This window comes from Spea bombifrons, chromosome 4 (assembly GCF_027358695.1).
Source record: "Spea bombifrons isolate aSpeBom1 chromosome 4, aSpeBom1.2.pri, whole genome shotgun sequence".
In the NCBI taxonomy this organism is placed as follows: Eukaryota; Metazoa; Chordata; class Amphibia; order Anura; family Pelobatidae; genus Spea; species Spea bombifrons.
This window is the reverse complement of record NC_071090.1, coordinates 68218365-68280476: the sequence shown is the minus strand read 5'-3', so window position 1 is coordinate 68280476 and position 62112 is coordinate 68218365. Positions and strand designations below refer to the sequence as shown.

At 38.3% G+C, this 62112-nt stretch overlaps 2 protein-coding genes across 3 annotated transcripts; one reads left to right on the top strand and one right to left on the bottom strand.

Moving 5' to 3' along the window:
* Positions 1 to 3707: 3707 nt before the first annotated feature.
* MKLN1 (muskelin 1) lies at positions 3708 to 33808 on the bottom strand. 2 transcript variants are annotated; one of them, XM_053462442.1, is made up of 18 exons: positions 33718 to 33808; positions 23777 to 23846; positions 22988 to 23130; positions 21986 to 22074; positions 21339 to 21448; positions 20343 to 20535; positions 19198 to 19275; positions 18625 to 18690; positions 15831 to 15943; positions 14108 to 14320; positions 12823 to 13044; positions 12532 to 12661; positions 10958 to 11105; positions 7897 to 8011; positions 7047 to 7186; positions 6320 to 6422; positions 5680 to 5734; positions 3708 to 5195 (listed from the first exon to the last, which is right to left on the bottom strand). In XM_053462442.1, exons 1-18 carry the CDS (start codon positions 33789 to 33791, stop codon positions 5074 to 5076), a joined length of 2184 nt encoding a protein of 727 aa, XP_053318417.1. In that variant the 5' UTR covers positions 33792 to 33808; the 3' UTR covers positions 3708 to 5073. The 2 variants fall into 2 exon arrangements, with proteins under 2 accessions (XP_053318417.1, XP_053318418.1); XM_053462443.1 differs by lacking the exons at positions 21986 to 22074; positions 22988 to 23130; positions 23777 to 23846; positions 33718 to 33808 and having other exon boundaries at positions 20343 to 20538; positions 21339 to 21430.
* Positions 33809 to 34092: 284 nt separating this feature from the next.
* Positions 34093 to 59321, top strand: LOC128491388 (acrosin-like). The gene is made up of 7 exons (XM_053463711.1): positions 34093 to 34176; positions 50839 to 50922; positions 57368 to 57458; positions 57718 to 57916; positions 58288 to 58553; positions 58792 to 58937; positions 59097 to 59321. The coding sequence occupies exons 1-7, from the start codon at positions 34093 to 34095 to the stop codon at positions 59319 to 59321; spliced, it is 1095 nt and encodes a 364-aa protein (XP_053319686.1).
* The last annotated feature ends 2791 nt before the right edge of the window (positions 59322 to 62112 follow it).

Below are 62112 nucleotides of genomic sequence, written 5' to 3'. Positions count from 1 at the left end.
GTTGACTGTTTTTGGCAGCGGACAAGGGTCAGAAGCCCCATACGCAACAAAACTGCGATGCACTGCGTTTCTATCTATTAATTTTTCCAGCAAATTGAGCTACAGTAGCTTGTCTGTTGGATTTGACCAGACAAGCCAGCCTTCGCTACTCACGTCCATCAATGAGCATTGGCTGCCCCAGTCACCAATTTACTGCATATCCTTCCTTGGACCACTTTTGATTTTTTTTTTTTTTTGGTACTGACCACTGCAGACCAGGACCCCACAAGAGCTGCAGCTTTGCAGATGTTCTAACCCAGTCTTCTAACCATAACAATTTGGCCCATTTTTCCCACTTCTGTGAGGACAAAATGTTTACTTTCTGCCTAATATATCCCACCCACTGACAGGTGAAAGGAGAAATGCTGATAAACTTGTTATCATGGCACCTGTCAGTGGTTATGGCTAATCGTGTTGAGCTTAAACTTATATCATGTTGTATATTTTGACAAAGTATTAGTCCATTTTAGTTCATTATACACTTGACCTTCATGACAGTTCTCAATGTTCAGTGTCGACTCTTCACATTAGCTTTTATATTTTACCTATCATTACTAGGTATACTTTAATGTACTCAATCAGTTCAGACAACGTGTCTATAGTAAGACACATGAGCATTAGGGCTTTAGTCAGGAACAGACCGCATAAGCATGTAAATATAAAATACAATTCGTTTATCGGGAGCAGTTTTATAATAGATGACACATTTTGTAGCCATTGCAACATAGACCATTTTTTATGTGGGAGAGAGTACTACTCTCATAGAGCTCAATTGAATTAATACGTTATAGGCGATTGCAGCACCTAAGACAGTGATTATGTTTTGCACATGGCAGAAACTGCCTCTTTTGAGAATAATTCTTTAACGGAAGATATTACTGAAAACAGGAAACATTGGTCCAAATAAATTTGTTTGCATTGTTCAAATTCAGACGCAGCCTTTCAAAAATGGGTTATATCTGGGATCGCCGCTAAATCATCCAAAATAACCTCCAGAAATAAATAAAAATACTTGTGAAGAAGACAACCAAATATGTAATGTTACATCTTGCAGAAAAATCCCTAGTTATAGCTGGGTGATTCCACTCATGTAGACTGGAGTAGGGCGAGTGGAGTAGAGCAGCGATGACTCAGATGACTCCTCTGGACTAAGGCTTACTGGCCTCGCAAGCATCCAAGCCGGGTCAGTTGTCTTACTAAATCAAGACTTGGCTCCATCTCTGATGAAATAACCCTTACAAAGTGAAAATTAAGAAAACTGAAGTCTGCAGGGCTGCAGTAAAATTTATGTAAAGTACAAATTAATTTTATAAGCTTTACCCTGTTTTTAACACCATCTACAGAAAAATGGCAAATTTTATGGGACCTTTAAGGATACCTTTATATGTATTGCGTATGATGGCTAGAGTGTCCCTCTAATAGAACAAAAATACAGTAAATGCAACGAAGCCAACTGTGTTCTAATGTATTATACTATAGTGTATCATATTGTTAGCACCACTATGCACTAATCTGATGTATTGCTTCCAATGCCCTCCTAAAAAAAAACCTGGAAGGCTTTGTTTTGTTAAAGGGAATATTTTTATTGTTAAAATGACATGTGCTTCTAGATTCTGAGATTGTATAAGAAACTGTGTGTTGGATGTTTTATGCCTTATAGGGCTGCTTGATAATTACAATTTTATTGTTATAGGAACAGGGGTCTATTACACACTGGAATTTTCTGAACTGGACTTTCACAGCACATAGTTTCATACAATTTATATTTTCAAAAATATATAAACTGATAATAAACCTTTTTGAGTACAATGTATGCTTTTCTTTGACATAGAGATGTCAGGTGCAGTTTTATGGTGTTTATACTTTAAGATTTTTTTTTTTTTTTTTTTTTTTTATTAACAAATCCTATTTCCAGGGTGGTTCATTTGATATATGGAAAAAATGCCTTTTTTCAAAAACCTAAACAAAACTGGTTCACACTTATCACAGTTGCTCTGAGCTTAAATTTGTCTTGATATCAAAAGATGGCAGGAGCTGTAAATAACGGTAAAATGTGGAAACATGTATTGTTATATTGAAAATAGAAGGCATTTATCCTCACAACAAAACACTATGTACTGTACTATGAAATCCCTTCTGCACGGCCCCCCAAAAAATCTTTAGCTACTTAAGTCAGAAATTACTTTTTGTTTCTGTGTCTACCTCCTCCTGTATTCTCTATTGGGCTTCGTTTGTATTCAAAAGGAGTAGTGCCGGCTGGTCGCATATATTCTTACTGTTCAGCTATGATTATCTGCTGCTACCCTCTTTCAATTCAAACTGAAACTCAGCTTTAACGGGAGTCCTACAGAGCGTGTGCATGAAGAATACTTAGGTATCCATCCTGCTTTCAGCAGAGGCACCTGGGGTGGGGAGAAGATGACTTCTTTCTCTAACACAAATAACTAAATACATGCCCCAATGTGCATGCACAAAAATGCATTAGAACCAATGCACAATTTAACAAAGACATAGGTCTGGGGTGGTCCAGTGGTTACTGTAGAAGCATGTGGAAAGAAGCCTGCTTTTTAGGATAACTTGCAAGGAAACTAAATTTCCCAGCTCTAGTTATAAAATTCATACACAGTACATTGAGTTTATTTACTAAGTAGTAAATTGTGATGAAGTGTTTTAGCTCACTGCATTAAGGATAATCACATTTTCTTCCATGAAATGCAGAGTTGGCTCTTTACACAGGACAGTCAGTATGATGGGTATCACACGTTGACTCAAAACGTATGTATAAATACAACTATTACCTACGCACACCAAGTTCCACCAACTGTGCATTGTGAAATGCAAAAGCACATGATTTTTGTTTGACCAATGACCGATACCCAGTGATGCATAAATACTTACATCATTTCACAGCAAAAGGTGTGTTTTATGAGAGGCTGACCTGAGTTCAGGCACAGTTAAGAAGATTTCTTGTACCCAGAGAAGGATTAAAAAAGCCTTTATTCTGTAACCTCAGGAGGTAACCTCTAAAACATTAGCTCTTACCAACTTCAGTTGCAATTTCCAGTTCCAATTTCTTTGGCTACCACGCTCAAAAGCTCCTCTTTATTGTTTGACATGTATCCAATGTATTTTTCATAATCTTTTCACATTCATGTATTTAGCATGCATCTTAATCTGACAACTGAGTAAATGAGCATAAGTGTTGTGTAGGGTCTTCAGCTGACTATAAAGAAATGGATGAGCCAATGTAAGCATAGATATCGTATTCTACAAACATTAATTCTCAATTTACTGCAAGAGAACCAGTTAAAGTCTACTGGATCAATGCCACCCTCCAAGTGAATTGTGGATAACACGTTTGCCTTATTCCTACAGTTTTGGGCAACTTCTGAAGGGAAAGACCAAATTGATAGTGGTTTTCTTGCTTGTAAAAAGATTACTGTTTCACTTGTTTAAGATTATATGGGTTAAATATTTAGATTTTTTTTTTTAACACGACAATAAATATAGAATGTGTACATATGTACTGAAAGACCAAAAACAACCATCTAATTAAAGCACCTGCCGCCGACACTGCATAGATTACACGTCTAAGTATTATGGTTATGCATATTAACAGTAGACAAAAGAATTAAAGAACGTAGGAAAAAAAGTGCTAATGGCACAACTAGGCAATGACAAGATTTACTTTGCCATATATTTCAAAACATGACAGAACAAAACGTTGGTGACAACATAGAGGCCACTACAATGATAAATGCGAATAATGGGAATAATTGAATGTCCAACAGAGTAAATCATGTAATGTACACTGAAGGCAATTTGAACCCCGATATAAGTACTTCTTATATCAAGGAGCACAGTGTTGCAATAAAAACCATGTATCATTATACAAACTTACCATTCTTTTTAATAAATGTTGATGCTAAGGGTCTACGAAAAGCTGGTTGGCAACTTATCTGCTTAATTGTGAATTTGCTTTTGTTGATGACATCATTGATGAACTCCATGGCTTTCTCATTATAGAGCAGTAAGATTGCTCAACTTTAATGACAAGGAGGCAAAATACAGTTTGAAACACGCTAGCAAACAATCAGTTAAAAGACTTGTCAGTGTCTTAGAGTACTGCAGTGCATCCAAGCTATGATGTCATCAAAGAGGCTGTCATTCACAATAATTCACTTGGAAAATGCAAAGCACAATAGTCTGGTTTTAAAAGAACCATTGAATAAGAAAGAAAAAAATATCTATAAAAAAATCAAACTAATTTGCTTATAAACGTGTGCTCTTTTATATAAGAGATACTTCAGTTTGAGAACCCTGCTGGATTATAAAGAAGCCGGTGCGGTGCACAAATACATTTGGTGCCTAACCCCCCTCATTTCTGTGATGTACAGCAATAGAATGGTATGTATTTAATGGATCTGACCGCAAATAAATACATATATAGTTTTCTAATGCAATATCCCACAACATCAATTAAGGTGGCCTCACATTTTACCTTTGCAACCTTGGGTTTAAATGATGAAGGTTGCAAAGCAATTAAAGAAAAAAGCTATATTCATATTTCACATTTTTATACAGAGAATACAGTAAGCTGTACAAGAGGTTAGCCAGTGTGACCCTGATAATTACTTTCAGCGAGTGACTGACTTCTGGTCACCCATAATTAAACTTTGTTTTTATATGTTACCATAACATATGCATATTACCCCTACACTTCAAATAGGATTAAAAGAAAAAAAATACTTCTAGAAATGAAGGCCACACATTAATCCCTTTTGCCAATTTATAAAAATGGGAGAAAAAAAAATATGTTTGCACCAAGGCAGCATGGAAAAAACAAAAAGAAACTTTCTGCCAAGTGCTCCTGGCAATCAGCACGATCTCTTTAGAGAGGGGTACCTACCAACATTTCACAAAGCTGTCTCTTTTGTGCACCAACTGCATTTCATCTATACAGCCACAGTGCCAATTAAAAAAAACGAAAAAGTCACTCAAATTTTATTGTCTTTGTAGTCCAGAGTATCGTCTTCACAATGTAATAAGATCAACCAGGTTGCCTTTCGGAGGGGTCATACTGTCAGGGAAGAAGTTAACCAAAGAATCAAAAAGCTGCGTCCTCTGGGCATAGGTGTGATCAACATCAGAGAAGCCTGACAACAGATAAGATAAAAAAAACCGCATCATTAGCAAAACTACATTTTAGTTATGAAAATCAAAATGTGCTTGGATCAATAGGACTGTTAGCAAGTGCTCAAGCATTAAGATGTTTGGAAGTCATGCATTGCCACAAAAATGCATCAGAATAGTTATATTATTTTACAGTTTAATAAAAAATATTTATGAGATCCAGGAACAGCCACTTAAAGTAGAAAGATCCACATGGGATTGTTTTCCTGTACGGTAATTGGCGGCATTTAGCTGGAATCTCAGCGAGGAGGAGTTTTCGTGTGCAGCTAAGCAGCAGCATCGTTCTGAACAAGGTAAGTCATATTCTTTGATGCAGAATGTAAAACTTAAATACTTTAACATGCATTCGTGTCTTGTGAGGCTGTTTGGGGCAGTAATATGTCCCATTTAAATAATTTGTGTTACTATTCAGACTTGGGATGGGCAAATACTGCTTAGAACACTTACCCAACGGAGTAAAATCCTTGCTGGTTTTGAACAGTGCAGAAGGGAGAAGCTGAAACTAAACAAACAAAAAAAAAAAAAAACAACATATCCCATCATTTTCTTGTCAGTGTTTTAAAGCAAAACAAGTAGGACGTTTGAGATACAACAACAAAAACATGAAAATTGTGGGACATGTAGACACCTGAAGATTCCTTATCAATATGCAACACTTAGGAGTAAAACAGTAAAATAACTAGTGATGTTCCACAATGTCTACAAATCGGAGAGGATTGGCACGGTAGTTACTAGTACAGAAGAAAATACTGTCCACAGGCCTGACACACAAACAGTGGTTGTGTAGATTAAGGCTCACAGTCTGTGTCTGTGCGGTGTAATATATAACATATGGATTACTTCTCACTGGACATCATTAATTACCCAAACTGATAACAGCAGGGAAAAGTTCATATACTTGAAAAAAGTGCCAAGCGGTATCTTGGTAACTAGTTAAGAAACAGTGGTCTAGGTGGTTTATTTAAACTATAGTGCAGTGAGTAATGATATTACTGTCCTTGTATATTGAATTAATTCATCTATTGGCATGTGCTTTATACAAAGAAGACATCTTCATCTAGACTCATGTTCCCACCAAACTCCTCACCTCTTTAGTTTCCTCAGGGTCAGAGTGATCTACCGTGACAAATAAATCATTCTGCAAGTATTTGAGTGCACTGAGGGGTTCCGTTTGAGCACGTTCTTCATACCTGCAATATATAAAAGCAAACCGAATGGACGATTACAGATAGTAAAAGGCGGTAACTTTTCCAACAAAGTTTCATAAACCATTAAAACTTTCAAATCAATCTATTCATCATACATACTACTACAAGTCATACCCACATACACATTCAAGAAATTGCATTTAATTACACTTGATAGCAAGAAACAAATAGCCTACTTTGGTATGTGAATACATTTAAATTCAAACATTAAATTAATGAAAGGGATTCATGTTATTATCTATTAGGATAAGGAGAAATTGGGAGATTTTTTTTTGTAAGGGTAAGAAACTGCTGCTATAGCTCAGAACACTTAACTGGCCAATAACAGTCCTGTTTACTACAATCACTATACAAAAAAAAAAAAATACTGCCAGGGATGAGAGGTGGTGTGCGGAGAACATAGCAGAAAGCTGGGAATTTAGATGGGAGTGCAGGAAAGGGGCAAATGCATCTACAAAACGGACTACACACCTATCGCATGCATTAAAGTGCATATGATGGACTGGAATGTCCCTTTAAGTGTCAGAGGAATAAAAAAGTAAATGTAAAATCCATTTACTACCATTTATTACTAGCTCAGTGAAAGTTGTTTTTTGAGAGAATTACCTGTGTTTCCGAATTAGGTATTTACAGTGTCTCAGCAAGTATTCTTTGGAAGGCCGGCAAAGCTTTAATGACCAGAAGTCATCCAACCTCATCTTTGGAGAGCAGGACTTCCCTGGGTTTCCTCCAAACAGATAATGAACCTAGAAATATAAAGGTCTATGTTGAATATGTGTTTCCTTATATACATTTAAACTTGTTTTTATAAACAAAATAGCCAATTAACTAAACGTATCGGGGAAATTCTTAGAAAACCCAGAGTCCATTCCTTTCTACAATGACTGCTCTACATTAAGACTTTGCACTGGAATGTACCCAGCGTTAAACACCGTCAACGTCCTTCATACACGTCATATCCTTTACAAAAGTTACATTTGCAGGACAAAGTTTTTACACAGTTATGAAGGGTTGTTTGTGAGCTTTCCCCCCCCCGCGCGAAGGGTTAACTTGACTCTGTATAATGCATGGCCAAATAAACAATTTACAATTCTGAGATTTACAAAGAAAATACCAAGATTTCTTTATCGACAGTACTGGCTCACTGTATATTTTTGAAGGCGTAAACATAAAACGCATGCTTCATTACTAATACAACCTTATATGACTTAGAAGGCTATTCAGAAAACAGAGTCTCTGAGAAATCACATAAAAAAAACTGAAGGCTATTGTGGCTTTCCATACAGTGTTTCCACCAGCCTTCTGAAATTGATTAGCAAAGAACCATTACGAGTTAATGCTAAACTCTTGTTTTAGACATGTTTTAGTTCCTGACAGTAACTTGCATTTCCACGGTGCAAGAATTTTTTTTATTTATTTTTTGTTTTCCCACAGAATGCGCAAATATGAGATATACCTTGTGCAATTCATCATACACTAACTGGTGTGCAAATCTTGGGCAAGGTTCCTCTTCTTGAAGGTTTTTGTTTGGATTTTCTTTTGATGCTTGATCATTCTTGTAGACACAAGACCTAAAAAGGAAAATAAGATGTTCTTTATCTGAATGTTACATTGTTCCAATGAGGGTCTGCTGTCCTGATAGCTTCTTAGGCTGTTCAGTTTCTAATTACAAAGCTATAATTTAGCAACCTGTTACATCAGGACCTTTTTTAGACTAAATTTTTAGATAAATTGCTGTTAAAATCATAAAAACCTAAACCATATTCAGGTGATCAGTAGCAGACAAATGCATCAAATTATACTATGTCAAAGGGGTTTCTAGAGAGAGCACTGTATAAATGTAAACAATTGGGATTGAGATTTTCACTTTGTGGCTATTTAAAAGTGTACATGGCCTGCAGCAATGCTTAGGTGGGTAGTTCATTTCAAAGTAACATCTACATGAATAGCAGGTTTCCCTGCAGAACATTGCCCAAAGCATCACACCACCTCTGCCTGCTTGCCTCCTTCCCATATAGTACATCCTGGTACTATTTTGTTCTTCAAGTAAGCGACATACACGCCATCCACACGAGGTAAAACAAAACATGACTCACAAGACCAAGCTCCGTGGTCTTATGCTTACAACGTAGAAGCTGCTCTCTTATGTTATAATTCTGGCCACTAATTTACTGAAGCAGTGGCAGGAAAGCATTTCCATTGAAACCAATGGCAATGTTCTCTGGGCATAAGCATGATGCTCTGGAATACACACAAATGCATGGAGATGCGTTTGGCTGGACACAGGTCTTGCATGGGTTATATAGATGGGGGGTATAAAAAATGGAAACTGCATATAAGTGGATTCTGTATACATTTACAAGGGGCACATATAGCTATCATATGGATTAAAGTGCATACATGGTGATCATGGAAGAATATCCAAACTTACAATCATTAACGCAAGTGAATTTAATATGTACATTTCAGATATTTTACAATGAACTACAGAGGCTCTTATATCCCCTTAAGGACTGGGCTCGTTTTTTTCTTTTTGTACCCTGTGGGACCGAGGCTGTTTTAATACTTTTGTGGTGCTTGTGTTCAGCTGTAATTTTCGCCTCACCCATTTAGTGTACCCACATAAGTTATATATTGTTTTTTTCCAGGACAAGATGGGTTTTCTTCCGATACCATTATTTTGATCATATCTTATTTACTATAAAAAAAAAATTACAAAAACATGGTGAAAAATTGAAAAAAAACACACTTTATGACTTTTATTTGAAAAACCTTTTACTCACCTAAAAAAGCAAGTAAAAAAACTAGCTAAATAGATTCTACTACTTGTCCTGAGTTTAGAAATACCCAATGTTTTTATGTTTCTTTGCTGTTTTTTGTAAGTTATAGGGCAATAAGTACAAGCAGCGTTTTATGATTTCCAAACCTTTTTTAACAAATCTGGTCAGTCTGCCTCCATCTCCTCTTTGGAACATCTTTGAAGCCAGTTAACTCAATTTAACCCATTCAAAGCATATATTTTTGAAAACTAGACACCCCAGGGTATTCCAAATGCTGTTATTTTAACCCTTTCCATGCAACAGTTATACAACCACACTTTGTCAAACTTTGTAATAGTAATTTTTTTCATTTTTTTTTTTTACACAAATTGTTCTTTAGTTATAGATAAACAACACCCCACTGTCAAACAACACCCCAATGTGTGTTCAGGAACATCTCCTGAGTACAGCGATATCCCACATGCATGGGTTTGTCAGATTGTTTGGCTGGTAAAAGGCTACTTTTGGTGCATGTGTAATTCAGGTGGTCATTTGGTCATTCTGCCTCCATCTCCTCTTTGGAATATCTTTGAATCTGGTTAACTCAATTTAACCCCGTCAAACCATATATTTTTGAAAACTAGACAGCCCAGGGTATTCCAAATGCTGTTATTTTAACCCTTTCCATGCACCAATTATACAACTACACTTTGTCAAACTTTGTAATAGTAATTTGTTTTATTTATTTTTTTCACACAAATTGTACTTTAGTTATAGATATACAGGTTCTGGTATATGTCACTGTCAAACAACACCCCAATGTGGGTTCAGGAACATCTCCTGAGTGCAGTGATACCCGACATGCATGGGTTTGTCGTGTTGTTTGAGATTTAAAATGCCACATTTGGGAAGTGCGCTTTTTTTCTCCATTTTGGTCAGTCTGTACCTATGCCCTATCTTTGAGCTCGGCCACTCCAATTTACCCCATCAGCCATTTTTTTTTTATTATTTTTTTTTTTTTTTATATTGGACACCCCTTGGGTATGGGTATTTGAAGTGCTTTTATTTTAACTCTTTGTTAAGATTTTTGAGAAATTTTAGCACTTGCTCAAAATAATAAACTTTATTTTTTTTATTTTATTTTTTTAATACTTTTTTTTATATTTAAGGGGATATTTGATGTATTGTATATAAATTTAGAAACTATATAAATACCGAATAGTCTGCAACCCTGTAATAGCTGATAAAGTTCCAGCTAAATTCATTGTGCAGATTTATCATTTTTCTGGGACAAATACTAAATAAAAAACACTTTGCTAGAAAGACAAAAGTGGTTTGTGTTTTTTGAAACACTAGTGTGTCATGCTACAACACAAGCCAGAACCTGCAGAGAAATTGGCTACCCTTTAAAAAAAAAAAAAAACGTGGAAAATGATGAATAGTGAGATGACGTTAGCTCCTTAATGGCTTGTGATCAACATATTTTTCCAAATGTATTTAGTAAAAAATTGACATGTGGAAGAATCAGTAGCCAGAACCCTAATTCTGTAACACAAACAAATTTGAATAATTAGTCATTGCTCATCCATCTCTGGATGCTAAGCTTGCATTAACTCCATATTGGGTTTAACAAAGATAAGGGTATGCATCAATGGTCAATCAAGGAGGTGCAAACTCGCACTATTTGACATTACAATGCATCTACACAGTCTTATCTGTTACATCGCAAATTTCATGTGTAGCACACGATATGCTTACCAGCTATTCCGAACAATGTCATAGATCCAAAATGAGTTCCTCACATTCTCCTCGCGTTTCTCTTTATCCTTACTGAGACCCGACAAAACGTGAATTTCATTCAGCTCAGGGTCTATAGTAGCCCTTTGGGTGAAGCCAGTCATAGGGACTAAAAAAGTAAAATAGCAGCATTAAAAAAAAAGGTATTTGCTTTGATCTGCAACAACATTTTTCCCCATAGAGGGTGCTCCTATCTCTCCTGGATTATTTCACCAGTAATACGTTAAGGCAGCAAGACTTACAAGGCTGGGCCAATATGGACCTCTGTCTGACCTGCATCCATATTTACAGGCATTAAATGGATAGTTGCAGTTTTAAAAGCCTTTCACCGCTTAGAAAATTGGGGCAGGTTTAATTGCCAAAATTCATCAATTTGTACGAATCTGAATGTACAAGTCTGTTAGTAACTATGTCAAGGCTTTTAAATTTTCTTTAACAAAACCTCTAACGAGAGATCATTCTGACCAAACAGTTAACACACATTTTTCAAAATGTAAGCCAATACAATCTGTCCCAAATTGGAAATATAGCGCCTGTGCAGCTTAAGCTTGTCCACTCGATGGCAGTCTAATGTTGAAAGCAGGGGATGATTTTTTACAGACACTTTTTTTTGTTCTGTGAAAAAACAATTGTGTCAGCCTAAACGACTGCATTATGATGGAACAGGCCAGTGTCTCAAGGTAATATGGTCAAAAGGTCAAAAATTCTGAAATCCACTATAAAAAAGGGAGTCATTTTCCCCCCAAATGTCCATTAAGCCAATTCAGAGTGTACCCTTATCTCCTTTCTTGACTTTGAAAGCATATATAATGTAAAGGTTTTACAATTTTGGATACGCAAAGGAGAGGCTTTTTTGTAGTCATCATATAAATATATATATAAAAAAAAAGTGCGTGTGTACTTTATAGAAGCTGTGTGGGTGGACAGGGAAATGGGTTTTCATTTTCCAGGTAGGAAGCTCACAGATCATTACCTCAAGTGCTTTGTAAGTATGGTTGCTTTAAAAAAAAACAAAAAAAAACAAAACTGTAGGATAACTCTTGCGCTCACATGATCAACTCAATTCCTTTATTATTATTATAGCGCCAACAATTTACATAGCATTTACTTTAGAAAGTAAAACCATTTATCTAATTACCACTAAACATTACACATTTGGTACAGTCAATTCCTACAAAAAAGGACAAAAAAAACCCCAACCCCACCCCATAAATGAAGCAAATTATTGAAGTTCCAAGCCAGCAAGGTAGCTGGTAGTTAATGTCTTACCATCTGAAACTGCCCCACATTTAAGACCAATTTATGAACAAGACTAACCATGTTTCCTGATGTATACAGATGGTACTGTAGTACATTATTGAACCGTGTCTATGTATGTACAGTCTCATCATGAATACCTCCCAATTATCAGAACCAGCCCGTGGATGTATGCACAGCAGTGCATTGAGATTGACATGCGCATACAGGTACATAAAAAATAAGTTGTGTGTTAATAGAGTCTTGAGTGTAACATTGACATTTTAGATTTTCCTTACCCATGCCAGAGTCTTTCTTGGTACCATCTGATATGATCTCCACATGATCATTGTCCACATCATAGCTAAAAAAGTCATTTAAGTATGTCTTTGATCTCTGTCCTCCAAATACATACAAACATCGATTTTTCTAAGAACAAAGAACACAGTAAGTAATTAGACGCACAAAGCAAACTAAGTAGGCCAGCCTTTGTAAAAGTGGTACAACTTTGTTACATTACAAAAGCAAGAAGAATCTACAAACATTTATACAACACACACACGCACAATAACCCTAATTCAATGTCTTACTGAGTGGAAAAGCATGCAGTGTCCTATCCGGGATTGAATGTCCTCTGGTCCAGCATTACAAGAGTCTTCTCTAAGTAGTTTCCATGTCTGTGTTTGGCAATCAAAAGCAAAAAGTCCACTAAACTGGGGCTCAGTGGCCCTACTGTCATCTACATTGCCATTACATGTCAAAATGCGGCCTCCGAAAGTGTAGATCATGTGCTTTTCTGAATCCATACACATCTGCCAGAAGACAAGATATATGACAAAGGTTATTACTATTAATAAAATTAATACATGCAAACATTCAAATTGTTAGAATGAATGTTTTTTCAAAAAGTATCAGCATATCCACTGACAGCCTAGCTCCAGCTAATGAAAAAAATAGCATGTGATGTCATTCCGCCTGCAACCCAATTAAATCAATTTGTCCAAGAAAATGACTGAAATATGCACTCACTAATGATACCATTAAATTGGCTTCCCCTTATCGTACCATCTTGCGGTTTACTTAACGATAAGCTCCAGAATAAAGCGGTTTTATCGCTGACAGCATACTTACCATTGATAGCAAACTCACTTTAAGGAGCCAGTATACCTGAAAAAATATGCTGGTGTATTTGGCAGATGGATCAGCTGGTATTTTGAGAGAATACCATGTATTTTCTGAGATCCATGGAGTTTTCTCACTAAGCAACTTAAAGACACTGGTTAACACTTAAGTTTGCATTCTTAAATACTACAGAGATTAATAAGGCAAAGGATGAATTTATGTTTCTGAAATTTCTGATGCTACCAGACTGGGGGCTCCAATAAATATTATAGTATTGCTAACGATGTAAAACAGTAAGCTTGTAGGTAAGACTGTTAGCTGAAATATTAACACTAACTGCAAAGTTTAAAGCGCCAACTCCAGCTAACTTCCCTTGCAAGAGGGCATGTTTCCCACCTTATAATTCATAGTTAATGTGGAGACAACTGAATCAATCATTGAACAGAACCCTCTTAGCTCTTCTTGAAGGAGAAGCTCAGGGGGTGGGCTTCAGAATGCTGAACTCATCTGCAAATCCAGGATTTAGTGAACAAACCAGTTAGTCTAAAAACAAGGAAATCATAGCATAACACAGCAAACTCAGCATGTTCAGGGTTTGCAAGAGAAGAGAGCGTCCCATGAAGAAACCTATATAAAATCATATAGTCTAGTGCGTTGAAGCAATGCACAACACTATCCATCATAAACAAACCATCATAAACAAACATTGAAAATCACCGCTTTAAAGATAAAGTATGTCAAGTTACCACTGACCTGATGATCAAACACAAGCTTAGGTCCTCCATCGGCAGAGGTATCCTCACTTAGCAGCGACCATGTGTTTGTGTCAATGTCATATTGGTAGAAATCACTTTTTAATGACTTGCTGTTTCTTACAGAGGAATCCAGATATCTACCCAGTGTATAAATCTGCCTGCGTTGAGTGTCAATGCACATCTTGTGACATGACCTGGCACTTGGACCGTTCTGGGGGTAAAAACATAAAACACAATAGCGTTTGTGAAAGGGTTGATTAGCTCATGAATGGTTTATTTATACATTATTAAAATCAAAGTTTATACCCTTTAAGGTAGAAGTGTTGGAAATGCTTTTGGATAGCTTTAATGAGGCTTTACAAATCAACCATATGTTCATAGTGTAGGGAAATTCTGGAGCCACCGAGATTAGCTCATTGCAAGTTTGGATGGTAGCAAGCGTGAGCTCCCCCGTCAGTGTCACTGATGTTCAGTTTATGTATATGACTTACATTAATTGGAATGTATTTCAATGTAAATCAATTAAAAATCAGGGACAATTTAGATGCAAAGCAATGAGTTACACTGGTAACAATCCCTAAAATATGTTAGATAATTTAACATTGGGATTATTTTACCTAATTAAGTGCTCATTAAGTAAAATATTTTGAAGGGAGAAAAGCAGATTTTTAGATCCGAGTTTCAATATCAGCAAAGATAAAAGTTTAAAAATATCTTCCATTAATCATTGATATTTAGTCTCCCTAATAATCCATAAATAACCTTTCCAAAATACCTAAAGGGTCCTCTACATCCGTCATCTGAAAATTAATTAACCTTTGATGGCATTAAGAACATCTAGTCAAGGACCTCTGCAAACTGAAGAGTTGGAAAGGATAGCAGCTGTTTCAGATTTTGGATAAATACAACACTTCAATGCTAGCCATACTGAACCAATGATGTACTACAATCAAGCCCTTTCCTCATTAAATAATGTCCATAAGAAGTGTATTGTGCCAACAAGAAATGTTGTTTATCAACACAATTTACATTTTCCATAACAACCCATAGAAATAATTTTATTCCTTAAGTGCTGTCAACGACATCGCACCATTACTTAATTTAAGATATTTTTAGCTTGTGTTTTGTTTTCCAACTAGTGTAACTCTTTTGTGTTGAAATGTTTGATTTGAAAGTGAGGGAGATTGAATAAAAGTCCTCTGGCTTCGCCTCATTCCACTTCTTATAAAGTCTCCCAAAAGAGCTGCCATCAACAGGAAGAATACAAGCATCTTATTAATGAAAAGGAATCATAAAAATCTTTAAAACAATACGTCAATATTGGTGCCTAAATGATCAATATATAACTCATATCTATTGTCTCCCTCTCTTTGTAAATTACATCAATATATCAAAGGATTACTCCAGACATCATATGCCCATTAATGCATATGATAGTCAAGTGTCAACTATACCATTTAGCAAAAAATTAATGATGCCACAAGCTATACCACATAAATGATATCTTGAATATCTTGAATATGACAAAGCCAAGTACAGTTCATTGTCTTTAAGAAATAAGAAAAAGTGGTAAGACCATGCAAGATAAACATGTTGATCAACAAATTAATGAAGAATGCAACATTTTAAAACATATATAAAACAAGACAGTTACAGTTATATGTTTTCTACCAGAGTCATAAGTATTTGAACGGTTAAAGAATAAAATGTTTTAGGCTTACCTCTTTTTCAGTATCTCTGGATATGCAGATCCAATGGTTGTCTCGGACACTGTAAGCCCAGAAGTCAGCCAGGTCCTGGGTTCCATCCCAGCCACCAAATAAATATACAGTCTCTATTGATTGGAAAACAAGAAAGAAAGACATATGAATGCACTAAAGTCCACAGAAAACGTTCTATGCAACATATCCACATATCAGCAGTTTTGGTTTTTGCAGGACAAAACCAATTTTTGGGAACTGTCCCAGGTAGCGGCCCCACTGTCCAATTTTTGTGGGTAGTGGGGATCATGAGAGAGTCAGAGATTCTCTAATAATCCCTGACTGCCCCAGGGAGCTGTAAAATAATAACCAAGGGTCTGTGCTATTGCACCCACATGGCTTCCACCTGATGCTCTGCAGCAGAGCACTGCACAGGGGCTGCTTGCGTAAGGTGGCCTCACCACTCAAAGGTGTCCTAAATTTCCGTACCTGAAATGTTGGAAGGTATGCATGCCCTATGATTACATTCATATTAAACACTTTAAAGTGTGATATACAACATACTATGCTGTAGCAAAATCATAATGCAGACATCTCCTAAAATAACTAGTTATCAAATTCTTACACGGGTAATATTTTTGCATAACATAGAAGGAGGTAACCGCACAAGAGAGAAAACCCTGGTACCATAACATCTCCACTAACTTGATAATGAAAAGAAAGTAAAATAAAAAGAGGGAAAAAGTAAACTAAAAAGGAGGTTAAGACTGCACTGACACGGTTACTCTGGTTCATTAACTGTAATTAGCCTTACTGCTGAACACCGCGCACTCAGTGTTCTTGCTAATGAGATAGTCCCTTTGTGCACATGAATTCTCACCACTCACAAGCCCTGGCCACAACAGCTTCATTCATACATAGCTAAGCAAATGAATTTCTGGCACAGAAATCATATCCGATGGGACAGCTTCCAAAACCCTAGCAGCAATAGTGCCAAACGCTTTGTTATTTTCTTGCTGTATCACTAATGTACAGGGTAAGATGTCTCAAACAAAAAAAATGCACATTAAGACTGAAAGCACTTTTATATTAAAAGGTATAAACAAACCTAAACAGGACACAAAGAAATATTCAATACTACTGTATATGTCAGTCATTGAAAAGACGTGGCAAAAAAAATATTTCGCTTGCTCTTTCTGTATTCCCTGTCGTACACATAACAAAAGTTATTGTGGGGTAAATATGATGATCACTTAAATTATGGGGTTGCAGAGGCATTAAACACTAGTCTACACCAACTAGACAAGCCAGAACACTTGCTTTTCCCTCAAATCTTGTAGTGTTCCACAACTGCAAGGAATTCTGGGTAGGCGCATGCAAACAAGGTTAAAAATGATAACTTATTGTCTCTATATCCACTTTATACATGGATCCCTTGGAACAAATGTACGCCGTACTGGACAGCCTTTAAACAGAGTTTGGGACAGAGGTGCAGGAGCCAGATCACCACTCATGTACAGCTGGTTTGTTCTTAATGGGACTCATCAGCATAAGGTTGTGATACAGGCTTACTGGTTGAGGCTTGGAGCAGTACAAGAAGCACAGACAACAAAAGTTATGGTGGGGATAAAGGTGATGGAAAAGCCCTCCACTTAATCCCGGTTGTCTTCTTTATCTCTCTCCCTCCCATCCATCTCCTCTCCTATATCTCCCCCACCCAACTTCAACTCACCTATCCTAACTACATGCTTCCTCTCCTCAGGTCTGTTCAACCTACCTACTCCTCGTGATTTCCTCACTAGACTTCCACTTTCCTTGCCTCATATACCCTCTCCTTTCATCACCGACTTATCTCAAAGTCCCTTCCACACTGCAGCTACACTCTCTGTGCCACTCTCCCTGGCATCCTACTACTGTAGTGGTCAAAGCAAACAGGTTCAAAGGGGCAGAGGAAGGGGATCATATGGGGGAAGCAGGAAGGGACTGTGAGGATCAGACAGGAGATGGAAGGGGTGAAGAAGGGCAGAGGGCAGCAAAGGGACATGAATGAACAGAGGACATGTGTCCTGATGGGAACTGAAACACTGGGCATTACATTACATGCACTTTGATTGGAACGTTGCCAACAATTCCCCGTGATTGTATAGGTTACATTTTAATCTGTATTACTGCTTAACAAGAGAAACATCTAGCCAATTACATGTAATGTGCTAATTATGCGCACTAGTCACCATTTAGCCAGTGATGCTCTGACAGCTCTAGGACATGTGACAAAGCCAACAGGCCAGAGGATTTGAGAAGAGAGATGAACTCCAAGCATCAGCTAAACACAAAATAAAGGAAGGAACGGGGTATAATCTATTTAAACCAGTTATTGTCAATAACATAGGTACAAAAAGCTGCCATTGGTCCAAAAAGTATTTTTTTTTTTTTTTTTTTACATTGAGTACGCGATCAATCAAGGTCAGGCATGTGATGACTAAAGACTCCTATTCAACATTACCGAGGACCAACATTTAGAAACTGCACTAGATGACTTCATTCAAAACACATACACTCACGGTATAATTTCTTGCAATTATACATAAAAATAGCATATTTTAGTTTTTCAAAATTGGTGTATGAACTTGCTAATGTTTCCCTTTAAACTAGCATTAAACATGATTATACAAATGTTTTTTAAATAAATGTTTTGTGAGAGTGCAATATCACTTTACTTTAGGGCCATGCACACTTTATTCTGACACTGGGATGACACATAAGAACCCAAGGTTCATCTTATAAACATAGCAATATGAAAAAAGGAAACATTTACCAGACTCCACATCAATGACCATCTGATGTCCACCTCTCATTCCTGGCCTGCTATCTTCTGTATCACCTACAAAGAAAACACTTGTTAATTTAGAAGGTCTAGGGTAAAACATGTTAAATTTGTAAGTTATGCTAATGTAAACACTGAAACATGGTGGAAACCTATACACAATTGGCCATCCAATTCATGAAGCTCCTGACTTACTGCGCTTTTGCTAGTGTTGTTTTAGGAGGTAAACTGGAACTCTGTGGCAAGTGAATTATTCTAATGCCAATGTGTCTATGGACAACACTACACATCGCAGCAATGGGTATGGCTGAAACACCTAAACTAACAGGAGGCACGTCCACAAACTATTGGTCATATAGCGTGTATTGTTCAACATAGGCATTTTTACTTTTCATAACCTCATAAAGTGTACTTAGTTAATAAGGATTCTGTGAGTTGTAGTTTAGAAGTCAGGCAGGCTTGGTGAAACAGACTGAAATGGTGTAAAACTTTCCAGTCCAAATACATTTAATAGTTATCTGTATGTAGTAACTTTGTCAGCATAATCATTCTCTTAGATGATACCTTTAGTGCTTTTGGGAATTATCTGGTTCCACTGTGGTTTGTATTCCTGTTGACTGATATACTGGCTGAAAAGACCATCTGTGGGAATACATAATGAAGTGTTATTAGCTTCCAATCAGAGACACAGCTGTATAAAGAATATATTAAGGGACATGTGGTACTGTAACCAAATGTGCTACACAAAAAACACACCAGTACTAAATGCAGAATTAGAGGAAAGTAGCCACCATTTGTTAAAAGGATGCAATCTTTGTTTGTTGCATGTAAAACCACAAAAACTATGCATGTATTTTAATGTGACACAGGGCTGAGATTATTCTTCATGCCACACTGGAAGACAATATGCAGACTATATCATTTACAAGAATGTTTGCACAACACTTATTATGCAGGATTGCACTTCTTATTGAGCCACTATAAAATGTAAATTAAAGTTTCCTAATAACCCATTTGGCCCTTTAACTGCCATATAAAACAATCTGTACCCCGTGTAACTTTTTTGGCAATTGTAGATTGATATACCCAAAATAATGTATTAAACATTCTTTTTTTTTTTTTAATGTCCAAGGTGTACCCTAAGTCTAGAACCATAGAACATATCGATTTATTTTATTATTTTACAGGCAAACCATAGTGGTGAGTAAGGAGCAACAAATTCAAGTTATTTTGATGGTGGGGACCCGTAAACCGTGTGAAGTCACAGGAGAGATACGGAATATGATAAATATGATTTTATTAAATAATAACCAGACACTTGGAACAGATTTCGTAATCTGATTTTCTCCTACGGTTTCATATTTATAGGACATCCTGTAGTTAAGCCATGCATTTACATGTTAATTTGGACACATTAACACAGCTATAATCTTCTAGATCAGTCGATTTCTGGTACTGCAGCATAATGCCAGATGTCAATGAGGTTTGTGGCAAACATTCATTCAAACCGAGAAGTAATTTTTCAGTTAGAAAATTGCTTCGTTCAAACAAAAATTCTGGGCTTAACTGCCCCTTTAAACCATTTAATCAGCCAATAGTCCCAACATATTTGCTTACATAAACCATAAAACAAAAACATTGGCATGGATATTTGCAACCATACTTCACCCTTCTTACAATAGACATAAAAGTGCCGTAAACAATCCTACCATTCACAGCCTTTTCAATCAGCTCCTCACTGCCATCAAAGTCTCCTTTGAGAACCAGCTTGTCATGAAGTTCTGTTAACATCGGGTGTTCTAAAGCAATTTTGGTTTTCTTCTGCAAGGACTCAAAAGCTTCTGTGTAGTTGTGCTGTCTGAAGTGTTTCAGACATAGGCGAATGGCTTCCTGTTCACGGTACTACTGGAACACAAGGGGCAGAATGAGTAAGTTTACTACAAAGGGGTGACCCAAACACAGCAGTCAACAGAACTTAAGTGAAATACAACAGACAACAAAGTGGTTAAATAGCCACATACAGGTCAGGAGCTTGAATTCTATTCTGGTGGGTATGGGAAGCCAGTGTAAGGACTGGCACAGTGTGATGGCAGATAAAGAGCTAAAGAATAAGAATGCATTGTTACGTCAGAACAATATATAAAGCAGATGTATCAAAATGCATGCTGTATGCTTATATTTTGCTCCTAACATGTTTTGGGGAAATAACACAGGAAGAGTTGTATTAGCAGATGTTAGTATAAGCACAAAATCACAATACTCTAATAGTATTGAAAATAAATGTGTAACATGTTTCAGAGCCAAACACGTATGTGATGCACTTTTGGTAAAAACTGGACCTTATTCTCAACGTTGGGGCCATTTGCCTTTAGCCAGGGATAGGCCTTTGAGCAGGCAACTTAAGATGTCAGTAAAACTTAACAGGCAGTATGCTGTCTGGTAATATAAGTTACCTGGCTAATGTTGTCTCCATGGGTGACATGTAATATGTAGTCTTATAAAAAATAAGCACACACCTAATACTCTCAATTACTACATACACTATATGACCGTGTAGCGGAAGTTTTCAGCAAAATTGCAAATAAGTTTTTTTATTTCAGTATAGGTACTATAGCACCAAAAGGTTCGTATAATACTGTTGGTCATATAGTATAGATTACCCACACCACCACGTGCAAATGTCATAATACAAATTACAATCCTACCTTACTGTACCAGTGAAGACAGGGCTGCACCACATCAGGTTCATCAATGCCATTTATTTCAACGTACCAAATACTAAAGTTAAAGCTTGGCCCCCAGGACAAGAGAGGCACTAGAGAAAGGAGAAAAAATGATGGCCATGAGTAACATAGGATTCTGTGAAACCAAAATAATATTTAATCCAAGTTCAATGATATGTTCAGTGATTTTTATGATAATCTTAAAACCTAGATTAGAGATTCTCAGGGTGAACTAATACTGGGCTGAAGGACATTAACTGATCCACTCGTGCTCCAATCTTAGGACATCTTAAAAAAAGTGCACTTTTAGAAAGACAGAACGAACAACTGATCAAGCATCAATTACTGAACTAGCCTTCAAGAACCACTGGCACTCTAGGAGTAATGTCTGTTAAACATCTAGCTATCTAGAGTTCCTCATGATCATCATCTAATTAAGAATTAACAGCAGCAGTCTAGCAGTGAAATGAATTACATTTTCTAGCTCCAGACCACAATTGCTGATGGTTATAAGCATTATGACTAGGTGGACATACCAACAAAACATTTTTATATCTCAAAAAAACACATTTTAAAAGATGTTCTCCAGACCAAGTAGTTACTCAATTTGTGTTACATTCTCTACATACCTATTTTAATAAACCGGCATGGGAACATCTGCTCATCAATTTTATGCTTCAACGTAAATGTCTCTTTGTTATAATCATTCTTTAACCCACTGGGGGGAAAAAAAAGTAAAATTAAAATTGCTTTGCAGTGGACAGCTCATGATCTTTATTTTTCTTGTGAAACTAAGTGTTTTTAGGTAATTAAATTTTCACAAAGCAACAAAGGTAATCCAATGCTAGATGTATATATGTACGTATCAATATTACATCGTTGCCAAGATCTTTACATTTTCACGATGTCCATTTTGCAAGCGTACAGGGGGATTATGCATTTGCTCCTTTCCACACCTGACAGCTAAAACCATGCAGGTGTTTGACCAAACAAATCACATGGTATACTCAGACCTGTGCTCATGTGTGGAAAGTGCTGCCATTGATTTCAATGATACGTTGTGGTGGGGTAAAGGAAATTAAGGGGGTAGCAGAGGCATTATAAAACACTGATCCACAAGGATTCATTTTTTGCCCATTCACAGACCCCTTGGAGCAAATGTACGCTGTACAAGAGGGCAGCACTTCCTTACCACCGGCTGACCGTTTCAAGCAGCCAATCAGTGGCAAGAATAGTCAGAGGGTGCCGAGTGCTACTGTTGTAAGGTAGCCTCTTCTATTTCAGGTAAGTGTGCCTCCTTTTTCCATCTTAGAAGTTACACACTAAGTATTTTAAAACGCATCCCCGATAGAGGAGGCGTCAGAGACATTAAACTGTGCCTTTAATGACATTTATTATTATTACTACTAACAGAGACACTTTATTTTAAGGGGTGGCACTAAACACGCAATGTAAGAGTTTATTAACGGGTTGAGGCCCTTTCAATATATTGTCATTCTGAAGCCTGTGAGATTTATTCTTTTTGTATAAAAACAGAGAGAGAAGAAAAATAATCATTTGCTGGAGAGTTACATTTTACTTTAGTATTTCAAGTCTAATAAAACATCAGAGGTAAATTCAGTTGGAAATACCTAGATAAAAGCTCTGTCATGTTTTCTTCATTCATGCCACCAAAAACTTTGAACTTCTTCAAGTTGCATACATGAGTCTTCTCATATTTTCCAAAAGTGATGCTTTGAATGATGGCTGGCCTTTCCAACTTTAAAATCAGGAACTAGGTTCAAGAAGAAAGCAATCAATTGCAGCACTTCCAGTATTACAAGGTAATGCTCAATTTTGTACAAAGCGACATGAACGTCTTAATGTTTAATCGTATCAATGCCAATGACGTGATATGTAGTTTACAAATTGGGCCGAGGATACAAACCACATATCATATATAGTGCCAGTGTATCGTGCCCACTTTGAATACATTGTAAAAACAAAAGATGACAAAAATGCTGCCAGCTCACAAGTGAAAAACCCTGACCTCTGCTAACACGCAGGGTTCAGTGACTGTGACGTCAAAGGTACCCTGCCAAACATTAATTAAATCATTTTTAGGACTAATGTGCATTTGTGGCACAATGCCCATCATTATATGGTCGTTGCCTAAATCTAATTATATCAAACCTAAAAAAAAAACAACCAGGACCTCTACAGGAATAACTGTGCTTTGACTAATAAAAGGAGAAGACAACTTACAAATTGCAGAAGATATTACAAGTTTAGAAATGCACTATAAAAATGTTAGACAGAGCAAAAGTGGGAAACTGTACAAGATGCTATACATTAATGCAAGTTGCAAGTACAATAGGTTGTCGAGTACCAGCCTTACCTGAATATTAAGAAAGTAATGATGGTTAAAAAAAAAAACCTACCTGTGGGGGATAGTTGCTCTCTGAAGACCATCGTGAAGACTGGTCACTGGGTTTATCGACTAAAATGTTCCTTAAAAAAGAAAATTAAAAAGTTAATAAGTAGAAAGAATAATCAATTTACTAGACACACAACCTCACATCCTAAACCATAGAATAAGGTAAGCCTATTGAAGAACAGACCACGTTAACATTGTTATAAAGAATCATCACAGTGTGGTGTTTGAGGAGGAAAAGTCATCTTACTACTGATAACATCGAGAATCTATAGGCTGGTAGAAAAAGGACATTTATTGGAACAAAACAGATAAAACCAGTTTTTCACGATGCTAACCTACACCATTGTATACATTATTGTATTTTATGCTCAAGGACATTTGTTTTTCCATTAGACTTACCCTTTAAAGTGACTAAATTAAGATTAAGGATCCATATGATATCACACAATTCACAGACAAATTTTAACAGATCCAACATTCTATCTTGCATTTATTAAGTAACCCAGAAATACATGTAGCAATCTTGAGACTTGGAAATCAGTTTCCTTGTTATCTACAGTAGTTTGCAAGCCGTTTTTGCACAAAGGCTAAACTCACACCATTACTTAGCTTATTCAAGGGTATAAGGTCAAAAAGTCTAGTCAACAAATCCTGTACCTAATCATAAGGTTAACTACCGCATCCATTTGATTGTATTAATTTTCAAAGAATGTCAGACAATATAAGTTAAAACAGCAAAGTACAGCATTGAGGTTCAAAACTTACAAAAAAAAGTTATTTTCTCTTTAGGGCATAATAAAGATATTTCCATGTATTAGTAAGTCAGGAACAAAGATTACATAATGAAATCAAATCTGTAAAAGTTTGAAATACGTGCTGTATAACACGAATGCAGAAAGTTAACAATGGCAGAGTTTGTAGACTGCTGGTTTTAAGCCAAATAACAAGTCAAGAGGAATTATTTTTTTTCCCTACCAAAATGCTTTAACCCATTGACACCAAAAGTCTAAAAGAAATATGGAATATCCGGTGTTCACATTTTCAAAATCAGCAAAAAAAAAAAAAAAAAAATCTAAAATTCAGAAAAAGTACTTCAACTCCAAGACAAGTGCGAGAATCAATGAAAACCACCTTTTATACGGAGGAGTCTGCTACAAAATGATATACAGTTTTGTTATTTCCCGTACGTAAACAGCTGTAATCTTTTGTTAAATAAATCAACCTACAGAAAGTCAATGTGCAAAATGTACACAAAAAAAACAAAAAGTTTTTACTTCGGAAGATGTTGATTTCTTCACCCTCTGTAAACACAATACTTATTAAATCACACCAAAGGCATGACACTCTCTGGAAAACAAGTTGTTTTGGTAGCTTTCCAAACCAGAAGAATTACCCCAGGGTATTTCAAATGCTAGTATCTTAACTCTTTCCATGCAGTCATTTTAGTAAACTTGGTAGTCATTTTTTACTAGTAACTGTTGTGAAAGTTTTTGTTAATATTTTCTCTGCCCACACCTGTACTTTATGTATGAATTTACAGGCACTAGTATTTGTCACTGACAAACACCCCCCAACGTGTTCAGCAACATCTCCTGCGTACATTGATACCACCCATGCAAAGGCTTTTCATGTTGTTTAGGGGCTGAAAGGTCACATTTGAGATGAGCATTATTTTATTTTAATTTTGACATCTGGTCAGTCTGTGCCCATGCCCTATTTTGGTTTGACAACGGCTAATTCAATTTACTTCATTAAACCATATATGTTTGAAAACTAGAGGCCCCAGGATTTTTCAACTCTTTACATGCCAGGATTTTTGGGAAGAGACAGCGCCAGTTTTAGGACTTGTAAAAATGGGGGTTTTTTTTGGGACATTTTTTCTTTGAACTGGAGTATTTGCATAATCATAGTGAAAATGTTTAAGGTCCCCCCCCCCACAAAATGCAGCTTTTAAATGATCATTTATTCAAAGTAAAGAGTTTATCAAAACCTAGATCACCCATGTAAAAAATAAATTGCACTGTGTTTACTTTGGTTATCTTGGTCTAAAATTAAAACTACTTTGATTATCTTAAACATTTTAGTGCAATAAATATGCAAATACTGTTTTTACAGCACTGTATACATAGATTCTTTCTATTCTGAGGGGAGAAGACTCAAATGGAACGCACACTGGACTGAAATATTAAACTTGACCTATTTCTAACAGTGCTCTCTAATTTGAGTTAAATGCGAATAAAGTCCCTTCCATTCTTGTACGAGCATGGTTTGTAAACATTGAGTAATAAGCTATTTGTATATTTACGCAAGTTATGCAAACAATGCTTTATTTGAATATTCTAGTTACAGAGTACCCAAGTCCACATGCCTAACCATCTTTTAGGAGATTTATACCAAAAGTAGTGAAAAACAGAATAGGTGCCTGGCTTAAAAATCATTGTGCTACAAAGAACACTGAAATCTATGTGAGAATGATCATACTAAAATAAAATTTTAAAAAGCCAATTCAGTTATAGATGGCAAAGTTTTGTCTAAGAGAAAGACAAAAAACATTCAATGAAAGACAAGGGGGGTCATTTCAAGGAAAAATTATAGGACAAGTTTCATTTTTTCCAATAAACTAGAGGTGAAAGAGGTTCGCCCCCTAAAGCAGGTGACTCACGAGAGTTGAAGTTTCATGTCACAAAACTAACAAGTGATGGCTGCTTGAACCTACACAAAAAACTAAAGCTGACCATCAGACAGCTTGGTAGCAGCATTTTATTATTGGTAGCCTGTTTTAAAAGGGACACCCCAGTAATTATACTCAATTTAATGCATAATATAGCTGTGTGGTCCTTTTTCATGCTGTTCCATTAGCAAGGCATGGAGGTATTCTGCAGGGTGGCAAGTAACCTTCTAATGTACACTTTTACGTTTCCAAGATGAGGTATTCTTCAAAGCATTATTCATTTTCTATACGATATTTTGAACAAAGTGTCTGAAGAAGAATAGCAAATGCAGTGCATGTATTTGGCAAACATGTGCTTCACTATTGAAAATAAAGTTAATATGTCATGGAATATTTTTAATTTGCCAACTATAGCTGTTCCTAAATTTAGTTCTGTAATTCAAAACCAGAGCACCGTTATGTTTGATGTCAAATGCCATGTTATGTACTCTTTCAGTACTAATTTGGATCACGGTGTACTGAAATCTTGCAATGTCCTTTTGATCAACTGGCTATTAACACTGACTCACATCTCTAGGTTTTATTTTTTCCGTGCAAAGTACAAGATATTTACTTTACCAATGGACAGAAAAACTTTATACATCAGTTCATTAATTAGGACACATCCACAAAAGGTTTTTCTTACAGGTGCATTAAATATGAGTTTTTAAAAAAATATTATATATATATACATATATATATAGAGGTCAGGCACCAATGTCGGACAAGAAGTCCTAGCAAGCAATAGTCAGAGTTAATTCCAACGGTTTTAAGGCCAGGGCTCTGACTCAAGTTCCACCACATCAAACTCATCAATATCTCTATTATATAGACCGGTGCGCACAAGGGCACAGTCATGCTGTGGCCTTCATCACTCCACAGAACTTTTCCACTGCTCCAGACCCCAGCGGCAGTGTGTTTTACACCTCTCCAGCGGATGCTTGGCATTGTGCATTGCAATCTTCGCTTTGTGTGCTTTTGCTCGGCCGTGCTGACAGAGACAGTTTGAAACTCTGTAGTGAGTGATATTACAGGGGATGTTTTTTTTTTTTTTTTTTTTTTTTACACGATATGTGGCTACCTTTTCACTTCAAGTGCCTTATATGTTATTCCTTATTTGTTTTATGATTTGCTGTTATAACCAAAGAGCTAACTCTCACATATAGCATAAATCAACAGGATGCTGCAAGGAAATGGCAACAGTTGTGTTTCTTTGAGCATGGTTCTGACAACTGCTTGAGCCAACCAGGCCCATGGTGATACCCTTGTTCTGGGCTGGTGAGGCCGGGAATTTTACCTGACATCATCTGCAATGGGGAAGCTTGGTTTTATTGTCCACTGCTCAGTGCTTTTAACCCTCTAAGCTGATTAGCTTAGATCATGATTATTGCCAACCCTTTGAAATACTGTCAGCATTTGTGAAGCATTTTGTTTTCACAAATACTATTACGAGCCAGAATGGGACAGATAAATGATTTGCTTCATTCATCACTAAAAGGATTAAATATGTTATAAATTTATACATTCCACAAATAAGTAAAAGTTTGTGCAATATTTGCATCTGCCCCTCTGTAGTTCTGGTATTGACAATAGCCCTGACCAGCACCCCAATCTACCTCCTGCACGGTCTCTGTCCACAAGGTGAAGCACAGGGATATGGCATTTGTTTTAGAGTGCCAACCAAATCTGAGGGCACCATATAAGCGAAATGTAATGTAATGACTCATATAATATATATTAATATATATTATATACACATATCTTGGGAAACCACTGTCAATGTAATCAATTTATAGATTGTAATCTCGTTTGCGCAGAGCCCTCCTCACCCGTTTCTGTAAGTCAAATTATGTTATTTACTACTTGTTATGTCCTGTCTACCCATTTTACCGAATTTGATGGCGCTATATAAAACAATAGTGTATATTTATTGCGACATACAAGAAAGTGTACAATTAAAAATTACGTTTCATGGGACACAGAACTATGCAGTCAATGTATTCTTCAGAGAACTTTAAACTATACAGAAATACTAACCTTCAAGTTAAAAGAAAACTTCATTTAAGCACGTGTATCTGTATTTAAAAGGAAATATACGCATCACCGTTACCAAGCTAAATGTAGCATTCACTGGAACATGCATCAACAAGCTGATGACTATTGCGATGGCTCTGTATTTTCCATTTTATAACCTCCTCAATGAAAAAACTAGAAACAGCTTTTTACAATAAGCTGATATTGCCATCACTCACAAAGGGTAACACACAGAGAAGTAAAATAAAAAAGTAAAACTCTCCTGCAAATAAACTCAATGTTTTCCATGTGCTGAGTCTATTTACTTTGAGAGGTGACCCAGTTCATCTAGCATACGTTCTTTCCGACAAGGTCAAGTCTGGGTTAGTGCCAATCCTGTTAATGGGATATACACAGACTGGACTGTCGTACGGGAGCAAAAGTTTGGCCCATGGTGGTTTATAATATACGGTAATAAGTGTTACAGCCCTAACCAGATAATATTAAGCCAGTTTTTATTTAATGCAACATAAAAAGTGTGAAGAAAATTGCTGAAAAGATAGATTAAAATAACTTGCCCTTGTGTATTCAGTAAAAAAAAAAAAACTTCACTCATGTTTTGTTAACATAAAGCCCCATCATATTAAGCATAGTACAATGAGTGAACTAGACGAAACTAGTATCACATAAACAATTTAGATTTAAAGAAACAAAAGTGGAGGATGACCCTGCTCAAAAAAATCCAGAAAATTACAAACTCATCCTTTAAATATCTTTATATATTGCTATGATAAAAAACAACAGAAAAAAATGTTCACAGAAACACAACACACAAGATTTTCAAGGGAGTTGGAGAAGCAGCAGCTACAGACACCTACATAAAAAATCAATAATATTTTAGGTATCAATGTTACTTATGTTTTGGTACTTTGTAATAGCTGTATTCAAAACATTTGTTTATGTCAGTCATACTATTACGGTATCATGCAACATTTTTACATAATCAGCACAGCAAAATATTAAGGTGATATATGCCAACATTCGGCGACATGTTGAAATGAATATAAATCAGTAGCGTCAACGATGCCTGTGTGGATTATGTTACAGATATGAAATATTTCACACCCTTATAAACTAGTCTTAATTCCTAGCCCAGTAAAGATGGTTAAAGATACATGTGTCAAGACGATATTAAAGTCTCAAAGTCGATTATTCAAATGACAGTATAGTTATTTGTTACTATCCTGTCCCTGAACAATGTACAATATAATAGTGTTACAAACATGTTGACATTTAGTAAATATTATGAAGCAGGTATGTAATGAGGTCCAAGTTCATGATCACTTGAACTTAAGGCATACGGTTGACAGGGAAGAAAACACACAAATGAAGCGCTATGAGGACAAATTATATATAGTATATTGTAGGGCTGCAACTAACGATTATTTTAATAATCGATTAATCGGCCGATTATTTTTTCGATTAATCGATTAATCGGATAAAAAAAAACAATATGCAAATTTTTCGTTTATTTAAAAGAATTTAATGAACTGGATGTTAAAAAACAACTTAAAATTTACATTAACATTCTTATTTTGTTATGATGTAATAAAAAACAATATTTTCAAAGTACAAGAACCCAAACACAATATTTATGAAACAAAATAACCCCAAACATTCTGAAAAGAGGTGGACTATTACTGTTCAAGAAACTTTGCCCCAGCACTTTGCACTTTGCACCCAGCACTTTGCACCCAGCACTTTGCACCCAGCACTTTGCACCCAGCACTTTGCCCCAGCCCTGGCACTTTGCATCCAGCACTTTGCACCCAGCATTCAGCACTTTGCACCAGCACTTTGCACTTTGCACCCAGCCCTGGCACTTTGCACCCAGCACTTTGCACCCAGCCCTGGCACTTTGCACCCAGCACTGGCACTTTGCACCCAGCACTTTGCACTGTGCCCCTGCACCCAGTCTCTAACTCTGCCCTGCACCCAGCCCTGCCCCCACATTCTGCCCTGCCCCCACACTCACACTCTGCCCTGCACCCACTCTGCCCTGCACCCACACTCACACCCTGCCCTGCATCCCCACCCCCACTCTGCCCTGCACCCAGTCTCCCACTCTGCTCTGCACCCACACTCACACCCTGCATCCCCACCCCCACTCTGCCCTGCACCCAGTCTCCTGCCCTGCACCCCCCACCCCCACTCTGCCCTGCACCCCCACCCCCACTCTGCCCTGCACCCACACTCACGAACCGCTCTGTGCGAATGGAGCCACTCGCACAGAGCGAACCGCTCTGTGCGAATGGAGCCACTCGCACAGAGCGAACCGCTCTGTGCGAATGGAGCCACTCGCACAGAGCGATTCGCTCTGTGCGAGTGGCTCTGTGCGATCTGTGCACATAGACAGAAGAATACTTACCTCCGGAACGCGTCACATCCGTCACGTAGCTAAAAGAAGGCGGAGACTGCAGAGCGTGTAGCAGAAGCGGGGAACGCTCGCGGAGGTAAGTAAAAGGAGCCGAGTGCTCCAACAACGAATTGATCACTCGATTAATCGATAACGGAAATCGTTATCGATTATTTCCGTTATCGATTATTATCGATTTTATCGATTCGTTGTTTCAGCTCTAGTATATTGCTGGAGTCAGTGTTTATATACTGTAGTGTCAGCTAGTGCGGGTACATTATAGTATGGCATTAGCGTGAGTGTGTGTGTCAGCATATAGTGTGTGTATTAGTGTATGGTGTAAGCATGTGTGTACATGAGCGTAGAATTTTAGCGTGTTAGTGTGCAGGTGTATGCTGGTGTAGGGCAAGGCTCAGCAAACTCTGGGCGCCAGGTCACCATAACGACTATAAATAACTATTTTATATAGCACCTTTCTACCAGTGGGACTGAAAGTGTTTTTATTGCAGGATCTTGGAATTAACCAAATCAGCAGCTGATATTATTGACCAATGAAAGGTCAATTATCGACCTCGGAAGGAGGAAGGGCTGAGTTGATCATGCCAGGATTTCAATCTGAGACCCTGAGGTTTTAATAGGCTCTGCAGTCAGGGTCATGTAACACCTACGCTATCTCACCGGCTTGTCACTAGGTACCCAGGAAGCTGCCACAAGGGGGGCCGAGGCGGGTACCGAGGGTGCACAGCATCCAGGTGCCAGTGTTATGTGACCCCGCAGTGATAGAGAGGAAGCAGCAGGCAGCTTGCCCATGTATGAAGTAACAGGGAGAGGTGGAGGGAGCAGTGTATGCATGAGTGTGTACTAATCTATAAGATGATTACATATTTATAAGCACCAACATATTCGTCTGCCCAGTTTATGAGAGCGTTTAAACAAGTCCAGGCACAGGCACCAATAAATATGCATTAGCATGAATATGGCTTGATATGAAACCTTGAAAGAATTTAATCGAACAGTTTAATTGAACGGTTAAACATACAAGCTTGAGTCTTTATGGTGCAAATTACCACTTGTTATGAAGGAGTTAACTGCAGTACTGTAGTGTGTTTTATGTCATATTGCCCCAATAAATATCCTTTCAATAAATGAAAATAAAAACATGATTGGGGAAGAAAAAAAAAAAGCCGTCTCTTAGCCCTACCCCTGCATTGGACTAATAGGAGAACCTACAAATTAATAGGTAATTTGTATAACGTTAAATATTTGACAGCCTACAGTGTTATTTTTTAAGGAACAGTGAAAAAGAGATAGTAAAACAGTTTCAATTTAGTGCATAATGCAATGTTAATATTTAGTAAAAGTAATTTTCGTTGTCGGTATTACGTTTTTATAACAAACTTGTTTTGCAAGTAAATTAGGTAAAAAAGTTTAACAAAAAAGTTTAGCGTTCTGAATCAGTTTAAGGTCAATGTCAATAACAAAAGTTATGGTGGGTAAAGGTGATGGAAATCCATCAATGTCTTAATGCATAACTAGGATGACAAATAGACATTAAGAGTTGCTAGAAACAGCTAAAGGCAACTTCATGAAATAAAAGTTAAATTAAGAATGCACCATAAAAAGAAAATAATCATGGCCTTACAATCTTAAAGTTTAAAGACTATTATGGGTCTATTCACTAAGGGTTGATTGGGTCAAGATAAATTTGGTTTCAACATTATATCTACAAAGTGCAAAACGCAGCGAGCTTAGATGGCCCTGTAACATACATGGCTCAGGGGTGTCCAACCTGCGGCCCTCCAGCTGCTGCAGGACTACATCTCCCATAATGCTCTTTTGGCTAAAGGGCTCTCATTTCAAACTAAACATGCACACTTTTGACCCAGTTCACCAGAAACATCTCTCTTGCTGTCAAACACAATCAGTAGTTAGTGTGTGTGTGTGTGTGTGTGTGTGTAGTGTAAAGGGAAGCCCCACTGGGGGGAAACAAAACACATCATTGGGCATAAAATACAGTTGTATCTAGAAACGTAGGTTAACATTGACAAAAAACTGTTTTATCTCATTGTCAAGTGACATAGTAGACAACAATGCCAGCCTCCAGGTGTTCAGATAAAGGTAGCTTATTGAAATAAAATGATGTAAACAATGTTTTTCTGTTCGGTACTAGCCTACATTTGTGTATACAGCACTGTATTTTATGCTCAAGGACACAAATATTGTTCCCATGAGACTGCCTCCCTTTTATTGTTTACCACAGGCAGCGTGATAAGGAGTTGGGGTGTTGGTCTACTACATTGGGCTAAAACATATATCAGGATTAATACACAGCTGTCTGAGATATTGTTTAGTTGATACTAGAAATAAAAACGGGGAGGGTCACTTTTGGGTAATAATTTGCAATGACAGTATTTAAAATGGCCTGCATATTACACTGGACATAAAATGATAGCACAGGACACACTCCTCACAGAAGTACTGGAGAAGTGTGAGGAGTTGGAAACATCCTCGGGTAACCTAGTCCTTGGGTGCAGCTCACCTACACAGGAACGCTGCGTGGGGAAGATGCTACTGAGAAGTGGTACCCTTTGTACGATGGTACACACTGCACAAGCACTACACAAACACAAAAACTTAGTGTACTCCTTCGAGGCGAATATATATCAAAGGTGTAATAAAAAAAAAAATACGGCACGAACACAACACTGCATGAGGCAAAAGTCATATACGAAGAAGGGTCTATACGCAGTGCACGGGGGGTTAATTGAGTGCCACAGACCGCGCAAACCAAATTCCTTGTACTCACTCAGGCAGATAACTGGATGAGAAAGAGCTCCACTTGTATACGGTGTAAGACAGCACTCTACACTCTGCCGCCATCTTGTCAGGAGGAAGATAGGGGCGGAGCCAACCTCTTAAAGATACACAAGAATAGATACCCGTGTTTTGGAGGCAAGGTCTTAGTGACGCATGTTTGTGTACTGCCCTGAGATGCAAACACTAGAGACAACGCCGGCAAAATAGACTGTAGACGTCCAGCAGGTCTCTAGTACACGGCGCTGTATCGAAGCAGCCATTTAGTTGGGTGCTCTAAGTACGTTTTGCTCATTGTCGCTACTCCCGTTTTTATAATATCATTATTGTTATTATTGTACTAATAATGATATTATACTCCGTAAAAATGGCCGTGGAAGTAGCGACAATGAGTAAAATGCGCTTGTTCGTACCGCGTTTAGATCTCTGTGGAGCGACATGCGTTATGAAAGTAATGTGAACCGTCAAAGGCGCGACAAAAAAAACGTCCCGCTAGTCTCAGTTCCCTAAAATACGTAAAGTAATAGTATACACTGCAACCACGTGATTCGTCGGGTTACTAGTGTTGGTGTGTTCGCTTTTGGTCCTACGTATGTTCTGTTCATTTTGTTTACGAAATTTCTTGTGTGGAGATGCCCCAAACGAACAGAAGCCTAATAACTACACAGTGAAGGCAGAGTAGATTGTGGAATTCAGGTCTGCTCAATAAAGGGCTCAATCCACTTAAGCTCCTTGATTTCCCTACACAACAGTGAGCTTCTGCTCAAGGACGAGCTTGGCTAACCCTGAATAATGTGTATTTGGTCTCTTCAGAGGTGTGTATTTGGTCTCTTCAGAGGTGTCTATTCACTAATGGGAGAGTTTATAGGAGAGCTGTGGTTTCAATTGCTTGACTTCACAATACACTAGGAAGGGCCAACTGCAGGAAGACCTTGGCTGACTGTAAAATAAGTAATTAAGGGAGAAGGGATGTGGATGCGCCCCACCCAGGCACCAGTGTGGAGAAAGCACAGTTGAAGTCATGTGGCTTGCTTGCTGCAATGTTATTATGGTTGTTGTTATTATTATTATTATTATTATTATTAACCCTTTCATGAAAATGGCCGGTTTTATTTTTTGTACCCTTCGTGACAATGGCTATTTTTACATTTCTCCAGTGCTCGTGTTTAGCGCTAATTTTCTTCTTTCCCATTAACTGAACTCACACAAGTTATATATCTTTTTTTTTCCAGGGCAAGAAGGGCTTTCTTTAGATGTCATTATTTTGATTATTCTGATTTTTACTTGAAAAATCTTTTACTTGTCTATAAAAGCTAATGAAAAAACCTGCTCAATAGATTCTAATATTTGTCCTAGAAATACCCAATGTTTTTATGGGGGTTTTTTTTGCCTTTTTCGGTTTTTTTTATTGGGCGATAAGTACAGGTAGCGTTTTTTCCAAATCTGGTAATTTTGTCTCCATGTGCTATTTTGGGTATCTTTGAAGTAGATACCCAGGTCTGGACTGGGACAAAAAATAAGCCCTTGCATTTAAGACTGAGCAGCCCATTTTTATGAAAAAACATATATATACATACTTGGTCATTCAACATGGGAAGCCTGAAGCCACAATTTAGTGTGACTAATCCTTGAAATAATAACACATTACCTTATCTTTTCCACTAAATGATTTCAGGACCTTCAATGTTTTGTCCCCTGAAGTCACTACAAATTCAGGAGGGCGTTTTATCTCTGGATAAGTAAAAATGAAATAGTTCCTACTGTAAATGAAGTGCCAGGAAACAGATAACCAAACACACACACACCAGGACAGGCTTTTCCACACCATCACCCAGACACACACACACACCAGGACAGGCTCTGCCACACCAACACCCAAACACACACACACCAGCACAGGCTCTGCCACACCGACATCCAAATACACACACACACCAGGACAGGCTCTGCCACACCGACATGCAAACACACACCAGGACAGGCTCTGCCACACCGACACCCAAACACACACACACCAGGACAGGCTCTTCCACACCGACACCCAAACACACAAACCAGGACAGTCTCTGCCACACCGACATCCAAACACACCAGGACAGGCTCTGCCACATCAACACCCAGACACACACACACACACACACCAGGACAGGCTCTGCCACACCAGCACCCATACACACACACCAGGACAGGCTCCGCTATACTGATAACCAAAAACACACAAACAGCAGGACACAGACATCTATACCAGGATGAATTTTCCACACTGCAATGTCATTTATACCCCCCTTAGTGTTTTTGTCCCTTGTGTATTGATGCCTCAGCCAGCACCTTTTTAGAATGGATTAATGTGTTGCCCCCGGACCCTTGTATGATTGCCTCCAGCCAGCACTATTTGTATTAATGCCCCCAGCAAGCCCCTCCCTTTATTATTGATTTATGTGATGGCCCCATCACATAGATGCATTAGACATGCATTTTTAACGACATATTAAATGCACGTAAGTATTTATCTCTTGAAACATGATTTCAAAATAACAGCTGAACAGGCAGTTTCTTTAATATTAGACCCTGCTGCCGATATATATATATATATATATATATATATTAATATCAGACCCTGCTGCCGATATGTATTAATATTAGACCCTGCTGCCCATATATATTAATATTAGCCCCTGCAGACGAAATATATATAAATATTAGACCCTGATGCCGACAGCAGCTATAGATCAACACATTAACACACAAACCCAGCTTTGCATGTATAGATCAATTGAAATTAACTTGTGAACTCCGCACTGAAGGTATAGATCAAATAAACAGAATCCGACATACCAATCCTGTATTTGCAGGTATACAATTATAATGTATGGAAACATAGCATAGCAGATATGGAGCTACAGAATAACCCCAAAAAATTGCTTTGCAGATATAGATCAATTGGAATTCACATAAAAACTCAGCTTCTCGGCCTTGTTGGCTAAGATCAAGTGTAGTACCCGTATGGCCTGGGGGGAGGACACTGATCCTCTTGCCTTAAGCGCACAATCCACTTTGGCGGCCTGTTTTGTACGCTTTTCCCCTTGACCCTTATGGGCTTGGGGTCAAGCAGAATTTTTTTGAATCTGGCTAGGCCAGAAATGGCTAGCCCCTATTTATTTATTTAATCACTCTGTTTTTCACGAGTGCCTATTAATTTGGTTTTTGATTGCACGATATCGAACTTACGGCGAGGCCATCACTATGTTTTTGGACACGTTTTCTGGCACTGCGTTTTTGGACACTGTTTTCTGGCCCCTCTCTCTGTCCAAAAATGGGTCATTCCCTTTGCGGGAGTGACCTGAAGTCTAAAGGAGTCTTCACCTGCATTAAAGGTATGAATAAAACCCCTAAATTACAGGCATAGATCACAGGCTGCACACACCAAAGCCAGCCCAAATTATACATATACAACTTGCCCCAAACAGCCCAGCACGAGTCAACTTTGTCCCCAAACAGCCTGGCCTGTGTCATCTTTGTCCCATAAACACCCTGCCTTTGCCATCTTGGTCCCCATGGCTCCAACACCCTGCTTGTGCAATTTTTGCCTTTCCACAATGATACACACAAACTTTTACAGTCACTCACTAATTCACACTTTCATTCACACAATCATTTATTCTCTCACACATTCACACAAATCATTTACACATATTCATTAATACATTCTGACAAATTCATGAATTCTCTCCCTTATTCAGACAATTCATCCACACCTTAATTCATACTCACTCATTCAGACTTATTTATTCTTACTACCCTCTTTCTCACTATCTACCCCCCCTTTCTCACTATCTAGCCCCTCTCCCTCCCTTACACATTTTCTACCCTCTGTCCCCCTTTCTATCTACCCCCACTGCCTCCCTTATCACTTTCTACCCCCTCTACCTCCCCTACCCACTATCTACCCTCTCCCCCTACCCACTATCTACCCTCTCCCCCACATCTACCCACTATCTACCCTCTCCCCTACCCACTATCTACCCTCTCCCCCTCCCCTACCCACTATCTATCCTCTCCCCCTCCCCTACCCACTATCTACCCTCTCCCCCACCCCTACCCACTATCTACCCTCTCCTCTTCCCTTACCCACTATCTACCCTCTCCACCTCCCCTTCCCACTATCTACCGTACCCACCTACCCACTATCTACCCTCTCCCCCCTCCCTGTAGTTAACTTACCCTGAAGTTCTGCGCTGGGAGTCCTCCGTCACCCTGCTCTGCGGCGGCGCGCACAGCTTCACTGCTGAGCGCCAGAATATGACTTCATATGCCGGCTCTCAGCATGAAATGCCGGCACAGCAACGGAGGTAGAGGCCTCGTGGAGGAGACTGAGGGGCGCCGAGCAGTAGCAGCGTTTCTATTCACGTTACAGCCCAATTACAGTTAGACTGGCCAGGCCCACCGGGCAAATGCCCATGGGCATTTAACATGCCAATATTTTAACTCTTTCCATGCGAGAATTGTTTGAAGATATACTTTTTGGAACTGCACATCGGTGGAAAATTATTTTTACATGTTATCATTTTTTTTATTATTATTAGTATAAAATTTTTTATTTATTTATTTTACTAATCACATCTACAACATTGAAGTTTAGGAGGCAATCGTTGCCTTTCAATGGTAACGCAAATGCTTCAGCTCTCAAGATAATTTGGGTCCAGTGGCTGCCATTAGCAGAATTTACTTATAATAGCCAGTTGCACCAGTTAATAAAAATGTCTCCATTTAACCCATCTGCATTTCCCAATCTTTTTGCAGTAACACATTTACCTCAGGTACCTCACCTGAATGAGGCACCATACAATTATCTCCAAAATGCATATATATAAAATATAAACCTGAAAAGGTTTGCTGATCAACATAGTAACACACCAATGCAAGGATGGGAACAAGATCTGGCTTTCAACAACAAATCTCAAACACTCAAAGAAATAAGGACCGTAATACATGATTTTTTATTTTCAAGAACATTATTTTATTTTGTTTTGTGTCACAGAGTAGTAACAATTACAAGTGCATAGTGATGTAAAAGTACTTTGAGTCCATAGAATATTAATTAAAAGTCCTATTAATGTTGTTACATTTCAACTCTGTTTGAAGTCAAGACTGAGAATGCTTTGACAGACAGTGAAAGCACAACAAAAATATTGATGAGTCACTCAATGGTATCTAGATTGTACCTGTTATATACCCATCTCCTTTTCTTTACTCCCACAGTTTGGCTGTAAGATCTATTAGATAATGGAATATTTTCCTTACTGGGAAGATGTACTTTTTGCATCCCTGTGACAATAGCCTAGTTGTTGCCTCAATGCCATTATGGTAGACATAATGAGGAGGTTGGAGCGACACAGAGGGATGTCAGCATAAGTATGTAGTAAATAACTTTTTTGGACTGGGGACAAAAGCTCTGATTTACCCTCCAAATTGCATACTAATTTGAGAGTGAGATCCACACTTGCATAAAATAACAGACAAGCTACAGTGATGTTCCTTTGATATGCTTTTTGGGCACTAATTTGATAATTCCTCTCTCACCAAATAAACATGTTGAATTTCTTGTTTAAATAGGCAACACACTGAGTTTATATAGAAAGCGTGGAAAGATTACTTAAAATCTGGATTAATTTTGTTGGATCTGGATTAATTTTGTTGGTTTACCCTTCCAACAAAATTCAAAGGCAGATTGTGCCATATACATAATCAGTCAGAGTCTGCATAATCAATGGTGTAATATTTATTGTATATGACTGTGTGATGTATTTGGGGAAAGGTTTGGACTAGGTACATTTAAATGGTCATAAAAACTTCAGTCAGAAAGCAATATGGCTTCTGATTGTTCAAAATGTATCTTGAAGCCTGGCAAAGTAATTAATGACAAGTGGTTACCATGAGTTCCCTATAAATTAAAACATATCGTCAGCAAAATCGGTAATTCTCATCTCATGATCATGAATAGATATGCCTGTATATAAAAGAGAAGATGAGATTTGACAAAGATCTAATGTAATGTTGAATAGTAGAGGGGAAAGCAGTCATCTTTTCCACAGGATGAGGTCAAGTTCTGGTTATTTGTTGAAAATGAAGGCCTGTTTTGTTTATATTTTATGAAGGCACTTGCAAAATTCTGCTGTTCTAGGAGAAAATAAGAAGGAACAGGGCACCTTGTCAAATGCCGTCTCTGCATTAAAGTTAAACAGCAAATATAGCCCCACTAAAGGGTTTAAAGATAACAGGCCTAGGTTTAGCTTGATTTCCCTGTAGTAGTTGACACAACCTGTGCACAATTTCAATGACCAAGAACCAATTTGCTTTTTCCAGTAACTGCCAATGTATGTGAGAGAAAGTCATGTAGATCATGTAGCCTTTCACAGATTCTGGCATTCCTAAAATTTCACCTGCTCCTATTACCTTATACCATTGGAAAGCCTTATACAGTTGGAAAGGTGAGGCGGTTACTTTTCCAACCATATATGTATATATATCTGTAGCTGCTTAGATGCCTGAGATACACGCATCTAAACAGCATGCCCCCATACCTCTTTAACTGACAATTGTCAGTTATTAATAAAGTTGCGCGGTGACATCATCGCGTCATTGCGTGTGACGTCACCGCACGCATCGGGTGGCCCCGGTGATGCCCTTCAGTGTGAAGGGCAGATCGCTGGGGTAGGTGGTGATGGAGATCCACAAGATGCTTGGTTGCACAGGGAGAGGCATTAGTAGCAGGAACAGGGAGGTGATTATGCTGCTTTACAGATCTCTGGTCAGGCCTCACCTATTGTGTACAGTTCAGGAGACCACATCTCCAGAAGGATATTGACACATTGGCTAGGAGAGCTAAAAAAGTGATGTGTTTTGCAGGTAAGAAATTATCAGGAAACATTAAATGATTGAGATCTCAAACTTTTACATAGTAACATAGTAACATAGTTTGTAAGGTTGAAAAAAGACCTAAGTCCATCAAGTTCAACCCTTCTACCTAACCTTCCTATTCTTGATCCAAAAGAAGGCAAAAAAACCCCTAATTAAGCTATTTCGAATTCTGCCATCAGGGGAAAAAAATTCCTTCTTGACTCCAAGAGGCAATCTGATTTCTCCTTGGATCAAGAAGCTCTTAAATATTAATGTTATTCTATTTATATCCCTGTATGTCATGCCTTTCTAAGAAAATATCGAGGCCCCTTTTGAAGGTATCTAATGTATTGGATAACACCACCTCCCTTGGAAGTGAATTCCATACCTATATTAATGATCTTAATATGTATAGCTTGGCAGAGAGAAGGAGGATGGAATAAAAAACATTTAAGTACTTAGGTACAGAGTTGTACAGTGTTAGTCATAGGAAAAGAGAAAGAAATTTGGTAAAGATGATACCTTTTGTTTGCAATAAACTGGCTAACTCCTTGGGACGTACAACTGAAAAAGCACCTACCATCTCTATCATATTCAATGCTTATCAGCAAGACAGCCCAGATCAACCTTTGTTCTATGCAGCTGTCTGATGCCAATCTTATGATGCCTACTCCCCTGCTAGATACTAGCCCTTTCATTCACACCTCCTTTATCATGTCTCTGGATTGACCTGGATTTTTATGAGCCCTGGTTTACAAGCTAAAACAGTTACTGTTGATTATTTTTTATATATTTTAGTGCACAAGCAAAACTTTTTTCTTAAGGCCATTTGAATACAAGTTTTTCCTGCTGCCTGAAATGAACTTGATTAAGTGTTTTTATTTTATTGGCTCTACTTTCCATCTGCCCTAAGTGGAATTACCTTATGTGCTCTCAAATCTTAGCGTGTGCTTAGTGAGGTCTGTCATTTCTGCTTCTTAAGTAGTCATTGAAAGGCTGGAGTTAAAAGTCATGACTATAACTCTAGTATTTACTGCCTGCTAGGGGAAATTTGAAGTTTATTCGGAGTGGGAATGAGGCATCAACAATCGAATATTTTACTTGAAACCATCATGTGACCCCGATATGCTCTTGTCTCTCCTTACCGGTTTTAAAACTGTTTAGAAAGGGCCCTTCCGACTTGGATTGATGCGGTGCAGGAGCATATAGGGGTCACGTGACCCCTATGGTGAAACCAAGGCTGCACGCATAGTGTGTGAGCAACCAGACAGCAAGCTGCAGGAGCGGTAAGAGGTAAGCGGGGGCGGGAGGGGTATGTGTTTGTACATAATATGTACAAATGTGTACTTGTGTGTGAGCATGGAACTGTACTTGTGTGTGTGTAATTGTGTGTGTGTGCGAGCATTCTTGTGTAATTGTGTGTGAGCATGCATATGTAGTTGTTTGTGAGCATGTGTGTGTTAGTATGAGTAAGTTTATGTATTTTGTGTAAGTGTTTACATTTGTTGTATGGCTAAAGAAGGCACAGACAAGTTGTTCACGGGCAATGATGGCACAGACTAGCTTTTGAAGTTGGGGTGATTTACAGTTACATCCCTGCTTGAAACTTACCTACAGTACTGTACAAAAGTAAGTAAAACATTTAGTTTATTTTTATCCTTAAAACAAAATGCAAAGTGCGTGAACAGAAGAAAAACCTAAATCAGATTAATTTTTGGGGTGACCTCATTTTGCCTTCTTTTAGGTACACTTCCACATAGTTTTTAAGGAACTCGACAGGTAGATTGTTCCACACATCTTAGAGAACTAAGCTCAATGTTTCTATGGATTTAGGCAGTCTCAGTTGCCTCTCTCTTGAAACCCCAACAGACTCGATGATGTTCAAGTTAGGGCTCTGTGGGGGGCGTACCATCACTTCCAGGACTGCAGCGCTGCAGGGAATTATCCTCTCTGACAGACGGTGAACGTCTGCTCGATGAACGCAGACAACCCCCCCTGCTGCCAGCACTTTCACCGGCGCTCGGTGACAGACGCCCGGTGGAAGTGCCGGCAGCAGCTGAGGTTACCAGACAGGAGGATCCAGGTCCCCTGCAGCACTGCAGGGATCTGGATCTTAGTCTCATAGTCAGACCTCATTTAAGGTCTGATTAGAAGACGACCTTGATTATAAGACGAGGGGTATTTTTTCTGAAAAAACCCTTGTCTTATAATCGAGCAAATAAGGTATTTTTTACCTTTTTTTATTGTATCCAAGGTGAAATAAGTATGTGTTGTCATTATACACATTATACACATTATACCCGCCTTTCTTTAAATCTTTATATAATGTTAGCTGTCCCTATAAAACTACAAAATGAGTGACATTTTATACACTTAATTTTGCCCTTAAACAACAACATTAGTTTAAATTACCCAAATCAGTTTCTATTTTCAGCTTTTCTTTTAGCAGAAAGATTATTAGTTGTGTTTTGTATGGCATGGGACAAAAGCTAGTGACGTACAAGACAGAAGTCGTTGCATAGTGACAGTAAATCACTGTAATAATATTCTGGCTCCTTGGAATGGAGTGCTGCTGTCTCTTGCAACTTCAAGGGAAGTTTACAACTGGAACTGGTCATGCTTTATTTGTTTTATATGTTTGGTTATAATGCACTATGCATTTAATATACATATATCCAAAGTTGGGGCGCAATGACAAAAAAGGGAGAAAAACATTAAATAGTGTAATATAGTAAATAATAAAAATAGATGTGTAGTGGTGTAAGTACCACTCACAAATAAGGTAGAAATATCGAGCTCATCTGATGATTCATAAAAAAATTCTCTTTAATATCTTCTTAAAACTCTAAAATTAATAACAAAACAGACCGCAATGGTGATTGTAACTCTGATCATGGAGTTTACAGGAAGTCAGATTGCACTTACACTGCCACTCCCTCCCATTTTTTTACATTTTGAAAACTATATTTTTATGCAATTAATGGCGTTTATTCACTCAAGTTGACAGAAAAGTTGTGTCTTAGCTCGTTGAATTTTGTATAAATTATAAAGGCATACATGAAGAGCTTGGGTAGCCCTATATAATGTACAGTTAAATAAGTAAGATTACTTCAAGGTCCCCTCACCCATTGAACTATACATACTATACTATATAGGGCTTTGATGGAACTAGGCTTACTGTACACTTTTGGGGCCATCAGTCCCCAAACCATCACTGTTGCTGCTCCTCTTTCTTAGCTGCCAAGAGCCCTGTTGCTTTGGAGGTCCTGAAGAAGCAATGTAATGCTAGCTCTTTTGCAAGAAGTGAAAAACTAGTCACAACTTAATTAAGGGGTATTCCACTAGGAGAACTGGGTTATCGAGGAAAGCTTTACACAGTGCAGAACAATCTACAAATAAAACAAGATAAACATTCAAAGTTGGTTTCCACGACACATTGGATTATATTAACAAATAAGGTGCAGGCGAAGGGCAGAACAAACAACCAATAGGCATGCACCACTTGTAAACCTTTTTAATGCACAATTATTCACTGAATCTTCACTGAACACAGAGAACCAGAACAGGTAGATGGTTTAACCTTTATTGGAGAAGGCTCCCTTGTGCTTGTTCATCTATAATTCCCTTTATCTGCTTACAAGGACCATTTCATTCATTCTGGCTGGAAAACCAGCTATCGTTGGCCCTTAAACAATGAATTTCTAGACTTCAACTTGACAACTCTCCCTTTAGTGAATAGACCACATTGTGTATTAATAATTTCCTGCAGTTCCACTGTACACAACTATATATGTGTCAGTACATGTACTGGTATATGTAGACACACATTAGTCCTGCTGTTTACATGCATCATATATACCTGTGTATATATAATTCCATATACCCATAAATATTCTATGTTAAAAATGTGTAAAAAGCAGGCTTGCATGATCAATGGAAACTCATGGAAAAAAATATGATATGCTTGGGGGTGAAGTGATAAAAGAATGAAAGGAGATTGTTGTATCACACATCTCCGTCACCAGTTCACAAACTTGACAGCTAGCCTACTGTTAACTCCAAGGAATGGAGCTAACTTTAGTCTCCTCCCTCCCTTTGCATGCTTTAGGATCTACCAAATGTCTAACTGTGTTGGGTTACATGACCCTGCTCAGTGCCCATCTCTACTGGCCCATTTGGTCTCTAAGCAATGTGGGGAATGTCCTTTGGTCAGTCTGTCCCTGGAACGGAGGTATGTGACATCAGAACAACATTGTGCCCACTGTGCCTATTTCACCTATTTTTCCTACCCCAGCACCCCCTGATACAGGCTGGAGTTGCCTGGGCCACCTGGTACTAAAATCGTTCCTGGCTATAAAGCATACCTTCCAATATTTCCAAAGGCCAAAGAGAGACATGGGTAGGGGCACAGAGCCTCCCAGTATACCCTCTCACCCGAGTGGAAGAGTTCTGCTCTTTTGCGGAAGTATGACACCAAGCCAGAAATTCAACTTTTGTAGCATTTCTCAATAACTGCTTTGTTTGTAAGTTCCATAAGGTGTTTTTAATGTACAGTTGCCCAAATATGCACTATATCAAAGTGACCTTTGACTTATACAGAGCCAAAATGATATTTTTCATCCTGCGAGTCAATACCCCTTTTATAAATGTCAATATCTTACTGGCTGCCTGTACGCTTGAGGATTCATTTCAAAATCCTGACTCTTACTTCTAAAGGTCATCATAGCGATTACCCTACTTACATCTCATCACTCATCTCCAAATACACTCCTACCCAGTCTCTCCATTCATCCAATGATACCCATCTGTCCTGTGCTTGGATTTCTAGTTCTCATGCACACTTGAGAGATTTCTCATGGGCTGCCTCACCATCTTGAATGCCCTCCCCTGGCCTGTCTTTCCTACTACATTCGTCCCTTCAAAAAATCCCTTAAGACCCACTTCTTTAAGGACACCTACAAACTTGCGTGTTAATGCCCTTCCTCCCATCTACGGTAGCTCACCTTTTCTAGTCCCTTACCTGCCTTTGGACAATACTTATCCTAATGTGGTTAGTCTATCCCAGTGGCACTTTTATCTCTTGTGTAATACACACTAACTCCCTCTAGATTGTAAGCTCTTGTTTCTCTAAGTAGATTTCTTGTTATTTTTATGTTATATATATATACCACTTGTTTACGATGCTGTGGAATATGATGACCCTATATAAAACAAAAATAATAATCGTATCTTAATGAAGCAGATGAGCAGGGTGAGCTCATTTACTTACTTTTACTATTTGGTATTTTTACCATTATACCATCTGATCAGATGCACTTCACGGTGTGCTTTTAATTAGGTATCTATGAATAGCTTAACTTGCTCTTATATATATATATATATGTATTGCACAGCCTATGAGGAGAAATGTATCCTGACTGAGAGAGAAAGAGAGAGAGAAATGGGACTGATTATATTTTGGACATGTCTTTATCCTAAAGGAAAACTTATGTTTCAAGTGACGATAATGTTTTACTAGTCACTCAGACAATGAGTCATAAAATATATGCATAGGTTCCCATAATGCAACTGCATTGCAGCCATGACTCACAAAGTGTTCCAAAACAAGATCTTTCCTTACTGGAATTGGAGTTAACTAAGCAATACACGAACAATGACTTACGTATGCTGGAATATATTGTTGACGTTATACATGGAAAAAGGATACTAGGCCGTCTGTATGAAAGAGATTGTATGTGATCCAGAATGTATTTATTTGCTTCTGTTAAGGGATCAATGTTTTTAAAATAACAGCAGAGTATTTGCATTTGGAATATAGACGTTGGTTATGTTGTTTATTTAAACCGGATCTGCCCAACATGCTGATATGATTCACAAAAGAGTTTATGTTATACCATACCAACCTCATGAAAGATTTATACAATAGTGCCACAGACTAGAATAATTGGCAAGTAGTTCAGCAAAAGGAATCAAATTATTCGATGTGCTAAATGATTTTCTCCTAAAATAGACACCTGGATTTAACTAATGTAGATGTGTGGTCAAATATTCAGTAAAGACATTGGAAATAGTGACTGCGCCTTTATTATACACAATAGCAGTGTAATACATTTTAACATTAAGCCCTTAAGGGAGAAGGATGTACTATTTTGTCTATACAAAACCAGCCTTTATATTACATCTTAGATCCATTCAATATCGCATCATCCACCAATCATGGATAATTACAGCCATGACTGGTGGCAAGACCACGGCTGCTGACTGCCCGAAGACCCAAGCGGATTAGCAGTAGCCCATAGAGGGCACTTCCGTGCATGTGATTGCTTGATTGCATGTTCCCACCAACGGTGATGTATGTCAACAGTTGACAGTGATTGCTGCCTCTCTCTGCTTCACACTGATCGTGAGGCTGAGAGGCAAGGAAGACAGCTAGGGTGAATACGAAAACATATTTTGTTATAAATTGGTACTTTAATGGGTTTGATCATACTATTATACAGTGATCAGCAGTCATTGTAAAGCTGTCCATTTTTAACTCTAAAGGGCTATTTTTTAAAACTAGGATTGTGGGGGGGCATATTTTACTGCTGATCCATAGATTTTGGGTAAAGATCCATAAAAATAAACTTAAAGAATACAATGGCAAATGGGATCATTCCAAAATGAGGACAAATAAATGAATATTATATACATTATCAGTACTGGCTATATAATTAGTTTAGGCAAAACAGTGATGTTTTTTCAATAAATGTAAGGTTTCATAAAAGAGCCCTACTTGACCTGGAAAAAAAACTATATATAATTATGGGAAATTAAGGGAAATTATGCTTGAAAATAATATGGCAAAAGTGCTATAACCGCTTTGGACTTTACCATATACAGTATATCAACACTCTATATAAAGCTATATTTATGACAAATAAAGACTGGACACTATTCACCAAAGCAGGAGTTGGCAGGACAGTTTGCAAGACATTTGCAGTTCCAACTTACAGACCCCTGTAAATTTTATGTTGCCAAATTTTTTGCCCTATAAAACCATTATTTTACTGATTAAACTATGTATTATACAGGTCCATGTCAGCACTGCTTGCAGGAGACACTTGCCAGGGATGGTTCTACATCATGCATGATGATTTGGGTGACTTGAAACTACAAATCTGCTGCAAACTTTCCAGCAAATTGCTAAGTGTGTAATGCTGGGATAACCTCTTGATACTAAGGAGGTGAAAGGTTCATTAGTCAAGGCAAGAGGTTGCATAAGTCTTTGTAGTCAATGCTAATTCTCTGATTATAGACCAGAACTAAAGAATGTGAAATAAAATGTGATGTTGATTATTGAACAGTACTGTACCATCTTTAGCACTGTACCATCTGTGTACATCTCCCCACCCACATCAAATGCTTTTACAACGTGTGGTTTTACATGGCATTTTAGAAAATCATTCAGTGTATGCCAATGCTTTATACAATGTGACTCTTTTATTTGCATAGTACTGCCAATGCTACAGTTTCCATGATGTGTGTAAAAATATATTTTGTTTCAGCAGTGATTTACACAGAAACTGACTCAGTTATTGCAGGCATTTCAATTCAACTAAAACAAAACATAAATGTAGGTAAAGGATTGTGGTTATTATCATTTTTCAGTATTAGAGTAATCAGATTAAAGGTAAAAAAATAAATATGTTTTACTGTTTTCTTCTGGATATTTGGGCATTGCATTGGCTGGTTCCTGTGGACTGAAAAGGCTAAACCATATTTCGCCTATTGTTATTCTTCTTTAAGTTTTTATCCATCATCATTTTATTCTTAATGTGATTTCTTCATCCAGTATCTTTCACCCTTTTCTTCTTTCCCATGTCTTTTTCTCCTGGGATTTTTAAGCATTTATATTCTAGGCATAAGTCTATTCTGAACATTTGTCTTATAACAGATACCAAATAAGTATTCACAGAATTAAGCTCCAATATTTTCATATGATAAAGCCAACAATAAATCCTTCCTCAATATCTCTGAATGCAATCATATTTTGTTTACCTTTTAAAAGCCTGGGTAGGGACTAAAATGTTGAATTTCTATATCTAACCAAATATAAAAATCAAATTACTTAAGGCAATCAGTCTTTGCAAATCCGTCTCTGGGAAGGTTTTTCAGTGACACTCTGTTCCATCAAGCAGAACCGCATCGGATCACCTTCATTCATTCACTCTCCCCAGCTCTCTCCTCCACCCAGCTCACAGTAAGCAGTCTTATTGGATGGGAGGCTGGTTCCTCCAGCATCCAAAACAAGCATGGGTTGCATGGCTGCTTTGCTAGCATAAAAATCCAAGGACTCTAACAATGCAGTCTAAGAATGCATGTGTGCCAGTAATGTATGCTGATGTGGGTTAATCCTCCCTTTTTAACGGGATCTTTACTTCCTGTTCTGACAATCTTACTCATTAAAATAATTTACAGCAGTAGGCAGGTGGGGTAAGCAAAAGGGAGAATAATGCAAGTGGAGTATTACGTATTGCCTGATTTTACCAAAAACTGTCAACAAGTTTAGAGTCCATTAATTTTAAAACACATGTCTCCAAAACAATAACATTGTTATTGAATTTATTGAAAATTGAGAACAGACATTAAACATTGTATTGTTATATCTAACTATTTAACATTAGAATAAAATAATAAGTACTAAAATGACTCGCTCCTGACCATAACAGATTAAGGTGTCTATGTTGGTCATGTACTTCTGACCTCAATGTTGATCTGACAAACATGATGTACCGTATTGGCTCGGATATAGGCCGCCCCCGTATATAGGCCGCACCCTAAAAGTTTGGTGCTTTTTTAAAGAAAAAGTTTTTTTTCTTTAAAAAAGCACCAAAAAAAACATGCTGCCACTGTCCTCCCCCCCGAGATATGCTGCCACTGTCCTCCCCCCCGAGATATGCTGCCACTGTCCTCCCTCCCCGAGATATGCTACCACTGTCCTCCCCCCCGAGATATGCTGCCACTGTCCTCCCTCCCCGCGATCCGCTGCGCTCCCTCCCCGAGATCCGCTGCCCTCCCTCCCCGAGATCCGCTGCCCTCCCTCCCCGAGATCCGCTGCCGCTGTCCTCCCTCCCCGAGATCCGCTGCCGCTGTCCTCCCTCCCCGCGATACGCTGCCGCTGTCCTCCCTCCCCGCGATACGCTGCCGCTGTCCTCCCTCCCCGCGATACGCTGCCGCTGTCCTCCTCTGCCCCCCCTCCTCGACTTACCGGAGCAGACTCCCGGGTGTCTTCAGGGCCGGCGAGGGACATCTACGCAATACGCGTATGCAACTTCCGGTACCGTTACCGGAAGTTGCATTTGCGTATTGCGTAAATGTCTCCCGCCGGCCCCGCAAGACACCCGGCAGTCTGCTCCGGTAAGTCGGGGGTGGGCAGAGGTAAAACGCTTAGATAACCTCCCGTGCCGGCACCCCCCCCCCGTGGGAAGTGCTGGCAGGGGAGGCTGTCTGAGCGTATCGGGGAGAAGGATGCAGGTCCCCTGCACCGCTGCGGGGGATCTGTATCTTAACCCCGCTGCCTGCCCGGCGCCCGGGACTGCATGTCCTGGGCGTCGGGCGCTAGACCCCGAATATAGGCCGCACCCCCACTTTAAAAACTTAAAGTGGGGGAAAAAAGTGCGGCCTATATTCGAGCCAATACGGTAATTAAACAGCAATTGTGCTGCAATCCACATCCTCTAGAAAGTGATACAAGGTAGTGTACGTATGTATCTTTTATCATATTTCACTTTCATGCAATTAATCATTTTAGCAATTTAAAAAAAGTTGGCATTTAACTGTGTCATGGATTAAAGAATAACTAGGAAGCGCAATGTTTAAACCAAGCAGTGAAGCGCATATATTTTCAGAAATCTGTGTGTGGCAATTATCAGGTCTTATAGAAGCTCTCCAATTCATAGCATTTATCATACCTTAATTCATTTCTCAAAAGCCTACACATCACCCAGCAACTTCTTTATGGGGCCTGGATAAAATGACAATATATAACAATTTTATTGTTGCCTCCATATGGACCATTTCAATACATCTATTTACACTGAAGATAAATAGGTGCTAGGCATCTATAAGGAGCTGTTAGTAATGTCCGTGTAAATGAAAGAATATATCAGATAATTTGTTTTTATCATACAATAATCAACGTACACTAATTATGTTCTACATCATTTGTTTTCAGATAGCCAAGAAATTAGGTTTTCAGTGGAATTTGAACAGCCTGGAGGTTGAAAACTACTGTGCCAATTTCATAAACCATTACGAGGTAATATGTACATAAGAGGTCTGTTAATGCACTTGTAACCTAACTCTATGTTGATATGCCTGTCGCACTCCTGAGAGTCATAGATAAGAGTTTTGAGATAATTAGAAGAAGGTTCTGAACAGGTTTGGTGCCTCTCTGGGAAAGGAGCTATATATAGTTACTGATTTATCAAATTTCTGCACTGCCACAGGACCTCCAACACACATGGTCCTACTGAATATGTTTTTTGAGGTTTTTGCATTATGTTGGAACGTCATGTGAAGTTGTCCATTAACTGATATATGTTCTGATCTTTCACTACAGAATATTTAATTGTAAGAAGAACCATGTATCTGGAAGTCAGAGAGACATATTATTATACTCCAAAGAATACATGAGACATATTCCTGGATGTCAGGGGCGTAACTAGAAACCTCAGGGCCCCGATGCGAGAATCTGTTAAGGGCGCTTCACGCTGAGCGCTGGCATATGACGTCATATGCCGGCGCTCACCAGTGAAGCGCCGGCACCCGAGACAAACGCCTCACGCTCCCAACACTGCACTCTGGGCAGCACTGAGGCAGGCGGCGTCGGCGGCAGCAGCGGCGTCAGCAGCGGCGGGGAGCGGAGGCATCCTGGATTTCTGTCAGTCGGGGGCCCAAGAGTTGCCGAGCGGTCGTTTTCAGCAACCGCTCGGCACCCCTTGGGCCCCCTGCCTGGCAGAACTCCAGGGCCCGGTCGCAGTCGCGACCCCTGTGACCCCGGTAGTTCCGCCACTGCTGGATGTACTAATGGGTGTTAGGAGTGTTCGCTTGCATTATCATCATTTAAAATGTAGGTATGCTTAAAAAAGAGGAGAGAATAGTAAAACGGTACATTATTTCTACTGAGAGGGGATTTGACAGGGAAGAGGCCTTATACAGAAGCTCCTATAATCAGAGAATAGAAAACAGATATGTTTTATGTGGTTTTAAGGCTGTATAAATTGCCACTTACAATGTGACAGGATTAAGTTAATCTGCCCTCTGATCTGGTTACATCAAGACACAGGCACAGTGTATGGCCAAATCTGTAACTTCAATTTCTGTTGACCCAGATTCTTCATTGCTGTTGAAACAGTTAAAACTTTTATTTTCATGGCAATAAGTACTGTATTAACATGCATGGACATAACACTTGTCTCAGGAAAAATGTACATGTTCTGGGAAAAAAAATAAAAATAAAAAAAATAAATAAAGATACAATACAAAATGTAATACAGGGGAGTCTAATTGGTTTGTGCTTTTTTAAGATTTTTTTTAAAAAAAATGCATTTATTGGCTACAAGACGCATCACATTTCATTATAAAATAGTTTCCATTATTAAATTAATTGGCAAGCTGCCTGCATCAGCATTCAAACTGCAGTTAGCTTTCCACACTAATGTAAACTTGCACCTCAAATAAATGTTTTATGCACAAAAAATGCGTCCCTTGTCGATATTTACTAAAGAGCAACACTAGTTTTCAGTAGAAATTTCTCAAGCATCATGGCAATATATTTCCATTGGAGACCTATGCCAGGTGTTTAGTTACATATATGCACAAAAATTAGTAATATGTGAACAAACTTCCTATACCGTCATATACACCTTTGAAGTAGTTGATCACATTACAAATACCATGGTCCCTACTTATCAACTTTGGATTTGAGTACAACATAACATGTGTGCCTGCTATATATTACATTAATAAAGAAAAACGTTTTTAAAGTATATACAGGAGACACATCAACAACCAATGCATTTTATGTATTCCTTCCTAAAGACAAAAAGCAAATTTATATGTATGGCCATGTATGATAGGTACTGGACATAGGCATGTATGGAGTGTAAATTCACAAAAAGCCAGTTAAAACCACACAAAAGGCCTGTGTTATAGTGGGTGCATTTGCCTTTATTTGATAGTCTCTCTGTAATGCAGAACACATTTTTCTCATATCTGATTCAGGGCAACCTCTATGTTTAATGTGGTCTTGAGGAAACCACTGCCCAATTACCACATTTTTTTCTGGTGCAGCCTCCTCTCACTCATCACACCAGATTCATTTCAGCAAATCGTGTGCCCTCCTTCCATCTCAACTACCATTCAGTCCTTTTACAAGCAGGATTCTCCCTAGTGGATTTAAATACTGCTGAACAGATACGAGCTCCTGAGGATTCCAGGGAATCTGGGTAGCTGCCCATTTAGCCCTTCTGTCTTAGACAACCTAGAGGGAGATGCTTACAAACTACTATCTGCCAGTAAACTACAAGACAGCCCTGGCCATTGCAGTCCTATATCCTATGCCTTAGGTGTCCTTGATAAATGTGCCAGGCTTTGTCATTCAAAGTAGTGCTAGAGGGGTAAGCAACAATTTGCAATTCACAAGTGTCTAAAATGGGACAGAACATTGTATGCTCTTTGCATACAGCTAAATGATATATATTATTCTGTACATATATACAGAGGAGCACTTTCCTACCACTTACATGAATAGAATATGCGTACCTGGCTATTACGTAGTATATAATATCCTGTGTCCTTTCCTTTGTTGCATACCCTTTAGGCACATAGAAATATGCCATCCTTAATATTAACCCATTTCAGAATCAAAAGTATGTGTAGACGAACCATCTTTGCTTTCAAATGCTCTCAGCAGTACTCTATAATTGTTGTAAATACGTAAAATAAAGCATTTACAAAAGTCAATTGAGCCATTTCTATTAATAAAGATAATGACGCAACATGCCTGAAACTAGATGATCCCAGAGTGTGCAAATTTAGGTAATGACTATTACGGTAGAGACTATGTGGTAGTGTGGGAAAGTAACTATAGGGTAGGCCAGATATCACTTGATTGGAGAGCTGACAATCACAGGAGGCCGTGATTGTTACACAGGACAGGTAGTCAGACAAAGCGGGGTTAGGTATGCTGAGCAGGTACTCAAAAGATGCTTTGGTACACAAAGTGGGGAGTCGGATGTTGCCAATGTTGGTACACAGAGTAGCTAGTCAAGTAAAAGCCAGGTTTGATGCAGAAGTGGTCAACAGGATACAAAAGGCTAGACAGAGAGGAGTCAAATGAACCAGGCGTCACACATAGCTCAGGAATCAGACATGTCAGGACTACGGGTCAGAAAGCCAACATCTCCAAGACAAACTGAGGATCAGACAAGAGTGGTAAGCTGCAGCTCGGGACATTTAAATGAGTGCTGTCATGGTTTCACCGGTCACGGTGACCCCTAAGGACACATGGGGGTGGATTTGAATTTTTGAGGGAGACCATACGTTGTCCCCTCTTTTGTCTAAGTTGAATGGGCAGGAGATGGCCATTGGGCAAGCTAGCCCTAGCTTGGCTGCCACAAGCAGGTCTCCTGGATAATTTTACAATGCTACGGGCCTTATAGCAGTATTTGCTTTTATAGGTGTATGGCAATTTTTAAGCACCAACAGATGTATGTATTGCTTTATAGTTTAATTAAAGGGAAATTAAATAGTAAATATAGTAGTCTACATGCACGTTGATTGGTTACAGTACGTATGAATACGTTAGGAAAGAAAGCCCATTCCCCATAAAGCTTATATTCTAAGTACTTAAGGAATTTTATATTTGATTTGACTGCAATATTGTAAAAACTGTACATTAGATTAGAATTACAAATTGGTATAACTAATGATTTCTTACAGTGGAATCTATAGGATTCAATCTTTTGAATACTGTGTGTTTTAAGGCTTGTAGCACAATTAACATAGCGTTTCCGTGGATGTGACATGTTTAAATGTTAAAGATTATATTCAGTCCTCTAACTGGGATATTAATAGGTACGTTAGACAGCATAGCAAGGAGACTATTAATAGTATGTCTGGTAATACATTGTAATTGACTTCACAAAAACACAAAGAGTAGATGAAATAACTGCAAGGGGAATGAAGTCTGCCCACATTACTTAGTGATACTTCTCGCTTAGTGCTCTACCGGGCCGACAGGTACAGAGAGTATGAAGGAAATACACATTGCCATTATTTTGGCTTTGATACCACACTGCCCCCGAAAAAATATTCCGATACTGTTACTGATAGAGTAGCATAACATGACAACTATTTGTGTTTTTTAACACAATCACCAATCCATTTGAGATGGATTTTTATTATTTTCAAGTTGCCAGGTGCAACGATAACATTAACTGATGGTCAGCTTCATCTACAGTGACCCCCGATTCCCACAAACTACTGGCTGGATATTGGGGTTTGAGCACCTTTTGCTCTTCGTGATTTTTATATTCTCTACTGTTATACATTTCTTTCAAAGTGCTTATGCCAAGCACACTCATTCTGACGCACACATGTGTGTATATACTGTGTATATATATTTTTACCCGAGTAAATAGTATGTTCTGCTATGAATAACTGAACCAATGTGAGCGGAAATAGGTAGTTATTAAAACTATATTACGTACCATTACAAACGGATATGACCATAACAGAGATAATAATGTACTAGACATCCAAAATGATGTAGAAATGACTTCATATAATATTTATGAGCGAGTATAACATGTATTCCTTTTTAACATTTCCACACCATTTTGGGCATTGGTCAGTATTATTCTGGTGCATGTCCTCTGAAAATAAAGATAATTTAACCTCTACAGTTTCATTGGCTAAGTACTAATTTGATGTGTGGTCTATGAAGATGATGATTCACTTTTTTAAAACAAGCCTGTCATATTGCAGAAGACAAATTTCCTATTAACTCCTAGGATGATGAGAGCATTTCACTAAAACTACTGTTTGGTAAGGTACTGATGACACTCCTAAGCTTAGTTAATGCTACACAATTTGATATCATAATAAAATATCCTAAAAATGGACATCAACCTATGTTACAGATGACTATATGATAACTACATTTTTATAAATAAATAATTTATATAATAATATAATAAAAATAATTTATTTATTATTGTGTTTTGAATGTGTATCATGTATGTATTAAAATGAAAATGTTAAATGCACCTCACTTATATAATTGCTTCTTGTATGGCCTCATTAGTATAGTTGAAAAAAAGGTAAAGTAACTAAACATATACTAATAAAAAACAATATATATTGAACTGATTAATAAAATTCATTAGAACTAAGTGAAATCACTGTCTCATAACTGGGGGGCAGGTTGGCAAATAAAAGGAAATAAAAACAAGAAATGCATTTTTCTCAATCATAGTTTTTTATTAAATATGAAAACATAATTTACATGTGAATTAGAATTTACTAGTAACACTTTTTTTCTTATAGGGTAGTCTTATATTAAGGCTCTGTTTTTTTTTTATAAATTAATATTCAGATTTTAGGGGGTTGTCTTATAATCAGGGTCGCCTTATAATCAAGCAAATACGATATATATATTTGGAATTCATCACATGATATGGCCATACATTGCTTAACCTGCCGCTTCATCACCAAATGAAGTAGTGTCTATGATGAAGCCCAGTGGGCGAAACGCGTTAAGATAAGGACTCCTTTCTTTGTTCTTATGGCTCCTCAAGAGGAACAATGAAGCTCGTTTGAAATTTTATACTCGTGTGGATATATCTCTACCATTACCTTCTGGCATGCGCCACAACTATCTGCTCATGCGGCAGTTATTTCTGTTATTCTTGCCGGAGGGGAACCAGAGCGGCTGCACCTGTGAGAGGTCCCAAACGTTATCATTTTTGCAAGGGTAAGAGATGATTTCACCCATTTGATAAAGCTTTTCCAGATGGGGTAGTAACTGTAATTTCTTAAATGTTAATATTTTCTTTGGTTTTGAAACTGAAGCCCCCATGATTAACAACACACCTTCTCACTGCACGTTCTTGGTAGCAAAAAAATGGCGGTTGAGCCAAATAACGGTTTGCTTACCGGTCATATTTAAACTATTTCATAGGTGATATAATAAGAAGTATAATTATGTACTTCTCTGTTGGATATTCACAAGGCTAAGCATTACTGGCTATACTCTCTGCTTTAAATAGGGTCAAAGGCTATGAACAAAGTTGGGTGACCTCCAAAACACAAAACCAGGCTTTTCCATATTAAATAGTTTTTAATGAAATAACATAAGACAAGGTTGGTCTTCCATTTTCTTGTTTCAATTAATTTCATTAATCACATTTAACGACCATATTTCATTTAACATAAGTATATTAATACTTTGTTATATGCTAGAGAAGCAGTGAATCCATATCTGTTTTAACCCCTTAAGGACAATGGGCGGTCCCTAAACCCATTGAAAACAATGCATTTTGAGCCCGTACAGTTTGTCATTAAGGGGTTAATAATGTACTTTTGTACAGTTATGTGATTTGTATTTATTTATTTATTGTTTTTTCACCCTGCCTCGTCATTTTGCTGTGTTTCACACCTTCATTGTTTTTTGAACTAATAATTGATTCTCCTTGTAGATAGCTTTTCAATGTGGATCTATTAGCATGAAGCTGTTCCTGACTGGTTTTATAATTTGGGTTCTTTTGGTGCCATCTGAGAGCTCAGAAGGTGAGTTTATCGGTTATTACAGATAATTTGGCATCAAAAGCTTTAGGGAGGATATCCGGCAAAGATTGTTACCATTAACTTTACAATTTATGGATGTTTTAAAGTTTTACAGCTCATTCTATTATTATTAACTATTTAACACCCCCTTGTGTATTTAAAACAGGTTAATGTCTATAATTGCCATTTAAAAAAAAACAATTACATTTTACAGTTTACAGTGACACCCTGTTTTTTAAATGAAGTTTTGTTTTTGTTTCAGTCTGTGGAAATAGACCCCTAGCTGACGCTTTCCGTGGCTCCCGCGTGGTGGGGGGAAAGGATGCGGAGCCTGGTACCTGGCCCTGGGCAGTGAGTGTCCAGGAGGACATTGACTATGAGTATTATCATTTATGTGGCGGTGTTGTCCTGAATAATTTGTGGGTTCTCACAGCTGCCCATTGTTTCAAAGATCGCGGCAAGTAAGTAACTTAAATTGTTTTATGGGAGAATATGCAGAGTTAGATGGGTTCAGAAGGTGGTGGCTCTGTGTGTTTTGTGTCACAGCTAATTGAGGTCTTTTAGTAGAAACATTTAACAGAAATCCTTTAATCAGAACCATAGTCATCCATTCTTTAGGAGAACCCATAAGCATGCTTATTTGCTGAATGTCTGCTTACTACACAACTTTGGGGAAACTAAAACCCCTGTTTATATGTCTTACAATAATTAAGCTAATGGAGGCTTGTCCCTTTGTGTCAAAAACAATCATGGCAAACATTTAGGTCAGTATGAGATGTATTAATGCCTGAAAAATTAAATTCACTAATAAAAATTGGTTTGGTTTATTCAGTGACTATCATACTTGGAGACTTGTGTTTGGCGCTAACCAACTTTCAGACATGGGGAAAAAGGTTCAGATCCGAACTATAAGAGACAAGATTCAACACGAGAAATACAACCCAGAAACAGAGCGCAATGACATCACTTTGCTCAGGCTGAGTAAGCCTCTAGCATTTGACGAATACACTCAGCCAGCGTGTCTCCCTGCCAAACAAGCCATTCTGAGCAAAACGGATGACTGCTACATCGCGGGCTGGGGCATCCTTGAAGAAGCCTGTAAGTACAGCTTTAGCCATAGATTTTATACATAAGAATAGGCTTTTTCATTATCCCTTTGTGTGCCCTTGTGGCACCTTTCTGAACCTTGGTAACCCCATTGCAAGCTTTAGGGTATTTTTTACCCCATTGTAAGAGTGAAAGAAGGAGCATGGGGTGGGAAGTGGGATGGGGCCGTGTCTTTATGTTTCTAGAGGGCCCCGATACTTCTGAGGCCAGCCCTGTAACTCTTTTTCAGCCACTGAAACATCGGACATCCTCCAGGAAGCTCCTGTGAATTTAATTCCAGTGGAACGCTGCAACCGTCGAACCTGGTACAATGGAGCTTTGGGCGACTACAACTTGTGTGCCGGATATGAACAGGGTGGTATCGACAGTTGCCAGGTAAGCCCATTTTGTCCTCCTTCCCTTCTAACTCAGTGAGGATACATTGTTGATGTTTTTAACATCCTGGACAGTATTTGTTTCATAAAATTGGGTCAAGGAACAGCTGAGGTTATGGTAATTATTAATAGAAATGCTTTCTTTTTTTGATTCACACAGGGTGACAGTGGAGGACCTTTGATGTGCAAAATAAGCAAAGCTAAGTTCTACACTGTGGTTGGCATAGCTAGCTGGGGCTCCGGCTGTGGCCAGAAGCAAAGCCCTGGAGTTTACACCTCTACCCAGTATTTCCTTGAGTGGATCTCTAAACACATCTACAAGGACAAGAAGCCTGCATCCAAGTCTTTCAAGATGAAGGTTCCAAAAAAATCTGGCCAAAATTAGCTGAGAAATTCAGCAAAGCTGGCATGAAAGCCCATTAATTTCTGGGTGCTCTGGAAGAAGAAGAATCAAATCTGAACCATCTCTTCATCATTATTACATGTCAGCAATATGTAGATTAGAATAAGTAGATCAATAAATACAAATGCATCAAGAAGCCGTGTACTTGTGATGAACAGGCTATACTTAAAGTGTAATTTACATAAAATGTATTGCAGTTTTGTTGATCTTGCCCTCCTTCTGCTAAAACTTAAAATTTATAGAATTATAGCCTAGTTTTTGTTCTTTGATAGTTAAACTCTAACAGAAATGTGCTTAGGAAGTAAGAGCATCATTAAACAATTTAGTCTCAAGAAATTCTAGTCCTCATATAGTGGGGAAATCCCTGATCCCTGATCCCATAAGTTATGGATTCAAAGTATCATACGCTTTATCTGCAGCTCGAAATGAAGCAAAAAAAAGACAATCGGCCTGTTAGCATAGGGGCTTTTAAATAAAAAATAAATCTGCTCGCTTACGTTAAAAATAATAAACTCACACTCATTCAGCAGGTCAGACAGGCTTGCTCAAAGTCCACAATGTGGAATGATGCAGGCGTCCATATGTTGTGTCGGGTCACAAGGACGCTCCAGATCGTTAGGAGTCTGGTTTACAAACCTGCATTAGTTGGATGAACATGGATTTCACATCAAGCAGTAAAGATTGTTGGACAGTCAAATCTACCCACCTTATGTGTTTCATGAGAATGCTCACTTCCTCAGGGGTTTGCATTGGTATCAATCAGTTTAAATAGCACTTTCTTAAAGAGTTATCAGATGCAAAACTCACAATTTAAGTGCAGTTAACGACATATGTATAAATAATATAACACAAAAAAAAATACTTTGGATGTACATATAAACAAACAATGATTATACAATATAAAATAATGACACTTTCTTTCTCATGACACATGCATCAAACTTTGTGAACAGTGGCGTAATTACAGGGATGTATAACTGTGTCTGAGCGTGGATGTGTGTAAGTGTGTATGTGGTGTAAGATGGAGTGTGTGTTAGCATGTGTTCACTTGTGTGTTTCCATATCTGTGACATAGAGGGGGCAATTATGGCACAGATAAGCTGTTAGGGGTCACTGACAAGGGGGAGCAAAGATGACACAGGCAGGCTGTATGGGGACACTGATAGGCTGCTTTGGGCAAAGGTGGCACTCACAAGCTATTTGGGGCAAATGTGGCACTCTGGTACATGTTGCTTGGTGAAGTTGGGGGTCCCAAGGCAATTTTCATACCATGGTCCTGCGGTTTCTAGTGATGCCCCTGTTTGTGAAAGTTTGTATGACCTTTTTTGTATTAAAGGCTATTACAGCGAAGGAAAAAATTATTTGATCCCTTGCTGATTTTGTCCGTTAGCCCACTGACAAAGACATGATCAGTCTATATTTTTAATGGTTGGTTTATTTAAACCGTGACAGAATAACAGAGACAGAATAACAACAAAATATCCAGGATAACGCATTTCAAATGAGTTATAAATTGATTTGGATTTTACTCAGTGAAATAAGTATTTCACCCCTTTGCAAAACTTTACTTAGTACTTGGTGGCAAAACCCTTGCTGGCAATCACAGAGGTCAGACGTTTCTTGTGGTTGGCCACCAGGTTTGCACACATCTCAGGAGGGATTTTGTCCTACTCCTCTTTGCAGATCCTCTCCAAGTCATTAAGGTTTCGAGGCTGATGTTTAGCAACTTGAACCTTCAGCTTCCTCCACAGATTTTCTATGGGATTAAGGGCTGGAGACTGGCTAGGCCACTCCAGGACCTTAATATGCTTCTTCTTGAGCCACTCCTTTGTTGCCTTTGCCGTGTGTTTTGGGTCATTGTCATGCTGGAATATCCATCCACGACCCATTTTCAATGCTCTGGCTGAGGGAAATAGGTTCTCACCCAAGATTTGACAGTATTTGGCACTATGCATCGTCCCTTTGATGCGGTGAAATTGTCCTGTCCTCTTAGCATAAAAACACCCCAAAGCATAATGCTTCCACCTCCATGTTTAATTGTGGGGATGGTGTTCTTGGGGTCATAGGCAGCATTCTTCCTCCTCCAAACACAGCGAGTTGAGTGATTCCTCACCGTTCTCATGATCATTGAAACTCCACGCGGTGAGATCTTGCATGGAGCCCCAGACCGAGGGAGATTAACAGTTATTTGGGTTATCTTCCATTTGTGAATAATCGCACCAAGCTGCTTGGCGATGGTCTTGTAGACCATTCAAGCCTTGTGTAGGTATACAATCTTGTTCCTGACATTGTTGGACAGCTCTTTGGTCTTGGCCATGTTGGAATCTGATGTTTGGAATCTGATTGATTGATGGCTTCTGTGGACAGATGTCTTTTATACAGGTAACAAACTGAGATTATGATCACTCCCTTTAAGAGAGCGCTCCTAATGTCAGCTTATTACCTGTATAAAAGACCGGGGAGCCTGACATCTAGCTGATTGATAGGGGATAAAATACTTATTTCACTGAGTAAAATGCAAATGTATTTATATGCGTTATTCTGGATTTTCTTGTTGTTATTCTGTCTCTCACTATTCAAATAAACCTACCATTAAAATTATAGACTGAACATGTCTTTGTCAGTGGGCAAACGTACAAAATCAGCATGGGATCAAATATTTTTTCCTTCACCGCATATAACATGCATTGTTTTATAACTTTGTAGAAAAATATAGATCCCCCTACCCATACAATGTTATCCTTCTTTCCAGTGAATATATTTTTGTTTGCAG

Coding starts and splice junctions, on each gene's coding strand:
- LOC128491388 (XM_053463711.1), top strand. CDS start 34,093: ATGGCCGTGGAAGTAGCGACAATGAGTAAAATGCGCTTGTTCGTACCG. Junction 50,923..57,367: donor ATTTCATAAACCATTACGAG/GTAATATGTACA, acceptor TTCTCCTTGTAG/ATAGCTTTTCAATGTGGATC. Junction 57,459..57,717: donor GCCATCTGAGAGCTCAGAAG/GTGAGTTTATCG, acceptor TTTTTGTTTCAG/TCTGTGGAAATAGACCCCTA.
- MKLN1 (XM_053462442.1), bottom strand. CDS start 33,791: ATGGCGGCAGAGTGTAGAGTGCTGTCTTACACCGTATACAAGTGGAGC. Junction 22,075..22,987: donor ATGACAGAGCTTTTATCTAG/GTATTTCCAACT, acceptor TTTTCCCCCCAG/TGGGTTAAAGAATGATTATA. Junction 18,691..19,197: donor AATTCCCAAAAGCACTAAAG/GTATCATCTAAG, acceptor TTTTCTTTGTAG/GTGATACAGAAGATAGCAGG.